General features: G+C 36.5%; 1 protein-coding gene and 1 long non-coding RNA gene across 3 annotated transcripts; both read right to left on the bottom strand.

Annotated features, from left to right (window-relative positions):
- Nucleotides 1-7,335: 7,335 nt before the first annotated feature.
- Nucleotides 7,336-9,560, bottom strand: LOC129884939 (uncharacterized). The gene is made up of 3 exons (XR_008766006.1): nucleotides 9,371-9,560; nucleotides 8,652-8,856; nucleotides 7,336-7,637 (listed from the first exon to the last, which is right to left on the bottom strand). It is a non-coding gene; the product is annotated as an uncharacterized LOC129884939 (long non-coding RNA).
- A 16,210-nt stretch (nucleotides 9,561-25,770) lies between these two features.
- Nucleotides 25,771-50,109, bottom strand: LOC129887232 (isoleucine--tRNA ligase, chloroplastic/mitochondrial). 2 transcript variants are annotated; one of them, XM_055962241.1, is made up of 22 exons: nucleotides 49,829-50,109; nucleotides 48,971-49,169; nucleotides 48,675-48,829; nucleotides 48,496-48,597; nucleotides 44,103-44,172; nucleotides 42,882-42,994; nucleotides 42,693-42,761; nucleotides 42,325-42,432; nucleotides 41,735-41,882; nucleotides 40,363-40,594; nucleotides 39,585-39,871; nucleotides 39,316-39,456; nucleotides 39,079-39,222; nucleotides 36,635-36,766; nucleotides 35,278-35,406; nucleotides 34,590-34,717; nucleotides 34,343-34,507; nucleotides 33,881-34,006; nucleotides 31,486-31,559; nucleotides 27,464-27,713; nucleotides 26,905-27,084; nucleotides 25,771-26,378 (listed from the first exon to the last, which is right to left on the bottom strand). In XM_055962241.1, exons 1-22 carry the CDS (start codon nucleotides 49,919-49,921, stop codon nucleotides 26,097-26,099), a joined length of 3,327 nt encoding a protein of 1,108 aa, XP_055818216.1. In that variant the 5' UTR covers nucleotides 49,922-50,109; the 3' UTR covers nucleotides 25,771-26,096. The 2 variants fall into 2 exon arrangements, with proteins under 2 accessions (XP_055818216.1, XP_055818217.1); XM_055962242.1 differs by having other exon boundaries at nucleotides 27,479-27,713.
- Between the last annotated feature and the right edge of the window lie 21,980 nt (nucleotides 50,110-72,089).

Below are 72,089 nucleotides of genomic sequence, written 5' to 3'. Positions count from 1 at the left end.
TTTTAATTTCAATTTCTCACGGAGCTTATCCATCACTGATGGATCGTTACGATGTTTGGATCTAACCTCGTCTGGTGAATCAAGATTTTCTTGATTTTTATTCAAGTGAGTGAGACCAACACTAAAAGATGGAGCGGATTCCATGTGAATCAGTGAACAATGTGAGAAAAAAAATTACAGAAGAAAACAGAGGAAATCGAAGAAGGTGAGAATGAAGTGAGACACCATTAAAGGAAAAACTTGAATATACCTTACTTGAATTCTTGAAATTGAGTAATAGATGGACTGAAATTGAAAACAAGAAACTGCCATCAAGGAGGCTAAAGAATAGGCGTAAATTTAGGTAACTGATATAAGGTAAAAGTGATGTATCAGTGAAATAGGGAGAGAGTTAAAAAATAGGAATTTTTGATATTTTTCCAACTAGTTGGGAGTATTAGTAAATATGGTAATATAACATGTGTAAATGGGTAATTTTCCCAATTTTGTTTCTGTGTCTATTAGAGCATAATCTTTATCAAGTATATCCTTATCGTAGTCCTCTTCTTCGTATATTTCATATTTTTTTTGCAACATATGTTATTATTGTTACAGTCTTTACAGTAATTCTTTTGCAGGTTTTGGTGGACTGATTTACTAGGGGCTTCTACTTCTGTTTCATCCTTAATGTATTTTTTTCTTGTTTTTATTTTTGTTGTTTGTACCGGTGTGTAGGTAGTATTTTTAAAGAATACTACTCCATGCCACTCATGTTTACTTTATCACTATCCTATAGAAAAAACTGATAAGCACGCATTTGTAAAAAATAAAAAAAATGAATAATGCATATGACGATGGAGCTCAATAACACCCGATATGCATTATAATCGAACTTTATCTTTAAGTGTCGGCAACTTTGCTTATGGACACTACTTTTGCTTTAACTTAAAGTCACTCTCATGAGCAAGCGGTCTCTTGCTAAGGCTTCTATATAAGGAGCCTTCCTTCATTTAAGGTAGAGAGCGAAAAAGAAGCAAGAGAAAATTATTACATTCTCTATTCCCCTTCCCTTTCCACCATTCACCTCCATGTCTTCAATCTACTATCAAATAAATCTTGTAAAATAAATCAGTTTGTGTAAAAGTACTTGTTTGCATAAAAAAAATTCAAGTGTGTAAGAGTCCGTCGGGTTTCCCAAAAGGGAAATCTTCCTAGGGAAACCTTCCACTAGAGCTAGTTGATTCCATAAATTTCTTTTGACTTATAATAGAATTTAATTCAATTTCTTCATTACTATCATAAATTATATCTATAATTTTGTCAAGATTATCTGGTTCTATTTGTAGATTATTTTGTTCTCTATATCCTAGGTTTTTCGTTCGAAATTCCCATTTTTTAAAAGTGATCTTCTATTTCCACTAGATTCAGTCCGCCTATCTTACATCATTTACATCTGAATGTTACCTTTGTATCTTTTCCGTATCTTCTTTTGCCTCTTCTAAAGCCTCATCTACCTCATATCCTCCTTGAACTATTTCTATATTCATTAATTCCGATTCAATTTCTATAATCCTTTTTGTCTCATCATCTAATTCTTTTTATATGGTATAATTATAATTGGTAAATCTTATGGACGTTGCTCCTTTAGTATTAGTATATGTTAAATGAAATCCCGGTGTTAATACCTTTCTCTTATTAAATTTTCTAGGTTCCATTCTACCCCTGCATATTCTTCTGAATTTATTTTTATTGGTTTTGTCAGTTTGATTCCTTTGTTTTCCATTACTTTGACTACATCATCTACTTTTATTTTAAATTTTGTATTACTACTTAACGTCATTTTTTCTATAAATCCTACACACATTAATAAATTATTTTCATTATTCATTTCTTCGTACCCTTTAGTTCTGTATTCCTATCTTAATATTTTTTTCAAATTCTTTTAAGTTTATTATAAAATCAGGCCTAATATAAAATATTCCTCCATTATTAGTCATTTCTACTTCTGTCAATCCTGTAATAGATTTCTTCAAATATGTCCATCTATCATCATATAGTACAACCAATACTTTGATTCCTAAATTTTTTCTAGTTAAACCAATCTCATTTAATGTATACTAATACTAAAGGAGACACGTCCATAAGATTTATCAATTATAATTATACCATGCAAAAAGAATTAGATGATGAGATAGAAACAATTATAGAAACCGAATCAATTAATGAGTATAGAACTAGTTCAGTCATTTTTGTATTCATTATTCCTCTTAGAGATTTAGGATTAATTAAATTTATTATTGTTATGTCGTTTCCTATTGCTAATAATTGTTCTTCCCTATAATGTCTATATAGGTGTGTACTTCTAGAGATAATACTACTATTAGGGCTGTACAGGGCAAACCAATAAACCAAGGGAGCTACGTCTGAGTTAAACTTGGAGATGGAAGTCTTCGGGGCCCTTTTACCAAGTCTACCAGATAGAAGATGATAGAGGGCCAACTATCGTTGCCTTGCACAAGACGGTGCCCTTTCACTTCGAGTTCCTTCCTTCGTAGTCAAATCCGGTTACCGGCTCGGAGCAATCAAGCTCAGAGAGCACTACTGGGCCACCAAACCGACAAACCGAACCAAACCGGAAAAAAAACCCGACTAGTGGTTTGGTTTGACTTGGTTTGGTGTTTGGAAAAAAAACCCGACCATAATAAGGTTGGTTTGGTTTTAACTAAAAAAAGTCAAACCGAACCCAAACCGACCTGATTATAGATATACTACTTTTAAATTATGTTATATATGAAAATATTTATTAAAATGTAATTTATAAATATTTTTTAAAAATTTTTCATAATTTTTTTTTATTTCTTACATTTAGATTTGGACTTGAGAAGTTCATCTAAATAATATACAAAAAAAACATCTTATAAAGTTATATTATAAAGTTAAAACTTCAAACAGTGTTCTGCCTCCATCTTATATGTTCATATTTTGTACTATAACTCTTTTTAAGAAGCACTGCTCTGTGCTTTTTATTAGATACTATGAAAAATCCGAGAAACTCGAAAAAATCCGAAAAACCCGAGAAACCCGAAAAAACCCGAAAAACCCGAGAAAATTGATATTAAAAAACCCGACTTTTATTGGTTTGGTTTGATTTATAGATTTAATAACCCGACACAAATGGTTTGGTTTGGTTTGTAAAAAATCCGAACCAACCCGGCCATGTACACCCCTAACTACTATAATAGCATTACTGTTACTTTAATGGAAGGACAGATAGAATTGAACATCCAAGGAACACTAAAGTAGACGAATTGATCGACCAGTTAAAAAAGATAGAAATAACTCCACATAAAGAAAGATAAAAAAAATAACTAGAAAACCTCAAAAATAAACCTTTTTTCAAGTAGGACAAGAACAATCGAAGAAAGACCATGAGTAAGTTTTTCAAACAATAGAGTAGGAAATAACCTCATAAAAAGAGTACTATCACAAAATACACAAGGAGAACATCAAAATCAAAAGTTAAATCAAATAATTGATATAGATAGGGATTTAAGGATTTTCCAATAAAATCAGCTAAAACTGCTCAATAAAGGGCAAAATGTAAGTTATGCTATGTAGAAGGATGTATTACATATATAGAAGATGTATTAAAAACTAAGGTTGTAAGAAAAAAACTAAGGTGGTAAGAAAAGAAGAATACAAAGAAGCAAGTAATCAGAGTACTACTTGAAGAATAATGACATTAGAAACTAGGATGAATGAATTATAACAACGAATACAAATACTAGAAAAAGGAAAAGGAAAATTAGAAGAAGGTGAAAAGGCAGAATTGATAAAAGAGCAAGAATTAATAGAAAACTACGAAACCTTAGTATGTAATGAAGATAAAAAATTCACCACAATAAAAATACTTGTGTGAACTAAAATAGAAGATATAGAGATAGAGACACTAGCGTTGGTAGACACAGGATGCACCAGATGCATAATAAATAAGAAAATAATTCCTCCAAATCTAATAAAAACATTAGATAGACCAATTGCAGCAATGCAAATGGATGAAACCCATTATATATATATATATATATATATATATATATATATATATATATATATATATATATATATATATATATATATTTCCTATTGAAATTCATTCCCTGCTGGAATGCCAAGTGAGCTAAAAATTAAGCCATAAAAAGCAGTTATGTGACACTTTTTGGATTCATTTTTAATTAATTATTATTTTTCTCCTTTAACACCATGCATCTTTTACTAGTAAAGAAATTCATAACCTTAAAATAACAACAACGAAGGATAAATTGATACAAAAGCTAATAAACTAAGTTCTAGATTATGACTAAATTTGTCAATAACAATAGTTTATGGTCAATCATTACCAAATTAGTGAAAAAGGAAAAGAAAAGAAAAGAGAATAGTTATATATATTAAATTGAAGGAAAAACAATATTATTTTCAGAAGGAAGACATTTAATATTAGTAATTGTTTAAAGATAAACGAAAAGGCATAAAGTGATGAAGAAGTTGACTTACATATTAACAAGTGAAACAACTTAGAAATTTGCAATCTGACTTTGCCTTATTTCCAATCCAAAAATGTAGCAAAAGAGATGATAGTCGACCAATCTCAACAAGACTACTTTAAGAATAGATGAATTATTGCACTAGATAGCTGTAAAGTGGCTCAAAGTGTGTATCCCAAAGACGAAAATATCCCAAAGAATTGATACTTGCCTTTAAATTACGTTTTTGCTTTCTTGTTTTTTGTTTATGAGAGGTCTATGTGAAGAATATGTATAGTGTATGTTGTATGTATAGAGAACCAATACCTAAAATTATATATCGTATATATGACATATGTGATATGTTTATGTGAGATATTAATTGTTGTTTCTGTTGAGAGAGTGTTCACGACTATGATTTTTAAATACACAAATACATGTATCTTGTATGTGTTATTAAAATACACTATATGACTACATTTTGTAATTTTTTTAAGGGGAAAAGGGGTAAACATACCCCTCAATTTTGCGATTAGAGCAGATATATCCCTCATTAAAAGTGGTGCATGCATACTCCTGTCGTCTAACAAATAGTTCATATTTACCTTTTTCGTCAATATATCTATATTTACTGAATTAATAAAAATTATAATGCTATTTTTTTTAATTTAAAAAATATCACGTGGCTTTCAAAAGTTATTTCTTCCCCTTTTTAACACCTCTAGACCAGATCCAACAAGAAAAAAAAAATTCAATTCTTCTTCTACTCAATCATAAAATAGGTTTGGATTGATCAGAACAAATAAAGAATTGTATTTTTTTATTGGGTCAAGTTTGAGTGCGTAAAAATGGATGAGGTAATTTTTTAAGCCATGTGACATTTTTGGACTTTAAAAAGTAATATTAATATTTTTTTAATTCAGTCTATTAATGAAAAGGATAAATAACAAAGTTGAAGAACATTTTTTTTTAAATGTCACTATAAGATGTAATAAGGAGGCCGAAATCACCACATCAGCTAATTTTCTAAGCAAATGGGACCATGACTACGAAGCGACGTATTTAGCAATAATAGAGAATCCAACTTAAATAAAGGATATTAAGCTTAGTATCCTCAAAGCGTCCGGTCTTTGAATTTTTATCTCCGCTTGATAAAATCTTTAGAAATGATCTTTACTTTAAAAAAATTGTTGGGAAGAATTTACGTTGTCAATCAAGCATAAGTTCTGATGTTTGCCGATAAACAAGAACTTATGGTAATTTGAGTAGGCTCAATGTCTTGAAATATTCTGACCATCTATCTTATGGGCAAAAGTCAGAACTTATATTTAATGGGCAACATACCTAAATTCTAAGTAGGTACTTTTGCCTATAAGGTAGAATTTCTGGTTCTTTCAAGATGGAATTTGATCCATTTAGGCGTGAAATTCTTTTTCGTTCCAATTCATCCGGCTAGTTAATATCTGTTGGCATTTCACTAGTTAATACTTTACACTATCTCACTATATATGTCTAACTTATGACATAATTCATAACTCTTGCCTTGAGAAAAACTTAGGTTAGTGATATTAAAAGAATAACTTATGCCCTTTGGGCAACAATTTACTCTCTCATTGTATCTAACTTATAGCACAATCTATACCTTATTTATCAAGATTATGAGTACCATTTTGTATATCCTTAATTACTCTCTCCTAATTTTCTTCATAATTTAAAGTTGTAGCGTATTTATCGAATGTAAGATAATTTAAACCTTCTTATGATATGTTTGATCACCAAGAATTTGGGTATAAATATTTTTTGTGATAACTGTGGTATGTTTCATATTAGACTTATCTCGTAGAATCTCAAGTTCAAAGCGAATAAATATTTATGTCTATTTCTCCTTTTGGGGCATGACAAATGATAATAAAACCTTTTTGCAAGTTCTAAAAATCTGAAATAAGGTTGTTCCCGTACGTAATTTTAAATAGAAAACGGATAAAGTTCATATCATATTCCACTAAAGCAATAATTGTGTTTACCTACCACTACGGGTGTACATGAATCGGGTTGGTTCGGATTTTTTACAAACTAAATCAAACCATTTGTGTCGGGTTATTAAATCTATAAACCAAACCAAACCAATAAAAGTCGAGTTTTTCGATATCAATTTTTCTCGGGTTTTTCGGATTTTTTCGGATTTTTCGGGTTTTTTCAAGTTTTCGGATTTTTCATAGTATCTAATAAAAAGCACAGAGCAGTGTTTCTTAAAAAGAGTTCTAGTACAAAATATCAACATATAAGATGGAGGCAGAACACAGTTTTAACTTTATAATATAACTTTATAAGATGAACTTTTTTTGTATATTATTTAGATGGGCTTCTCAAGTCCAAATCTAAATGTAAGAAAGAAAACAAAAATTATGAAAAAATTTTAAAAAATATTTATAAATTACATTTTAATAAATATTTTTATGTATAACATAATTTAAAAGTAATATATCTATAATCGGGTCGGTTTAGGTTCGGTTTGATTTTTTTTAGTTAAAACCAAACCAACCCTATAATGGTCGGGTTTTTTTTCCAAACACCAAACCAAGTCAAACCAAACCACTAGTCGGGTTTTTTTTCCGGTTTGGTTCGATTTGTCTGTTTGGTGCAGTTTATCGATTTACCCTGTACAGCCCTACCTACCACTAATTAATTAATAAACTAGGAAGGCAATCATTGTGTTTTGATCTTGTATTTGTGATTTTCTTTTATCTCCACCACAATCCTTGTTGGTTGTACCAACACATCCTTATTGTAGGCAGACTTTTGTTGGAATGGCAATTCAAGAATACACACTTGGGAAAGGAAAAATAGTATTCGTCACTACTAGAAAGGTTAAAGCATCTATGTTAGAATGGCATTACCGGTGAACATCATCACCTTAGTACAACGACAAAATAATGGGAAACAAAGAAACTGTCAACTACAGCTGTTACTCCTACAACAACTAAAAACTGCTACACTAGTGACTACTACAACAATTGACCAGGGGGAAAAGTAAAAGAAGGATCTGCTACACAAACTAATATGTGAAGTCAGCAATCCATGGTAACACAGAATCCTTGTATCATTATTGCTCCGTCTGTCTTCGCTGAGCTAAATACGCTGCAGAATGAAGAGTGCAAAAGTTAGATAATGTGTCTAAAATAGGAAGAAAAAAAAGAAGCAACATGATCCATGGACTTGAACAGATAATGAATCCCTTGCTTTGTGTCGTTCTATTGCTTTAAGTGACGATGTGGTTAGTCAATTGACAATTTGACACTACCATGAATTTTGAGGGAGAAATACCCCATGAACTGTAACGGGTTTTTAATAGTACAGGACAACGACTAATGATTGCTTCAGTGAATAGGTTGTGATGATTTGTTGGGTTTAATTGATAGGTTGAATGGGAAATGGAGGGAAAAGAAGTGGAGGGAAAAATGATTTGTTCTCTCTTGTTTTATGAAATAAGCATTTGTCCCACATAGATGGTGGAAAGAAAAAGTCTCCTACTTAAAAGTAGAAGCACTCCTTCATGTTGATAAAGGGTCAAGAAGAGGATTTCCCTCGCGCCATCTTTGTCGCTCGCTCGGCTACGGCTTCGAATTTGGTCAATAATTTTTTTGGACCAAATTTCCTTTAATTTTTTAATTAATTAATATTATTTAATTAATTAATTAATTAATTGAAAATCCTGACCTTTTCCGGATTAATTTAAAATATTTTCCTCCATTTTTCCAACGAAATTTTTCTGAAAGGTTGCAAACTTGTTCAAAAAGTTATAAACCTTTTTTTCAACAAGCAAACATTTTTCCAACAGATACTTTTTCTTAAAAGCTGCAAACAAGCTATATATATCTGTTGATCCTCAGAATGTTCCTTACGAAAATTTCTGATAGACAGATCTTTTTCTTCTTTTCTGCACTTCTTAAAAACTCGTGTGATATACTACCTTCGAGTGGTTCGCAGTCACCATAATTTGTTGTACCGCTATTCTGGTGAGTAAATGGTTCTATTCTGGGAGGGAGGAAAGATTCCAGTTCTTATTTTTAATTTTTCTGTTCTGATTCTGTCTTTTATTTAAGAATTTATTATTGTTGTTTCATTATTTGTTTTCAATACGGTTTTTACTACCATGATTTCCCTGAGCAGAACAAAGGGACTTTATGAATTCAATCAACACATTGATTCCTGCCTGAGACCCCAACTGTTTGATCTGGAGTTGTTGGACTTTGCACTTCATTTTTGTTAGGAGGGTTTGTGCTTGAGCTTGCAATTTCTGCTGGATCTTCAAGTCTGGGCCTTTTCGAGTTTTGCATGTTGGGAACCATGGTTAATTCTGGTGAAAAGAGGGTAAAATTATCAGAGAAGAAGGACAAATTCCAAGGTAGATCTGGTCTAGAGGTTTATTGGACAAAAAGGAAAACAATCCACTAGGGAACAAACACCAGTTAACAATATGCATTACAAAAGAATAAAGAAATAATGAGTACATTCCCTTTGCTTTTCTTCTTTAACAAAAGAACTATCTTACACCAAAGAATTCAGCAGAATTCAAGAATCGTTATCAATTTCCCCATTTCTTTAATGTCTCTTTCTACTATTTACACTTGTATCATCAAATAAATCCAAAGAATAGGGAAATGCTTCAGAAAAGAATAAGCTCCTACGACATCAAATTGACGAATAAAATAAAGGCACTAGTGAAACAAGATATCAAAGAAATTCAAGTGAAATAGAAATGATGTGATTTGGTTAAAATACTCAATAATTTCTCAGTTTTTACTGTACAACATTGAGTTGCAGGGAGAACAAACATAAAGAACAATAAGGAGAAAGAGAGCAGAAGAAACCTGGCAATACTACTTCACCGCCGGCGAGATTAAATGGTAGCCGTGGACGACCAGAATATACAAAATTACAGAATCAAAGGGTTTTTAAAATAGGGGCAAATCTTTTCTCCAAACAGCGGGAGTTTATTTTTCATTTTTTTGGGATAATACACAATTACCTCTCAACTGTAATCAAAATTGGTGTGACACATTTTTAACTATACATGAGTCTTATTACTTTCTGAATTATTTTAAAGTATAATAAACACATTTTAAAACCTATATAATCATTCACATGAAGGGAGGTATTTTACACTCGCCTCCACATCAGCGCCATGTTAGTGTCACGCAGCGCATCATCCGATCTAAACAAAATTAAAAAAAATTCAGATCTAAAGAAAATTAAAAAATCGTCTGATCTAAAAAAAAATTAAAAAAAGAAATTAATTTAAATTGTGCTAATCATATATTGCCTAAATTGAATCTCAAATATGCAAAAAAAAATTGAATATCATGTTAAGTGCTTGAGTAAAAAAGAAAAATTCTCCGATATTTTACAAATTGATGAAATATCTGGAAAAAAATCACTGGCAATTTAAGTATGATATGAAAAAATATTTATATTTCTAAAAATGATAAAATTGGGGTCTATTTCATAATTAAAAAAAAAAGAAATTTAATTAAAAAAATATCAACTAAAGCTTTAATGTTAACTACTTATGTGTATTAATTAATAATGAAAATGTCCAATTAAAAATAAATATGTGTTCAAATTAGAGGTTATAATTGCCAAATAAAATCAAGTTAAGAATTATATTTATATATTATGCCTAAATGAAACCTCAAAAATTAAAAAGGAGGACCAAATGTCATCTTCGTAATCTTAACAACGGTGGGACAAATGAACAAGCATATGTACAAAATAATTGTAAGAATTCAAATTTAGTATTGCCTTACATATAACAACAATAACGTAACAATAATAACAACATATTCAGTGATATTTTATAAATGAGGTCTAGAAAAAGTAGAATATACATTGATCTTACCACTATTTCGTGGAGGTAGAAAGATTGTTTTCATAAAACTCTCGACAGCCTGGGGCAAAGCCGCTTTAGGGCCAGTGGTTCATTTGAACCCCATTCAATTGAAAATTACATTATTTATTCATTGTTAAAATTATTTTTATGTATATACAATCCCCTTTGAATAGTTCATATGTTTACTTTTTTATATTTTAACCCCTTTAATAAAAATTCTGATTTCGCCATTATTGACAGCAAATCCAAGTATAAAGAAGGAGATAATAAAGAAAATATAGCAAGTATAAAGAAGGAGACAATAAAGAAAATATAACAAGTAACACCTAAATAGTGCAAAATCTACTAAAAAGGAGCAAAACACCTAAACAACATTATAGATTATTATAAACAGTAATAAACACCAAAAAATATCAAAAACAATAATAGTATTGCCTTAGAGAAAAAAATAAAAACAAGAAGCTAGAAAGCTCGACTTCATAGTTGCATATCGAATTGGATATAAGGGCAAATCAGAAGTGATATGAATATGTCAAAATTATCTCATAACACCAAATGCTAATCCTCAGAAGTGATCCATAAGAGTAGTCTTATCCATGAAAGATCCGAAGTCGACACAGCCAGGGCCGGTGTCATATTAGCAGAGGTCGGCCTAGTTTCGGAAGTTCAGGACGGAACACCAGACTATGACCGAACGAAATACGGTTGAGATAAGTTCAGGGGTCAAATCGTCGTGTAAGAGTTCGAGATCTCCACTAGCCATCGCGGAAGACCCCAAATCTCTAACATTCGTACATAGCCAGAGTAAATGTGTAGTTAATGGACTTTATGAGAGTGAGATCCACGAAAGTTTCTCCCTAGTGTTTATAAATAGTCTTCTTTCTTTAATTGGTGTAGGACATCGAGTTTATTACCCCGTTATTTTCTCGTTGTTCATTGCTCTAATTAATATTAACGCATAATACATAAATATACTCTTTAATTTGACCTCATTTTATGTTTATGTCATTTAATTTTGAATGTGCACAAGTAGACATTTAAATTTGTATAAAATTGAACAAGTAGAAACACATGTCCTACATGACACAATACGCGTAGGATGTCATGTAGGACACAAAATTGTCATGTAGGATGTCACATGAACGAATGTGTCTATTTGTTTAAGTTTTGGATAGTTAAAGTGCTTACTTGTGCATTAGTAAAGTCAGAGATCAAAATTGCTAGTTGAAGCCAAATTAAGAATCATATTTATGTATTATGTCTAGCATTAATAAGATCAAACTTATTGGATGATGCTGCTAGCTATCAGTATCGGACCTCGGGCTCACTCTTTTTACTTAACTTATTATTGTTATAAATATACTACCTTAATAATTAATTAGACGGAAAGAGTAAGGAACATAAAAGAGAGCAAAAGGGAAGACAGTGTATGTATTTTTTCGTTTATTATTCTGTGTCATTTAATTGCTAAAAGTTTAGCAATTTATAGAGAAGAAAAAGTAAGATGTGGGAAACTTGCCCACTTGAAGTGGGCCCCATACAATTATTTAAATTTAAGATAATATTAAGTGGATAAGTGGATGGCCACTACTTGGCTGCTAACACTCCCCCTTGGGTGTCCACGTAAAACAAAATCATAATGAAAGAATAAATATCCTGAAGACTCATAGATGTTGAGCCTCGTTGAAACCTTACTAGTAAAAACTCATTGGGAAAAAAAATCTAGCAAAGGAAAAAGAGTACACATAACTCGTAATACGCCTTGAATGCTGCCTCATTAAAAACCTTACCAGGAAAACCCAGTGGGACAAAACCTTGGTTAAGGAAAAAAGAGTGCAGCGCGTATTTACTCCCCCTGATGAAAGCTTCATTTGATATTTTGGAGACGGCGCATTCCAACCTTATGCCTTAGCTTCTCAAAAGTTGATGTTGGTAATGCCTTTGTAAATAAATCTGCAAGATTATCACTTGAACGAACTTGTTGTACATTAATTTCACCATTCTTCTGAAGATCATGTGTGAAGAATAATTTTGGTGAAATGTGTTTCGTTCTGTCTCCTTTTATGAAGCCACCTTTCAATTGAGCTATGCACGCGGCATTGTCTTCGAATATAATTGTGGGTATTTTAACATTATTTTCTAGACCACATCTTTCTTTGATGAACTGTATCATCGATCTCAACCACACACATTCTCTACTTGCTTCATGAATTGCTATTATTTCAGCATGATTTGAAGAAGTAGCAACAATGGACTATTTTGTAGATCGCCATGATATAGAAGTCCCTCCGTGTGTAAACAGATAACCTGTCTGAGATCGAGCTTTATGTGGGTCTGATAAATATCCTGCATCTGCATAACCAATAAGGTCTGCGCAACCTTTGTTAGTATAAAACAAACCTATATCAATAGTACCCTTCACGTATCGCAAAATATGTTTGATACCGTTCCAATGCCTTCGCGTTGAGGATGAACTATACCTTGCTAGCAAATTAACAGAAAATGTTATGTCAGGTCTAGTTGCGTTAGCAAGATACATAAGTGCACCAATAGCACTGAGATATGGTACTTCAGGACCAAGAATTTATTCATCCTCTTCTGGAGGTCGAAATTGATCTTTTTCCACTTCAAGTGATCGAACAACCATTGGAGTACTTAATGGATGTGCTTTGTCCATGTAAAATCTTTTTAAGATTTTCTCAGTGTAGGCAGATTGATGGACAAAAACTCCGCCTGCTAAATGTTCAATTTGCAGACCTAGACAAAGTTTTGTCTTTCCAAGGTCTTTCATTTCAAATTCTTTCTTTAGATATTCAATTGCGTTTTGGACCTCTTCAGGGGTTCCAATGAGATTTATGTCATCAACATAAACGGCGAGTATAACAAACTCTGATTCCGTTTTCTTAATAAAAACACATGGACAAATAACATCATTAATATAACCTTCATTTATTAAATACTCACTTAGGCGATTATACCACATACGCTCTGATTGTTTCAGACCATATAATGATCTTTGGAGTTTTATTGAGTATACTTCCCGAGATTTTTTACATGCTTCAGGCAATTTTAATCCTTTTGGGATTTTCATGTAAATTTCATTATCAAGTGAACCATAAAGGTAAGCTGTAACCACATTCATTAGGTGTATTTCAAGATTTTTATGTACAGCTAAACTGATGAGATATCGAAATGTTATTCCATCCATAACCGGTGAATATGTTTCTTCATAGTTGACTCCGGGTCTTTGAGAGAATTCTTGTGCAACAAGGCGTGCCTTATATCTTACAATTTCATTTCACTCATTTCATTTTTTAATAAAGACCCATTTATAACCAACTGGTTTTACACCTTCAGGGGTTTGGACTACAGGTCCAAAAACCCACGTTTAGCAAGTGAGTCTAATTCTGATTGAATTGTCTTTTGCCATTCTGGCCAATCACATCTACGTCGACAATCTTCGACGGATTTAGGTTCAAGACTTTCACTATCTTGCATGAGGTTAATTGCAACATTATATGCAAAAACATTATCCACCGTAATTTTTAATCGATCTAAATTTATCTCATCACCGGTAGAACTTATTGAAAGTTCTTCATTCACTTGAGTCTCGGGTTCACTGATTTCTTCAGGAATATCAGGATTACTCAAACCTTGACCTTCTTCAGGAAGTTCGTGTGTAGTATCATCTTTATTATTTCTTACGCTTCTTTTTCTAGGATTTTTATCCTTTGAACCCAACGGTCTACCACGCTTCTAGCGTGTTTGGGATTCAGAAGCTATGATACTTGTAGATGGTCCTTTTGGGACATCAATTCGGATAGGTACATTCACTGCAGGGATATGTGACTTAGTTATCCGTTTCAAATCAGTAAATGCATCTGGCATTTGATTTGCTATTTTCTGTAAGTGGATGATCTTCTGGACATCCTGCTCACATGTGCGGGTGCGTGGATCAAAATGTGATAGTGATGAAACTTTCCACGCAATTTCTTTTTCTTTTTCAGGTTCCTTTTTCTCTCCCCCTAATGGCGGGAAAATTGTTTCATCAAACCGACAATCTGCAAATCGAGCAGTGAATAAATCTCCAGTCAACGGTTCAAGGTATCGAATTATGGAGGGTGAGTCAAACCCAACATATATGCCCAACCTTCGTTGAGGGCCCATTTTTGTACGTTGTGGTGGTGTTACAGGCACGTATACCGCACAACCAAAAATTCTTAAATGGACTATATTTGGTTCATGACCAAATACTAATTGTGACGGAGAATATTTATTATAATGTGTCGGTCTGAGACGTACAAGTGCTGCTGCATGTAAGATAGCATGACCCCAAACAGTAATTGGCAATTTTGTTTTCATTAGTAAAGGTCTTGCTATCAATTGTAGGCGCTTTATAAATGACTCTGCAAGGCCATTTTGAGTATGAACATGAGAAACAGGATGTTCAATTTTTATCCCAATTGATAAGCAATAATCATTAAAAGCTTGGGATGTAAATTCTCCAGCATTATCAAGGCGAATGGCGTTAATTGGATAATCTGAGAATTGCGCCCTTAATCTTATTATTTGTGCTAACAACTTTGCAAACGCCAGGTTGCGAGATGATAATAAGCACACATGAGACCATCTAGATGATGTATCTATTAGGACCATAAAATATCTAAACAATCCACTAGGTGGATGAATAGGTCCACATATATCTCCATGTATACGCTCTAAAAAAACAGGAGATTTGATGCCAACCTTCAGGGTCGATGGTCTGGCAATTAATTTGCCTTGATAACAAGCAGCACATGAAAATTCATCATTTGTAAGAATCTTCTGGTTCTTTAACGGATGTCCAATTGAATTTTCAAGAATTCGTCTCATCATTATTGATCCAGGATGACCTATTCGATCATGCCATAGCACAAATGTATTTGGATCAGTAAACTTCTGGTTTACGATCATATGTGCTTCAATTGCACTAATTTTTGCATAATATAGGCCAGATGACAAAGTTGGTAATTTTTCCAAAATATATTTCTGGCCTGAGACATTCTTGGTTATACCAAGATATTCAATATTTATTTCATTTAATGTCTCAACATGATATTCATTTCTGGGGATATCTTTAAAACTTAACAAGTTTCTTGGGGATTTAGAAGAAAATAGTGCATCTTCTATAACAATTTTTGTTCCCTTAGGCAGAATTATAGTAGCTCTTCCGGAGCCTTCTATCATTTTTGAATTACCAGAAATTGTAGTAAAATTAGCTTTTCTTCTAAGTAAATTGGAAAAATATTTCTCGTCTTTAAATATAGCATGGGTTGTTCCACTATCAATTACACAAATATCCTCGTGATTTATCATTGATCCAAACAAGATTTAACGCATTTCCATATTTTCTTCACAAAGAAAGAAAGTAAATATTATAATTAATACATAATTTATCATACAAAATTTTATTTTATTACATGGATCTAGAAAAATACAAATATAATATTTAATACATACAACAACAAAGAGAATTGTTTAAATATTATCTGGCTTATCAACATTCATATTTACTACTGGAAAATTAAAGAAATCAGCTACATCCAGATGCATGGGCTCAATATTGTCCTCAGAGATAAAATTTGTCTCTGGATTATTTTCTGCCCTTTTTAACGATGCCTGATATAGCTGAACCAGACGTTTTGACGACCGACAAATTCGGGACCAGTGCCCCACATCTATGACATATTGTTTCTGAATTATTCTTCGGTAAAGCTTCTGGCTTTTTACCCTGCTTTTTATATTGCTGGTTATTTCTCGGTGTCAACCGAGCATCATGATTAAAATTTCTTCTTTGACTACGACCACGACCACGACCACGACTGGGGCCATGACCTCTTCCTCGTTGGTTTGAATTTGCCTAATTCACTTCAGGGAGTGTCAAAGAACCAACGGGCCGACTATCATGATTTTTCATTAACAATTCATTATGGCGTTCAACAATAAGTAAGTGAGATAATAATTCAGAATATTTTGTAAAGCCTTTTTCGCGATATTGCTGCTGCAGGAGCATATTCGCGGGTGGAAATGTGGAGTATGTTTTTTCAAGTTTATCTTGTTCCGTGATTTCATCTCCGCATAAAGTTAACTGAGCTATAATTCGAAATAAAGCAAAATTATATTCAGTTATATTTTTAAAGTCCATTAGTCTCAGATTTAACCAGTCATGACGTGCTTGTGGAAGCATGACCAACTTCAGGTGGTCATACCTTTCTTTTAAATTTTTCCACAATTTCAAGGGATCTTTTAATGTAAGATATTGTAATTTAAGACCCTCGTCAAGATGGTAGCGGAGGAAAATCATAGCTTTTGCACGGTCTTGACTAGATGCCTGGTTATCATCTTTGATGGTGTCTGCCAGACCCATCGATTCAAGATGAATTTCGGCATCTAGTGCCCATGAGGAGTAGTCTTTTCCAGAAATATCAAGAGCAGTAAATTCAATTTTGGAAATATTTGTCATTTTATAAAAATAAAATTAAATAAAACTCTTACCACTTTTGTTACCTTGAAAATTAGTCGAAGCCTCGTGCTGATAACATGTTATAAATATACTACCTTAATAATTAATTAGACGGAAAGAGTAAGGAACATAAAAGAGAGCAAAAGGGAAGACAGTGTATGTATTTTTTCGTTTATTGTTCTGTGTCATTTAATTGCTAAAAGTTTAGCAATTTATAGAGAAGAAAAAGTAAGATGTGGGAAACTTGCCCACTTGAAGTGGGCCCCACACAATTATTTAAATTTAAGATAATATTAAGTGGATAAGTGGATGACCACTACTTGGCTGCTAACAATTATTGCATTCTTTTTACTTAACTTATTATTGCATTTTCATTTTGTATTCATCTCTTATTTTATTTTCCTTGTTCATACTGATTAAACAAGTTACAGTATGCAAATCACGTATTTTGATCATTTCAATTTACATGTGCTTGAACTACGTTTATAATGTTTTTTGCATAATATATAAAAATATCCTTTAACTTGGCCTCAACTAGTATCTATACCCTCCAACTTTGGCAGCGCAAAGGTAGGTGTCATGCCCCGAGAAACTACTCTAGACGTTACCGACACTCAGAAGCTATTGCTGGTCCAAAGCGAACCACTTGATTTGATCATTCATTCAATCATTCTGCGAAAGACTCAATCCAAAAATAAGGAAACTTTCGAGTGGGCTAACCAATCAATACTTAATGAAAGAATAATTTTAAAATAAACAATTCTTAAAAATCAACTCAATTTCATCAGAAATAGTTTTCATAAAAACAGACTCAAAAGGACATCAACTCCAATCTACTCAATTTATGCCTGTAAAGTCTCTATCACTATCAAGAAGGTACCGATACAAGCCCACGACTACCTTAAAGAAACTACTAATAAGTAACGAATGAAATAAATATGATTCCTCTGAAAGCAAGGAGGTCTCACCACTATCAGAAAGGAAATAGATCTTCAATGGTGCTGATGATCTCTAGCACCTGTATCTGTATCATAAAATGATGAAAGCCAAAAGGCATAAGTATATGGAATGTACGAGTATATAAAATAGCTGAAAGGAAAATATGATCAACAATACTCAACTCAACTCATAGGACTCAACTTTGAGAATAGCTCAACTCAATAAAGCATGCAATATGTGTAAAATAATGATTTAAAAGATGTGAATAAGTAAATGTAACTCATTACATAAAAATATAATATTTTACTTCTTGGAGTTTCTCTAACAGAAAACCATCACTTATGAGCTAGTGATGATACAACGAAGCGATGTCGTTGCCACATCCATCCAATACCTTGCCAGGGTAAAGGACATACATCTCTAGATCCACATTCATTCAAAGTCCATCGTTTTGGGACTTCAGAGGTTTAACCCTGCATCCTATATTAGCTACGTAGTTCATGGAGCTTGAGTTGTAACTATACTCGTACTCAATTCAGTGCTCAATATTCCTCCCAAAATATGTGCTCATATTAACATCACCATTTAGTCTCATTGGAATTTTCATTTGAACATCATCATTTAGTCTCATTGGACTTTTCATTTAAACATCATCAACATACTAGTGTGATAATATGTTTTAATCTCACTTTATTGGGAATAATCAACCAAAACTAGTCATCAAAACCACAAAATTGTGATTTCCTAAAGTGCTATTTTCATTAATCATTCGGTATCGTAAATTCGATCTTCATCTACAACTCAGAAACTGGGGCACATCATTACCCCCGTAACATTGAACTGAGCCATAATACAATCTGCATAACAAAATAAAAATTTAATTACTTATCACTTCCTTGGATGTGTCTGTATATACATTTGATTGATGTTTGGGGCTGTTTTATTTTGGTTAATTGGTCGTTAGGCTGCCCAAAAATCTGAAGAAAGGCAAGGTAGTGCCTTGAAGGTGTTCGATGAAATTCCTCAATGAAATATTGCTTCATTAAATGCTATTATTTTTGGATTTTTGGCCTAAAGATTCGGTCAATCCAAGATCAGCTACCCACACAACCCAAAGGTTGTTGTGAACAACATATTGACAAGCCGACATGGATAGTAACTTTGGTGTGAATAGTGCTTTTCAGTGGCAATCAGGTTCATTTTAACTGGAGTTGGTACCTCTGATTTCCATATCTATCCATAACTATTCTTTGCTCATATAATTGTAGTTACATTTTGCTGACTTTAAACCTTTGAATAATTAATTAGTTCATACGTGTTTTCATGACTTTGGATAGTGATGGTAGACTAGGGTCATGTTCTTGCTCAGGGATGAGGGTAAGGAGGGGTAAATGGGTTAAAAGAGCATCTAGACTAAGAGTAGGTTCTTAGAACATTGGGACATTGACGGGAAAATCCATAGAGCTAGTTAAGATTCTAAAGAAGAGGAAGATTAATATAGCTTGTGTACAAGAGATCAAATGGGTAGGTTCTAAATCTAAGGAGGTAGACAGGTATAAGCTTTGATTCTCTGGTAGATCGAAGTATAGGAATGGGGTAGGTATTTTAGTAGACAGTAATTTAAGGGATCAGGTGGTGGAAGTTAAGAGAGTCACTGATAGGATGATGTCAATTAAGGTGGTTGTTGAAGGGATCACGTTGAACATTATTAGTGTTTATGCGCTGCAAGTGAGCTTAGGCGAGGAGGATAAGAGGCGCTTTTAGGAGGATTTGGACGAGTTAATGGGAGGCATACTGCCTACTGAGAAGCTTTTTGTGAGAAGGGATTTCAATGGGCACATCGAGTCTATTTTGGAAGGATATGATGATGTGCATGGAGGTTTTGCTTAGGGGACAGAAATGGAGGAGGAGTTTTACTTTTGGATTTCGCAAGAGCTTTTGGGTTGGTGATAGCCAATTCGAGTTTTTCAAAGAAGGACCACTTAGTAACCTTCCGTAGTGCGGTGGCTAAGACTTAGATAGATTTATTACTCCTTAGGAAGAATGATAAAGGTCTGTGTAGAGACTGTAAGGTCATTCCGATCGACAACCTTACGACTCGACATAAACTCATGGTGATGGATTTAGGGATCAAGATGACGAGGAAGAAGAGTGTCGGGAATGACCAACCTAGGATCAGATGGGGGAGTTTGACCACGGCTAGCGCCCTGGATATTGGAGAGAAATTGAAGGATATGGGGGCTTGGGATAGTAGTGAGGATGCAAACACTATGTGGGATAGGACGGCTAGTTGTATTAGGGTTATAACAAGGTAAGTGTTGGGAGTCTCGACAGGTAGCCGTGGCCGACATCGAGGGTATTAGTGGTGGAATGGAAAAGTGCAAGGGAAGGTGAAAGCAAAGAAGATAGCGTATGCGAAGCTGATAGAAAGTAAGGATGAGGTGGAGAAGTGGACGAATAGAGAACTTTATAAGATAGTGAGGAAGGAGGTGAAGTCGATGGTTTCGACGAAAAAAAGGGCAGCTTTTGAACGCCTTTATGCTGAACTAGAAGAGAAAGGCGGGGATAGGAAATTTTTCAAGCTATCCAGGGCGCGGGAGAGAAGGGAACGCGATATGGATCAAGTGAAGTGCATTAAGGATGAACATTGAAAAGCACTGGTAGAAGAGATCCTCATTAAACAGAGATGACAGTCGTACTTCCATAAACTCTTAAATGAAGAAGGGGACAGAGAAATTGTGTTGGGATATTTGGAACATACAGGGAGGCTTCACGATTTTGGGTGTTGCAAGAGTATTAAGGTCGATGAGGTTAAGGGTGTTGTGTGTAGGATGTGCTGGGGAAGAGCGAACGAACCTGACGAGATTCCTAGGGAATTTTGGAAAAGCACGAGCTCGGTAGGTTTGGAGTGGCTGACTAGGTTATTTAATGTTATCTTTAAGACAACAACGATTCCTGAAGAATGGAGGTCGAGATAATGATCCCTCTATACAAAAACAAAGGGGATATCCAAAACTGCAACAACTATAGAGGTATCAAGCTTCTAAGCCAAACTATGAAAATGTGGGAAAGAGTGGTAGAGATGAGGGTTAGGAAAGGAATGTCTATTTCAGAGAACCAGTTCGAATTTATGTCAGGACGCTCAACTACAGAAGTCATCCATCTTATGAAGAGACTGGTGGAGCAGTATAGGGAGAGGAAGGGGGACTTGCATATGGTATTCATCGATCTAGAAAAGGCTTACGATAAAGTTTCACGAGAGATACTATGGAGATGTTTGGAGGCTAAAGGTGTACCTATGATATATATTAGGGTGATCAAGGACATGTATAAGGGTGTCAAAACTAGGGTAAGGATAGTAGGAGGGAACTCAAAGCACTTTCCAGTTGTGATGGGGTTACATCAAGGATCAGCTCTTAGTCCATTTTTATTTGCCTTGGTGATGGATGGATTGACGAGATAAATTCAAGGTGAGGTGCCATAGTGTATGTTTTTTGCAGACGACATAGTCCTGATCGATGAGACTTGTAGCGGAGTTAATGCTAAGCTGGAGGATTGGAGACATACCTTGGAGTCTAAAGGGTTTAAGCTGAGTAGGACCAAGACAAAGTACTTAGAGTACAAGTTCAGTGAGATACCTCAGGAGGTTGGGGCGGAAGTTAGGCTTGGTGACCAGGCCATCCAAAATAAAAGTAGTTTTAAGTACCTTGGGTCTATCATGCAAGGCAGCGGGGAGATTGACGATGATGTCACACATTGTATTGGGGAAGGGTGGATGAAATAGAGGCTCGCTTTCGGTGTGCAATATGACAAGAAGGTGTCACCATAACTTAAAGGCAATTTCTATAAAGTGGTGGTTAGAACGACTATGTTATATGGGGCGGAGTGTTGGCCAGTTAAGGTCTCTCACGTTTAAAAGATAAAAGTAGCTGAGATGAGAATGTTGAGATGGATGTGTGGGCATACCAGAAGCGACAGGATTAGAAATGAGGCTATTCAGAACAAGGTAGGATTGGCCTCGGTGGAAGACAAGATGTGAGAAATGCGACTGAAATGGTTTGGGCATGTGAAGAGGAGAGACACAGATGCCTCAGTGCGTAGGTGTGAGTGGTTGGCTATAGATAGTTTCAGAAGAGGTAGGGGTAGGCCGAAGAAATATTGGGGAGAGGTGATTAGACAGGACATGACGCAGTTATAACTTACCGAGGACATGACCTTAGATAGGAGGGTGTGGAGGACCCATATTAGGGTAGAAGTCTAGTACATAGTCTCGTTATTCTTCCGTATTAGTAGGCGTATTAGCGCATTATAATTTCTTGTACTCTGAATTCTTTTATTATCTCCTTATTACTTTATGTACTTTGATTACTCTATTTTATCTGTTTCTCTTTCGTTATTTGTGTTATTCGTTATTTGCTTTCTCATATCGCTTTGAACTTCTTAGCCTTATCTGACTTCTTTTTATGCTTCTAATGAACCGAGGATCTCCCGAAAACAGCCGTCCTACCTTGGTAGGAGTAAGATCTGCGTACACTTTACCCTCTCCAGACCCCACGTTGTGAAATTTTACTGAGTTGTTGTTGTTGTTGTATTATAATCACCTCTTCATCAAGTATTAACATCATCATTTATATCGTCATCAAAACATCTTAGCTCAAAATCTTCATTTTAACTCTATTTTCAATTTCAAAAAACTCATTAAAATATGCTTCATTTCAATTTGAAGACAATACTTTATTATGTTCATACACATCAAGTGAGTAAAATATACAAAATCTCAATTTATTCTCTTTTGGACTTAGCTCAAAACTCAATTCATGCTCAAAATAATAATTAAGAGACTTCTCAAAACTCAACTCTTTCTCATTCAAAAACCTTCACAAATCATGTTTTACAAACTCCATCATTGCATAATATAATAAAATAAAATCTAAATTTGGTTTCATGTGAATGAAAACATGAATCCATACTCTCAACAAACCCAACTCAAGAAATTATAAATAACTCAAGAACATCATCAATACATATGAATTTATATACAAAAACTCAATATAAATTATAAATAGTTCAAGAACCCATTTCATGGAACCTCAAAACTCAATCAACTCAACTTAATAAAGATGTAAGGCACGAGGATAAACTCAATCCACGTTAGGAGTAGCCTTACATACCTGGAATGAAGATTATCTTACTGAAAATCAAGGATCTAGCTTGTAGATCTTGAATCGAAGCTCTTCTTCTACTTTCTAGTCTCTTCTCTCAAAGATCCTAAGGTGAATGAGAGGAAAACCTCTTTGGGAGTTGACAAGGGGCGGATTTTTGTCCCAAAATGTGGTGGGTTAGGTTGGAAAAGGTGGGGAAAAGACCAAAAATCCCCTCACAAAAATTGAAAACGGGCATAAATTTGAACTAGGGTGGAACAAGTCCGCGTCGCGGAGTTGTTTCCTCATAGTTCATTATTTTTCTGAAATCTTAAGTTGAACCAAAATTGGCCAAGTCCGCGACGCGGACTGGTCGTGCACCCTTCTGGTTAACTGAACATAACTTTTTACTCCAAACTTCAAAAAATACAATCTTGGTGGCGTTGGAAAGAAGATTCAAAGGCCTTCACTTTGATATATCATGGGCCACTAATTCGTTATATGATAGGAGATATGGTCGTTTGAAGTTGACCCTTATACGGATTCATACGAAAACTTAGCCGATAGAAATTTTTTGTACTTGGCTTGGTGTTAGAGATCATTTATGACCCTAAATCACATCTAATGCACTTTAAATACTTAAAAATAGATCCTAACTCATATATACAATTAGAATTCATCGGGTTCAAGACAATAAGCATATGAAGAATGGTTTGGGTCTTGGCGAAAAATTTTGGGGTGATACAGTAGACACTTAAACTTGTATATATTGAACAAGTAGACACACGTCTTATGTGGCTTCCTACATGAAAATTTACATCCTATATGTCATCCTACGTGTATTATGCCACGCAGGACTACTTGTTTAATTTTATACAAGTTTAAGTGTCTACTTTTTCAACTTTATACAAGTTTAAGTATCTACTTTTGCACATCCAAAGTTGAAGAACATTGATGCCAGTTGAAGCCAAATTAGAGAGCACATTCATGTATTATGCCAAATTTTTTACCATACACCAATTTAAGGATAAACAATATTGTACCTAAACTTTCTTTTACAATTGATTATGTATTTTTAATTAATAAGGGATTCTTCGAACAACTTTTGTAGGAATGGAAACGAGGTGGGGTGAGTATGAAGTGGGGTGGATCCAGATAGATCTGAGGTAGTGCGGGTTTAGATATTTGTGGGGCAGGGTGGGGCTGGCCTAAATGAAAAATAATAAATTTGTGAAGGTGCAAAAATTCTTTTTCTGCCTCAGTTTATTTGTCTACGATTGAAGGTTAATCTTTTATTTAAACTTAAATCCTTCTAAATGAAGATGATATTTTATTAATGTTGTTGGCAATAACTTTGACCTATTTCTCTTTTTTGTAAACTCATATTCAATAATCTGAAGAGAAAGGTGATATCATAGTCAGGGGAGTTATTACCTTGGCAATAATATGCAACTGAATATTAATTATGAAGCTACGTGGGGCTGGGCTAAATCTTAGCAGGCTAATTTGCCCCACAACCCCACCGCACCATTTGTCATTCCTAACTTTTTGTTTTCTTTTCTTTTAGCACATGAGTTTAAGTATATTTTCGTCCAGAATATAGCTCAGCGAGATTAATGCAAATTTTTATTCAGTTAATCCGTTCCGCTTGAAATGGAATAATCTCTTTATATCGTGATGAATTTAAAAGCCTTTTTTCCCTTAGCTAATAATCTTAAGCTCCTGCGAATTATCATTTTATTTCTACACTAAATCAAAAATGATATATTATCATGCTAATTAATTTGATTATTTAAGTAGGATCCTATTAAATAGTGATGGCTTCCATCAGCGTGGGAATTGAAAAGTTAACGCCACCAAAGCATATTCACTTGATGAACAACCATAAATGAATAAAAAAATACTTATTTTCATGAATTAAATGATTAATTTAATCTATTAAATTCATTTTGCAGAAAAAGGTCTCTTCTTCTTCTTCCTGTTAATAGACCTTACATTTCACATGTGTGTTAGGAACTAAAAGTGTTAAATAATACTTGTCCTAAATACGTTTGGAAATCACAAGTCTGCTAGGTCTCTATTTATATTATCAAAATCAGAATCATTATCATATTCTACACATTGTACCTAAAAAATCACTCTTCTGACATCTCATCTTTATGTGATGATTTGCTAGAGTATGATTATCTTTTCATCTTTGATTTTTGTAGAAATGGGAGAAAATAAATTGTTTTATTCAGGGAGAAATTAAGATCACAAGCAAGTGATGAGAAGAGGGGTCAACATTCAAGAGGGTAGTGTAGAGGGGTTGATTTTGAACAACAAAAAATCACAAAGCTCTACAATTTATCAACATGATGAATGATCTGTTTTTTTTACTTATGTTCCTATTTGAATAGTATTTATTTCATGATATTTGGGTTGATCATGATGTGATTCAATATAGTATCAGTTTAGTTTATATTTTTCATGCATAATAATTAATTTTATGAGATAAATACTTTTATTATATGTTTGAGTATATATTTATCTTTAAATTAAAGTACTATATATATATGTGACCAAAGTAACATCAAATTTGCAAAATTTTCTAACCTCAACTTATGAGTTGTTACCCTTTTTGTATATATTGATTTTTTTTCTTAGCGCAGAGAAAGTCCAATAATATATGGCACAGTAGACATTTATTATTTGCAATACAAAATTTATATTAAGTTTGGGATAAATGTGCAAAGCGCATTCCTAGGATAAACGTGCAACAAACGTTCCCAAAAACTAGTTACAATGAAAATAAGGAAATGTCTTAAAATAATCCTATAATATATTCTTGAGTTTGTTAAACAGGGTCTGAATCAAATCCATTACAAAAACATCACAATACCAGTTAAATCACTATTTTTCTATTCATCAATGCATGTACAAAAATACCATCCTAACTTGTATAAAAGAGATCTCTATTTGTGTATTTCTTTCTCTATTCTAGTGAATCACACGAAAGACTTGGGCTGTGCCTCACATTTGGTAATGAAATTAAAACTTTTTGAAGACACAAAATTACAGTTTGATGTGAAGCTTGTAGTAGTTGTAAACCTCCAGATTTGTGGACCATAATGTATTGATTAAGTTCATTGTGCTATAGCCTCCTTTGCTTCACTCTGTGTGACCTTGGATAAATCATCAACATCACGAGTTTGTAGACTGATAACCACGTTGTGACAGCGGCCACATAGCAAAGGATGCTCAGTGAAAGAACCTACTTGAGGTGAATAATTCCAGCATCTGTCACATTTCGAGCCATTTGCACGAGATACACCGATCCAGATTTTGTTCCCTTCTTCCATGAGGTATTCTCCAGTGTACTGAACATCTTTAATCCTTTCATCTTGCAAGGAGTTGAGAATCTCCACCTGCAGAAATTGCAAGAATGTATAAAATCAAAGGAAACCACAACATTATGAACTCAAAGAAGACATTTCAATTATGGAGGCCTAGAATACCTAACAGAGACAAAGTATTTCACATTGTAAGACTACTACCACACGTGTGTAACAGAATTCAGCTGAAAAGATTACTATTTGTTGCAAGTGTAACCAGCCCAAAAAACATGTATGATGGCAATTCAAAAGTAGGTTTTCAAGAGGATCCAATTTAGTTTTTTTCAAGCTCACGTGAGCTCGGCAACAACACAGTGAGAACACTTAAAAGAGGGGAAGGCTGGTACTCATAAAAGACATGTAATGGATGCATTTATACCAAGGCCTATAGAACCTTAAGCATAAGTAGTAACTATAAAAAAAAGGGCAGCCCGGTGCACTAAAGCTCCCGCTATGCGCGGGGTCCGGGGAAGGGCCTGACCACAAGGGTCTATTGTACGCAGCCTTGCCTTGCATTAAGTAGTAACTATACAGAGTTAAAATAAATACTGCAGTATACCTGAGATGTTATAAATATGCGATGTAAAGCATCTGCTTCATTTGTAGGTTCACACATTTTGTTTAGTCTCTCAGCCAGGATTTCATTAGAACAATGGAGATACACCTTGGCCTCTAAACTGGAGCCAATCAATTTTCCACTTCGAGCTACTTCTAATGCTTTGTTAACTTCCGTCCTTAGCTGGTCATAGTTGTTCAAATTGTCATAATCAGAAAATGATTGATAAAGTAGTCTGAAGAAAGTGACAATTCAATAGAAACCAAATAGGCTATGTTTGGCATCATGAATGAAACCACAAATAGTTTAAGTTATTAAACAAAATAGAATCTGATGTAATGGACAATCATTCTCTCCCTCAAATTATTAAAGCTACCAAAGTTCGCTGTGGATTTATTGTATGGCATCATAGATATGCAGATATCAGCCCCCTTTGAGCTTCCTTAAGCAACTGGTCGCTAGATTGGAATACTAGGCCAAACTTAAGTTTAACCAACAGGTACCAGATAGAAGTATTGGGCCAAACTATGTGGGTTAGCTGGCTCAGATGTATAACAGTTACCTCAAGAATTTTTACCCATAAGTCAACTTCTTCCTCTGGAAAGGAAAGGTATTCTGCATCTAGTTCAGGCCATCTTGACTCAAAAACAAATTTAGCAACATGCCCATCATCAGTAGTATACTGAAAAGGAAGATGCTGCCACATATCCTCAGCCAGATGGGGTAAGATGGGAGCAATTATCCTTCCTATTGAAAGCAAATGGGCTTCAAGGACTGTTTGACAACTCCTCCTTGTAAGACTTGCACTCCCCCTGAAAATAACAAAAAAATGTTTATTAGGTAATTTAAAATTCATTATAAAGGTAGCAAGAAAGTACTCAAAGCATACAAACTACAGCATAGTTGTATCTGTTACAATCTCAAAACTTCTATAAAATCCATGTACTAAACTAAGTCTTCTACCATATTTCCTCTACAGCAAGTCTTCTACCATATTTCCCCTACACCAAAAGTACACATTGAAGACTTTATCTTTAACAATAGCTAAATGATTCTTCTGATTCTCAAAATATCTCTTATTTCTTTCCAACAAAATGGTCCAAAAGATGCAGAGGGGTACGGTTTTCCAGATTTGCTTCAATTTGTTTCCTGACTTTCTGATTCTGCCAACAAACCAATAGGCCTTTCACATTCTTTGGCATCATCTATTGCACACCACTCATATTCAGGAACAGATCCCGCTACTGCTTTGTATGATTGCAATGAAAAAACAGATGTTCTGCAGATTCCTGAGAATTTTAACAGAAAACACATCTACTGCACAGCGGATTTCTCTTCACTGCAACATATCTTGACTTAAGCATGCATTTCTAACTGCAACTCAACTAATTTACACTAGCATCTGACTAAGATTTCAATACGAGTTGTTAATGAGTTCATGTAACAAGCAGAAGTCTGGATTCAAAGCTCTCGACCTACAGTTTCTAATATAAAGAAAGTTAATAGCAGCAGAAGCCTCAATGTAAAGGAAGAACAAGGTATGAATCCCCCACACAAAGTCAATTTTCAGAAGATCTTTCAAAACTCATATACAGAGGTGATAAAACCCAACAACTCATATACGAGACATGATACCTATAACCGAAATGATGACTTCAAGTCAAGAATTGAAGACGGAGAATACCAACTTCCCTAAGAGAAGTAGCTAGGATCTCAAGTTTCATAGTTGATGCAAAGACTCTTAGTAAACATGTTTATACCATCAAACTGCAGTTTTAAAGACGTGAACACGCGTTGAAACATACAAAATCTCAGTAGAGATTACATAAGATAAATCTGATACTTACTAAGACATTCTACAGAAGTAATCGACTGTCAACCAAGTTAGCATGCCACATCAAATTGAGTCAAAACCTATCAGGGAAAGATATATTGGAACAAGGTTCTGTTGCTTTTTCTATAGCAGATAATCTACACATCAGGCTTCCAGAAACAGCCCAAACTAACTGTCCTCCATCTATATAAAAGAGTGCATGAGGAGGCATTGATATATTTCTTAGTAGTCCATAAAATGAAATTAATTGTGCTTTGATGAACTGCTCAAGCTTCAGGGAAATTAGTATTCCGATCATTTATTTGATCGAATAAAAGAACTAAAGTCGCAAGCCTACAATAAAACAAACAGGATAGTTCATTAACCGAGATATCAGCAGCAGGAATTCTTGCAAGCTTTGGCCCCTCTGATAAGAGGGTAAATTTGGCTTCCTTTCAGTTTAATGGAAAGTGACACTTCTACTCCAACATTTGACACTTATCCAAATGAAAATAAAGCAAACAAACTGATTTAAATTTCAAGGAATAGTTTGATCCACCACACCAGCAACTCTAAGCAACCCAAAATCCAACCCTTCCCAAATTCCCTGCTTCTCCTCCCTAGTCCTGCATCCAACTCCAGTTGACCGAGTTTACACATTATTGAGATTAATGTCTGATTAACAAACACGATGCACACTGTGAAGGAAGATGTGAAAGAACCAGGTCCTTATTCCATGGTTCTTACATGCTATGAAAAACTGCATCTATGTTAATATCTTGTACTGAGATATCTTCGGAAAATATACGAAAAAGTATATTTATATATTTCCTGTACTATTCAGATTATAATATGTAAGATATTTACAGGATCTTCATGGTATTTGAATTGGAAAAGGATTCCACATGAAGGAGATATTTTTGAAAAGTCGCGTCTTAAAAAATCTTTTCGGATGTAGAATAGGAGTTGATTCTGATTTCCTTAATTTCCAGGATCTTCGAGATATATGGTTTCCTTGTTTATGTGCTTACTAACAAGAAGAGTATATATTCTATACTTCCTCCAGGAAATCATTCATTCACACATTGAGAGAAAAAAGAACAAGTCCTAAAGCTTTCAAGCAATGAGCTGTTCATGGAAGATCTGAAGACTATCTGAGAGTGAAGAATTAGTTGAAGACTACGGTCCTTGTGTAGTGTTTCAATTGAGTCCAGTCCTAATTCAATTGTATTAGGCTTATCAAGTCGTAACCATCTTCTTTTAAGAAGTATATCTAGGTTGCTGATGTTCTAGTGAATAGAACAGTTGTGATGTCTTTGTTAGTTCTTAGTGATAAGAATAGTTGTTGAGTCATATGTAGTAGGTTCTTGTAGTGAAAACAATTATGATGTCCTTGCAAGTTCTTGAAGTAAAGAACGGTGCGTTCCAAGTCATAGTTGACTTTAGGGGAGTGTGGCAGTCGAGTGACTGTTGACGTCAAGGCTTAGAGGTAAGTCTTAGGGTTGCAAGGATTTCGTAATTTGAATTCAGGTTTGGAGGAAAATCCTACCGGGATAGGTCGTGGTTTTTGCACCTTTTGAGCTGGGTGATTTTCCATGTAAAAATCTCGTGTTCTTATTATTTTCGCATTTTATGTTTCTGTATTTAAACTGAACATAGAACCAGATTCACTAGTGGGTTAAGCAAATTTTAAGAGTTAAGAGAAAATCTGTTGCGACCCCAATTCACCCCCACCCCTCTTTAGTTGTTAAGGTGCACCCAAACTGACAATTGATAGCAGAGCCACCCATCTACTGCTACCTCTCCCTTGTCACCTTCTACACCCCTTGCTCCCTGCCCCAACAGATGCCTTATCTCCATCACCTTTACTGCAGTTTCTCTCCCTCCTTCCTAAGCGCAATGCTAGAGTTCTAGCTACGGTTGCGGCAGAAATCCAGTAGCTTTAGCCAAAATCCTTTAATTGTGCTAAGAATCCACTTAATACGTATAAATAGTTTATCCAGAAACCAGTAAACAGCCTGTTCTAGAACTTAGAACCAATAAACACAAAATTATGGATCTGCCCCTACTCATTCCCTCGCAGCTCCTGCCTTCTGAGCTCCCATTGTCTCCACTCTGACGATCTCTGATGAGTCAATGATTATCTCTTACCAGCAGCAGATTTCTAGAGTTCTAGCTACGGTTGCGGCAGAAATCCAGTAGCTTTAGCCAAAATCCTTTAATTGTGCTAAGAATCCACTTAATACGTATAAATAGTTTATCCAGAAACCAGTAAACAGCCTGTTCTAGAACTTAGAACCAATAAACACAAAATTATGGATCTGCCCCTACTCATTCCCTCGCAGCTCCTGCCTTCTGAGCTCCCATTGTCTCCACTCTGACGATCTCTGATGAGTCAATGATTATCTCTTACCAGCAGCAGATTTCTTTTGGTATCACTTTTTTCTGATTATTTTTCTTCTTTCCAAAATATTGTATGAAAAGTACCTAAATACAGCTCATTTTGATGGCATTTGAATGGGTTTAATAGATTAAGAGCCAAAAAGCAACTTCTGGATAAATCAGAAGTACCTTATACAGTAGGAACCAAAACTGCAAAAGGAATCCTTATAATTACTATATTTAAAGCTCTTTTAATATGGTAGCATTATGTCTTGCTTTGTTTTATATTCTTTTGTTATTTTTTTAAAAAAATTCCAGGACTTGAAACCTTAGACAAGCTTGGAAGAGAAAAAGACGTGAAGAGCATGTAGAGATGCAACATGTATTACCCAACATAAAGCCGATCCTTCGCAACATCAAGATAGAAGTTTGAGAGGTCAACTATCACAAAGCGCTGAATCACCTGCACGGACAATAAAGAATAATAACATAAAAATGGATGTCAGGCATTAAAGGGATGAAATTAGTAAATAAGTATCAAAACAACTGAGACCATCAGCTGATAATTAGAGTCATTTCAACAAAGATTGCCACAATATTGACAAGAAATAATGCTACATATTTGTAAAGACCGTAATCATTAACTGACAAAGATTGCATTGTACTGGAATAATATGTCAATTTTTGTAGGATCCTTGTTATCTTCTTGCCATAATATTGACAAGAAATTGCTACTGTGTCTTTGCCTCAATCTATTCCGGCCCCACATTCTGCACCCCTCACTCTCTCTCCTCTCTCTCTCACACACAGCAGCAGCAGCCACTTTATAGCAGCTAAACCTCCTTCCTCGTTTTTACACTAGACCCTTGACACTGCTGCAACTACATTTCCAGCAAAAAGAATTTGCTGCTCTTGTACCTACATTCTCAGCTAAAAGACCTGACCATGACGAGACTCCTCACTGTGCTGGAATAGAACAAACTAGGTAACAATGAATGTGTACATTCCTTTAGTGTATCATGGAGCTTTTCTTCCAGAAATCCTCCTCAATCTAACCTTACCATTTCAAGACAGGCTATTAAGTTACCTTCCATTGGAATTATTCAAGCTATTCTGTTTCAGCAGTGATCCAACATAGCACTAGATAAGAATCAACCAATTCCCTCTCTATTTTGCAGAAATATCCACCAATAATGCGATTGGAAAGCCAAAACTAACTCCTAACAAGTTGATGGTTTTTCATCAACCGCTTATAGAAATGCACATTCACTAGTGGTGGAATTTAACACCAGTCTGCATCTGGTGGATTATTTGGACAAAAAGAAACATAAGGTTTTTGAAGATAGTGCTAACTCTTTCATAAAAATTAAGTTTATTTTATAATTTCGTTTTACTTTTGGTGTAGAAAGGAATTGTAAATGAGGATGAAGAGCCTGCATCTGGTGGATGATTTGGACAAAAAGAAACATAAGGTGCTTTTAAGATAGTGTTAACTCTTTCATAAAGATTAAGTTTATTTTATAATTTTGTTTTACTTTTGGTGTAGAAAGGAACTGTAAATGAGGATGAATAACTGTTAGGATTCATGGAATCCTTAGATGATTTTAGGGTATCTTTTCTATTTTCTCTACTTGTACATATTTGTCAGCACATCTTGGTGTTGTGCACTATCAATAAGATCCTTACTTTTCTCCAAAATAAAAGGGCAGCCCTGTACACAAAGCATTCCGCATTCATGCAGGGTTCAGGGAAAAACCACACCCCAATGGAGTTTGGTGTAGGCTGCCATCATGACCTATAGGTCACTCAGAGACAACTTTACTATTGCTCCCCTCCCCTCCCCTTCTCCTTACTTTCTCAAAAAAAAAGTAAAGAAAATGTTCCTTTGCTGAATAAAAATCATTGTATTCAACAGAATCGGTGTGTTATGTTCCTTGTCGTCAATCCTAAGGACTTTCGATATTGACCTTCTAATTTTCTTCTGTATTACCTTGTTCATCTGTTGAACAAATACTTTCTTCCATACTTCTTGTGCTAAGCCTTTATCATTTTCCCAAAATATCCTCCATGCAGCCAGACCCTACGCATAGCGGGAGCTTAAGTGCACCGGGCTGCCCTTTTTTGTCCTCCATGAAACCAGAACTCTTCAACTATCTTCTGTTCTCCACACTACGAAGTACAACTGCAGCGAGTTGACGGCCTCTAGAGAACTTCAGATTTTACACTCTAACTTTGGGCAGGATCTTGACTTTGATGTGTGATTGGTGGCTGAAATGGTTCCTTATTTTTGGAACTGACATGGTTTATATACTTGAATAAAGAATCTCAGTTTAGTTTCTAGTTTCTTCAGACTTTGCATAACTATCGTAAAACTAGAACAAGTAGGAAACTTCAGGCTTTAATCTTCTGAAACTTTGACACTGTTAGTGATGAAAGACTTGACTTTTACTGTGACTGGTAAATGGTGTTTATATCATTAAACGTCACTGCTAAAGTGTCACGTCTACCTAAACAATAAGCTCATGTTGACACACAGATACGACACAACTAATCTGCTAGTAACAGCCATATTCTCATCTGCTGACGCACTGAGAGTAATGCACATAGTTTAAACAATGACAACTCTTGCACTTAACAGAAACTGTTAAGCTCCTCTTTTTCTTCAAAGATATGCACTCTTACTATATTCAATCAAACAAGTTCCTTTTTCCATGTAACCAAAGTTTTAGAGTCATCACATTTCAGGAACTTGAAACATAAACTTGGCTTTTAAAGAAACCATACCTGAAATATTTTGAAAAACTGATAACTATCGTAGCTCTCTCTAATGTTGTTCACAACATTAGCAAGCTGGAATAATGCATGCTGATCAATCATCGGAAGATCACTATACGGAACTGTATAATCAGCCTGCAGAAAGAAAATTTCAAATAATACTTCACCTTCGAAAACTACAATGTTAAGTATGAACATCTAATTCAAGAAAACTAATAAAATCATCAACTTTAACAAGTAACAAGTAATACTCAGTTCAAGAGTCGAGCATAAGAGGGATCTATAACACAGATTGCAAATGCTCTAGGTGTTTGCGTGTGTGTGTGTGTGTGTGTGTGAGAGAGAGAGAGAGAGAGAGAGAGAGAGAGAGAGAGCTTAGCGAAAAAAGAAGATGATGCTGCACATGTAATTAGAACATGTGTGTAAACATTTTCATTTGGAAATGACCTCAATTGAGATTGTTTAACCTACTTTCCAATCATGGAGATTTGCTAGAAGGAATCGGAGTGTTCCTCGCAATTTCCGGTATATGTCAGACATTTGACGAAGGACTAGAGGTCCAATTAGCATGTCGCCAGTATAGTCTACACTTGAAACCCAAAGCCTTAAGACATCAGCACTATATGGAGGATTTTCCTGTCAAAGGTAAAGTAGATATGTCATTTCTTGTCAAGAACAGGTTGATTTGCACAAAAATTGCTGTAAATTGGCAACATACCTTTTGGTTTTTCCCTCCTTCAATCACCATCCTTGGATCAACAACATTGCCCAAAGATTTGCTCATTTTCAACCCCCTCTCATCCAGTACAAATCCATGTGTAATAACACCATGATAAGGGGCCTGGCCTGCAATTATGACATGCAACGAGGAAATTACTGCAGTTATAGGGCAACACGTCGAAGAGACAAAACCTAAAAATAATGAAATCAGTAATTACTGTCATGTACTAAGATCCCGTACTAAGTACTTTGACAATATGCTTCTTTTGCATCATCTGTCATTGTCTCCAATTTACAGAAGTTTCTCCAAATCCTTTAGCCTCTTTCAGAATACAACTTACCACTGTTTAAGGAGACAAGATGGTTACACTATAGGTCTATAGATGAAGTTGCACAGAGTGGGGGAGGGGGGGGGGGGGGGGAGAGACCTTTATCAATAATTGCAGAGAGGCAGAGAGTAGAGAATATAGTCACAGATTCAGATGTAGAAATTGAAGAGCCATAAAGACCAAGGAGGCCAAGGGATCACCAATTCCCCTGGAAGTTCAAATATAACCCTGTTCTTTTCCTACTTCTCATAGCCAAGCTTGATATTTTCCACGGGAGAAAAAGAGACTAATAAAAGATTCTCTAAAGCTTAACTAATATTACAAAGGATGAAGAAGAGGACGACAAATGCCCCTTACCTTTTGTGGCAATACTTGTTAATAAGGAACTCTGGAACCAACCACGATGTTGATCTGTCCCCTCAAGATACAGATCTGCAGGGTAATTAAGGCTTTCTCTTTTGTCCAGAACTGCAGCCCACGAGGAACCTGAGTAAACAGAGGTTAACTTATAATCCTAGTGCTAAAGAAAAATCACATTAGGGAACTAACCATGAAATATAGTTAGACAACTTAAGCTGAACAACGGCTGACAGAGGTTTAGTTTCTTTCCAATAATCTCCTGGCTGTAGTCAAGTCCGCTTGACTCAGCCTAACACTCAGTTGGGTTCATTCGGGACTTAAGAGTTATTTTAGGTGACAAAGAACAATAAAGGCACACATGGATATGGATCAATCACCCAACCCTTATAAACATCAGGGAAACAACAGAGAAGCAACAACATAACAACAACATACCTAGTGTAATCCCACAAGTGGGGTCTGGGGAGAGAAGGAAAAGACAACAGAGAAGACACACACAAAAAGGAAAAGAGAGAGAGAGAGAGAAGGATGGAATAAAAGTATACTACAACAACAACATGCCAGTGTAATCCCACAAGTGGGTCGGAGGAGGATGGTGTGTATGCAGCCTTACCCCTACCTTATGAAGCTAGAGAGGTTGTTTCCGATAGACCCTCAGATCAAGTAAAGCATATCAAAATCAATAAGAAAAGAAAATACAGTAGTGAAGAAACCATATAGAAAATAATGGGAAAAAAAACAACAACAACAACAAATACTATGATAACTAAAGAGAGAAAACAACATGTAATAATAAAATCGAAAAATAAGGTAGTAGGAGAGTGCTAATAATAATACTAATAAGGAAAAGTCGACAACACTCAACTACGTACTGACCTTCTACCCTAATCCTTGACTTCCATATTGTCCTATCTAGGGTCATGTTCTCAGTAAGCTCCTGTCTAATCACCTCTCCCTAATACTTCTTCAGCCTACCTCTACTCTCCTAAGACTCACCATAGCAAACTTATTACACCTCCTCACTAAGGCATATGTGGATCTCCTCTTCACATTCCAGAACCATCTCAATCTCGCCTCCCTCATCTTATACACTACGGAGGCCACTCCCACCTTGTCTCAAATATCTTTGTTCTTGATCCTATCTCTCCTAGTATACCCACACATCTATCTCAATATCCTTATTTTCGCCACTTTTATCTTCTAGACATGCGAGTTCTTGGCCCAGACGATTAGATTTTACCCATGTCCCATGGTGCCATAAAGTTTCAAACAATCGATGATCAACATTTATCCCACAAAGGAAATTGTTTGATCTAGTTCAACAGGTAGAGAGTACTGAAAGAAGCTATATCACCTGAGTCAAACCAGACATCCATCGTATCTGACCCTTTTTCATAATTTGATGCTATATCGTGATATTTCTCAGGAAGTAATTCCTCCACTGACATGTACCACCATGCATCACTTCCTTTTTGGGAAATTATAGCTGCAAAATCACGATTCAAAGTAAGGTTTACCATTACATAGTCTAAATGCAAACTGACGATTTTAATATTTTAATACTCCCTCCGTTTCAATGGTTTGTCTGTTGACTTGGCATGGAATTTAAGAAAGTAAAGAAAACTTTTGAATCTTATGGTCTTAAGCTAATTGTAAAATGTACCAAAATGTCATTTAATCTTGTGGACTAAAACATGTCATGTGGAAAGTTAGAATGCAAGAGTTGCCAAAAAAAAAGGAATGAGACGTTCTTTTTTAAACAGGATAACAAGGAAAATAAGACAAAACAATTGAACCAGAGGGAGTAAGATTCATATGCAATGTAGTAGACAAGCTATTTATCGTTCCCCCAAATAGGATCTAGAGCATGAAGGACAATAGACCTATTAGTCTAGTGGAAAGCATCTGTAAGATCATTTCTAAGGTGTTTCCCATTAGACTTAAAAGGTGTTGGACGAGACTATTTCTACTTCGCAAAATGCTTTTGTTGAAGGCAAACAGATCTTGGATGAACCACTGGATAGAAATCGAAGTATTGGATTCAAGGAGAAAGCAAGGAGTGTCAGGTGTCTTGTGTAAACTTTATCTTGATAAGGCATATGATCACGTGAACTAGAAATTCCAAGTTTCCCTCATGCTTCAAATGGGAATTGAGGAGAATTGGAGGAAATGGATTTTCTTTTGCATCTCTTCGGTGAGATTTTCTGTGTTGGTGAATGATAACAGTGTGGCTTCTTTGGGAGTTCAAGGAAATTGAGAACACGGTTGGGTCTCTTCCGAACTACATATCTTGGAGTACCATTAGGTGCACCTAATAATATAGTGTGGAGCCCAGTTCTTCATAGGGTCGAGAAGAGACTACCGGGGTGCCAAAAAAAGATACTTGTTCAAGGGAGGGAAGGAAGTGCTTATCAAGAGTATTTTATCAAGCATCCCCACTGACTACATGCCTTTGTTTCATGCTCCAACTTCGGTTACTGAAAAGTTGGAAAGGATTCAGAGAAATTTCCTATGGGAAGCAACGGATGGGGCAAGAAGTCACATGGTGCAGTGGGAGACTGTCACTTCTCCTAAAAAACGGGGAGGCTTTGGAATTAAAGATTCAAAGGTCTTTACCAAAGCTTTGTGGGGAAAGTGGCTTTGGAGGATCAGGTAGAGGTACAAGCTTTGTGGAGGGGAGTGACAACGTATAAATATGGGGTTACAAAAGGGGGGTGGAGAACTAGAGATATCAATTTGCCTTTTGACTGTTGTCTGTTGAGGAATATCATGAAGGGATGGAATTATTTTTGGAAAATTATCTCATTCAAGGTCGCAGATGAGAGGAGAGCATTATTTTGGAACATAGTTTTTTTTTTTTTTTTTGGGGGGGGGGGGGGTTCTTATTGAAAGATGAATTCCAGAGTTTATACAAAGTATCTTGCCAAAAAGACTTGCCAATCCAGTAAAGTAGGGGGACACAAGGCCGAGAAACATTTTGGGACTTGGGATTTAGAAGGGAATTTTCGGATTGGGAAATGGTTGAGTTTCAAGATTGCTAGCCTTACTACATAAGCAAGTCAATTCTGCGTTCTAATGTTCGGAGGTGAGGTCTAGGAAATAAAGAAATGTTCTCTATGAGGTCTTTTTATGAGAAACTCTTGGTTAGGGAGGAGATGAATTTTCCATGTAATGCAATATGGATTCCAAGGGTGCCGAGGAAGGTATTTTTTCACTTGGCTAGCTACTAGAGGGATGGTTTTGACTGCGGAAAATATTAGAAAGTGGAAGGTTTTCTACATTTGTTGGTGTTACATGTGCAAGGACGTGGATCATCTTCTCTTACATTGCGGGCTAACCATGAGGCTATGGGGGATATGTTTAGGCGGTTGGCACTCCATGGGAAATGTCAAATACTGTGAAAAATTGATGTTCATTTGGAAGAACTGGAGAAGGAAGAGAAAACAAAGGGCTTGGAATGTGGTTTCACTTGCTTAATAATGTGGGTAGCTTGGAGAAAGAAATAAGAGATCTTTTGAAGGTGTAGAGTCAAGTGTCTCTCAATTGAGTAGTAGTCTTTGTTTCCTTATTTTCTTTTGGTGTAAGCCTTAAAATTCCTAGTTGTATAGATGATTGAGTGGAGATTATAGAGAATCATATCTTTTGTAGATTCTTTACCTTGTGGTATACCCCTTGTATACAGCCAACTTGGCCATATGTATGAATGAAAATACATTTACTGATCAAAAAACTTATCATGCCCCAATGAAGATCCAGCATAACAGAGAAGTACAGGAAATCACAACATGAGGGATTTACATTTGATATGATCTACAGTCTCTTCATTCATCAGTGGTTCCTTTGATTCAACGTGATAAAAGACTGGAATGGGGACTCCCCATGTCCTTTGGCGTGATATACACCAATCAGAGCGGCCAGATGTCATGGCAGAAATACGGTTTACTGCCTGGACACAATCATGTTATGCAGTTACAAAGCCACTAGAGGACCAGCTGCTATCTTTAAAAAATTTGAGAGCCTCAGAAGTATTAACACATGCCTGAGAAGGAATCCAAGTTACTTGGTTGATTGCATCCATTGCAGCATCACGAAATCCTTCTACTGATGCAAACCATTGTTCAGTAGCCCTGAATATAGTGGGCTTCTTTGTTCTCCAGTCATAAGGGTATTTGTGTTCTGCACAACATTTATTTGAAGAAATAACAAGGATTAGATTCAGAAAAAATATCACAACATTTAATGAATCACAGAAGATATATAGGTTGCAGACACCTTGAATAGGCAATGAAACAGTAACCACTTACTATATGGCTCTACCATGACCATTGACAGGTGTTCATCCAAGTAATCAATAACAGCAACATTGCCATTGCCAAGCACATCAAGACCCCTAAATTGTCCAGCTTCTTCTGTAAATTTCCCATCATCGTCAACAGGGGAAACTAAAGGCAAGCCATATTTCAAACCGGTTACATAATCTTCCTGTCCATGACCAGGTGCGGTATGTACTAATCCAGTTCCCGACTCTGTTGTAATGTAATCACCACCAATGACAACAGGGCATTCCCGTTTATCTATAGGATGGGTGTACCTGAGAAAAGTTGGAAGTAGATTTCTGATGTAATATTGAACAATTCCTCTCTAGTAATAAGTGTGAGGAACTCATGCACAACAGTATTTTTTTTTTTGATAACCAACTCATGCACCACAGTATTGACAACTTCATTATGGACTATCTGACCAACATGGTTTATACTTAAGGTCCATCATTTGAATTTTTTTAAAACAATGATGTCCGGGCCAGTTTGGGCGCATGCTGCGCACCTCGATTATTCCTCCGGGCACCTGCTACCTCCCACCAGAATAGGTACCGGTTAACCCCACCAAGGCTTAGGCAAATAGAAATAAATCACCAAGTGATTTTTTGCATCAGCTAAGCTGAGATCTGAACCTGAAACCTCATGGTTCTTCTACCAGCCCATTGACCACTAGGCCACGCCTTAGGGTGCTACCATTTGAATTGTATTTGGCAGCATAAAATAATAAGTTGGGACAATCAAGCTTACAAGTTCAACACTTCACCTGCAATTTTCAAGATCTGAACCCAGTACTGTTTTCTTCAAGGTAAGCTTCAAGCCCCATTTTGTTTCTAAAGTTGATACAAGGTCCAGAGCTACAATAAGATGTAGGCTTTGATCACCCTTCATGAAATTTCCAAACCTCTTCTTTCCATCAGCAGAAGATGTAGAACTGTCTATAGATGCTGAGGAAACTTCAACAACAGCATATTGAAGCTTACTATTTACCGCAACAGCTGCAAACCCCGACATGTATTATTAGACAATAGTAGTACCTCAATAAATGAATTTCCATACCATGTCTTGATGAGCCTTAACTATAGAAAAAACAAGCAAAATTTCACATGATAACAGACTAGCAGCACTTAATTTTTATTGAGAGAATAGACTGTGCTCAATAAATTCAATTTTAAAGCAAAACAAGAACTTCACTTAAAAGGAAAATATATTTAGCATGTTATACTATAGCGCAACACCGCAAACCTGAAATGCTTCTGAATTATAAAATTTGAGAACAAATCAAACATTGGTTCCTTAAGTCTTTCACAGACACAACTTTATCTAATTCATAAATCTACATTTCTCAAAAGGCAGGAAAAAGGATGCAGCATAAAGATGGACACTGAAATACACACTAACCCGGTTCAGCAAAAGTTGCTCCCCCAAAAAGCAGATTCCTCAAAATTAAAGCAATGACGGAAATTTAAGTGAAAAAATTCAGTCTCACTAAGCAGCAGATATAAGCCCAGTTGTGAAGAAATGGCCCTTGGGTCTAGCTCAGCCCCAATAGCTAGATCACGAGGAGGGAATTGCATAAGATAATATAAGAAGACCATATCCCATTTCCTAAATAAATGTAGGACACCCCCTGCACGTACAGGACTAGACAACTGGAGTGTATATACCAGAACACGAATGCCCAACACTGGAAAACATAACAGGGATCGATGGGTTTGGCTAGGATACCATGTGAAGAAATGGACCTTGGGCCTAACTCATCCCCAAAAGCTAGCTCATGAGAGAACTGCATCAGCACCGTTCTGGTGTTTGGGTGTTTAAATATAAGCTACTCATAGATTGGTTATGTCGTGAAGTGCCAAATCATGCCCACTTATCTAGACAATTTTTCCCATCTTATAGTTAATCATTTCATGTTTATGTGTCATTTCACAATAGTGACAACTACGATATCTAGCACATAGAACTACGACGGTCCGAGCAGCAAATATTTTACTCGAAGCCTTAGTTCACTGTGTCTTATCCTAGATGTGAAAATCCAGCTAGTGGCATTCGAAGCATAACACCTTTCTAAGTTAGACTAGTTAAAGAAAAGGGAGGAAAGTTCAAAATTGTGATGATTTTGTAAAACACCTTACCAGCATTAGCTGGTATTGTCCAAGGAGTTGTTGTCCAAATTGCCAAGCATAGATTGGGCCAGAATTCTTTCAACAAGTCACATGAAGCTGGTACACCAACTAGTCTGAAAATAGCATACATGCTCTTTGACACATGCTCCTCATTATACTGCATAGTAACTTCATTGATGTTAGAGAGAACCATGTATATACACACAAACAAAATACATATACAAAAACACATATGTATACACATTCATATAACTATATCACTAGAAGGTCAAAGTAACGCTGTTCAACCTCTCCAGTAAACTACTTATGATACAACATATATCAAATCAAAAAAAGGAGAGAGGAGAGATGTTAACCAGACCAAATTTCTTCTAGAAAAAATACAACAGGAAGATACAACAATGATATGACCCAGACTGTAATATTGCCCAGACAACTTATGAGGTTTCACCCTCAACTGCCAAAACATACCGAGTCGAAGTCAAAAAATAGCAGAACCTACTGCCACATAAATCATTCAAGTTCTACCAAGGTCAAGTCGAGAATCGCATAGAAATAAGGTCTCTTCAAGAAAAGCAACAATGTAGAAGTCCACGTACCTCCAGTTCAGCCTCTGCAAGTGCAGTTCGAGATGAAGGACTCCAATGAACTGGCTTCCTACCTCTATAGATAAAACCTTGAATAGCCATCTGGCCAAATACTTCAATCTAGTAGAGAAGCATCAATAGGAAAAAAGAGCTGTGTAAGACAGGCTTGAATATTGTCAATATAAAAAGAAAAATATGCAACTTATCCGTCAAAGAGAAAGCACTAGTACTAGCTTACATAACAAGGAAAGAAATAGAGAAGGCACACAAAACATATAGTGCAAAAGCAAACCAGAAAAGCTTGACCAATAATAAGAGCAGAACTATGTGAGATTCGGCTAAACACATCGAAGGAGCTACAAGAATTGCTGTAAACATACCTGTGCAGCCTCATATTCAGGATGAAGAGTTAGATAATGCTGATCCCAGTCAGCCCATACTCCATAGCGCTGCAAGCATCTCAGGACCATAGATGTTAGCATTAGAAATAAAGCGGAATATCAAGAAAGGTAGAACAGAAGGTCAATGATGAAAGAATACAGAACAGAAAGTAGCAAAATATAAACAACCTTAAATGATGTCATCTGACTCTGCACTGTTGATTTTGCAAATTTGGCTGCCTTGTTTCTCAATTTTAGTGGTGTAAGCTCCTTTCTAGCATCATCGTCGAGTGACTGTAACACTGAAGTTAAAATAAGCTGTCATGCCACCAAAATACAAATTAGGGGGCACAGATGGAAGAGAGAAGCATATGGGTATGTCTTCTTTTAAGGAGAAAGCATATGAGTATGTTCTAACATTTTGGTCCTTATTCCATAATTTTTGCCCACAATCCAAATATTTCAGCATGAATTAAAACAAAGTTCTTCTTAAAAGGTACAGCATGAATTACGACACTCAGAATAAGAAGTTACATTTTCCAAAAGCAAAGTCTTGCCAAATAGTTAAGGAATAAGATGGAGTAGCATGAGAATGCCAGCTTACTAATCATAAGGAACTGATAAAGTATGGGAAAGAAAAGAACAGTAGGCAGATGGTATTTCCACATAAGACTCTGCACTACTCCCTATATTACCATCTATGAAAAAGAATCATACTTCACTGAAGAGAAGCTTGTGACACACTTTCTAATCAGAAACCAAGGAAAAAAATAATCAATTGGATTCAAGGGAAATAGTGGATGTTATCTCATGGTTGTACTTAGGACTACAAGCTCTCTAACCAATAATAGCTCTACATTTCTTACATCTCAAAAAAACATGGAAATTGTCTCAGAGATTGGTTTTGACCAGGGAAAAGTCAACCTGAAGTAAACATGATCTGTAATTTTGAGAAATACCGGTGTAGTTAAGTCAAAGAATCAAAAGGAGAGTACGCAAAGGACAACAAAAGTCAACCAAAGAGTGGTAATAGACCCTAAGTACAGCTCTATGTAAAGCACAGGCAACCATCTGCAACTTCAATTTGTAATTGTTTCACAATTTTGGAAATTTGGACAAGGTATTTTGCATCAGAAATGGTTTAGCAACAACAAATGTCTGCTTCTTGACTATGACAATTGAAGTAGCCCAGAGGCAACATACTTCACCAAATTGGTGCCCTTCAAAAAAATGTTTTAATTTTAAGTAGAATAACTGGACCAAGTTATAAAGCCGACTTTGCTAAGCACATTCCCAGTAAGTGTTAGTTAGATCTGCTAACAAAGGTCAGTCTGATATAATAACTATCTAGAGTTAAGCATAGGAATATTAAGCAAACTTGACTGAAGCTGCACAAGCAATGATGTTTACCTTTTAACTCAATTGGTAAGCCATGGCAATCCCAACCTGGAACATACTGAACTCTAAAGTTCTGAAGAAGCTGAGAAACCAGGAGGACTAATGAGTTTTGACGAAAAAATAATAAACAGATATGAAATACACAGCCCATTAATTCTAAAGAAAGCATTTCAACTTTGACATAATTAGTAAAACACAACATAAGTTATAGGCACCAGAAATGCCTGGAAGGTAGCCTATGAGAATCACTTGTTAACTCAGAATAGTGTTCACTTGACTGATGAGTTCATATAACAAAACTTAGGCAACATAGATCACACTAGACATTAACTAGACTGAACAATACTACAGCTATCATAGCACTTTGAAGCAGCATCATGTTAAAGCCCTAAAACCTTTTCTTTTTCTTATTTACTTGTTCACTACAAATCTTACCTAAAGATTCACAGGTAGTAACCTGCTTGCTTCATGTGCTTAAGCTAGCCAACATGGATGCGAAACGATCTATTTATCCAAATCTAGTTGATAAAGCAGATGACACCACAAATCTTACCTAAAGATTCACGGGTTGTAAACTGCTTGCTTCATGTGCTTAAGCTAGCCAACATGGATGCAAAACGATCTGTTTATCCAAATCTAGTTGATAAAAGCAGATGATATTATACTACAACTCAAACTATGTAGGCAAATCATACAATGATTACTGAGTGAGAACTGAGAAGTAAAACAAATCTTTCGACAAACTATCTATAAACACCAACGACTATAGAATTAGGCAAAGTTCAGCTAGTCTTCATTATGTTCCACTCTGCAAGATATATAGAAGGATTTATCTTTCTCTACCATCTTTGTTAGTTTTCCCACCTGATGAGGGGTGAAAATGCAGTGAGCCGCCTTGCGAGCTACATACACTCAGGTATGTTTTGGTTCAACTTGCCATGTTCATTTTCAGGCTCCAGTAAGGAAGTGACTTGAGGTTGATCTCTAGCCAATACCCAAATTTTTAGTTTGCAAGAGCCTGATTCTTTTTCACTTCCAGTGCTTACACTTAGGAAGATCTAGGTATTATATCACATAAATCCTAATGCTCTTCACTTTCCCTTCTCCCTCTTCTTTGCCACAATGTATTTTTTTGACAGAAAAAGGGCCAAAATTACCCTTGAACTGTCTGAAATGGAGCACATATACCCTTCATTTGTTTTTGGTATCAAAAATACCCCTCCCGTCTAACTAAAGGACCACAAATACCTTTCTTTTTAATGAACTGCCACTAGATCCTACTTGGCATCCGGCATGTCAAAAAATAGCCTACATGGCTGTCCACCTAGGCAGCCAACGTGGCTAAAACACCCTCCCTTTTAAATTGATGCCGCCTTCTCCATTTAGAACCCTAATTTCATATTTTTTTCTCCAATTTTTTAAAAAGCTTTCTTCCATTGCAATTATTAGTTGTAAAAAAAATTATTAAATGGTGGAAAGAAGGGAATAATAACAGTACATTTTAAGCTTTTGCTATCTTTTCAAAGAAAAACTTGGAAATGTACGGATCAATGCATGCTGGAAATATATTTAAATAGAAAATTCTTGGAAAGAACTCTTGTGCTGTATTTAAATAGAAAATTCTCAATGAGATAAGGAAATGTCATACTAGAATGTTTTTTTTACTGCATCTGCAGTTTATCTTAGTTGAGCAGAAATTATTCAATTATCTATTTGTTTCTGTTAACATCATAATGTTGCTTTCACATTGTAACAGTAACAGAGCATTGTCTTGGCTTAGGCCAAGAGGTTGCTCTGATTTTCCATAGTATCAGTCACAAAAAGTGCAAAAGGTACATACAAAATGGGTCAGTTTCTTCCCTTTGTTCCGTCATTTAATAGTTTTTTTTACAATAAATAATTGCATTCATTAATTATTAGTACCATTATTGAAGAAAGCTTTTTAAAGAAATTGTAGAAGAAATATAAAATCAGGGTTCTAAATGGAGAAAAAGGCATCAATTTAAAGGGAGGGTGTTTTAGCCAAGTTGGCGGCCTAGATGGACAGCCATGTAGGCTATTTTTTGACACGTCGGATGCCAAGTAGGATCTAGTGGTAGTCCGTTAAAAGAAAAGGTATTTGTGGTCCTTTACTTAGATGGGAGGGGTATTTTTGATACCGAAAACTAAAGGAGGGTATATGTGCTCCATTTCAGAAAGTTCAAAGGTAATTTTGGCCCTTTTCCCTTTTTATTTTATAAGGTAAATAGTTATTTCATTGATGTTGGGAAATTCCCGTATACGAGCATTATACCAGAAGTACAAAGCCTACCAAAAATGTGGTCCTCTACAAAAGTCACACAATCATCTATACAAACAGGGACCTCCTGGGTACACCAAAAAGTGATTAAATTCCTGATAGTATGATGATACAAACATAGGTTTTGTCTGAAATTCTCATGATTGTATACACCTAGTATGTTGGGTTTGCTATCAGTCATTCTTTACTTGATCAAGAAAATAAAGAATGAAAAGCATCATTGAGTTGAAGCTTTCATTATATTTGTTAACATTGAAAAAGCTTTTGCGGTGGCTTAAGATATTTTTAGTTGACAAGGGCCCGTTTGGTCATGCAATTGGGCTTTAAATTTGAAGTTTTGGTTTGAAATTTGTGTTTATTTATGACATTTAAAAAACTTCAATTTCAATTTAAAATTTTGATTTTGGATCCCAAATCCACCTAAAAGGTAGAATTTCAATTCCAAGTTGTTATATCATTTTCTAGAAAATTTAAAACTTGACTCATAAGTTAATATTTGGCAAAAAAAGAAAAAAGAAAAAAAAGATCAATGATTTTAAATTTTGCAAGAAAAAAACGCATGGTCGATGTGACGAGATTGTATGTACTATGTGGAAGGATGATATTTGGCTAGTTACTAGTACTGTTGATTATTGGACCAATAAATCTTTGTAGAATTATGTATATTTGAAAGTTGGTAATAGCATGTAATCGCAAGCATTTATTTATAAAAGGAACATGGAGGTATGTGATTTATTAATGCAGCATCTTAGGATATTTCTATATGTTGTTTATGAACTATGGTTTGCTCATTTGGTAAGACTGTATAAGAGTTGGGAAGGTTTTGATAGTTTGCACAAATTGTGGGGCTTTGTGTGTGCAAACAAAATTTCAACTTTAAGCTAGCGCTTGGCCCTAAATTCCCAAATATTCTTGACAAGTTATTTTTGGTGAAGTTTGACCATGCGTTTGGCCACAAAATTTACCAAGAATATTTGATTGTTTCAAGAATATTTGATTGTTTGAAAAATATTATTTTGCACCCGTAAGTTTTAAAAATTATTAAAAATACCCATAAGTGTGTATTATTAAACATTTTGTAATGAACATGTTCCGCTATAAAAAAAAAAACTTATAACATTTGATAACAAAATAACAATATGTGCAAGAACAATACATTAATCGCATTAAAAACAAATTGTTCTTTTTTTCTCAATCTTGTCACTCAAACTATTCTTTTTCGGATGAGGTAGATAGAGATGTTATTTAATGGTGTTGGTTGACCACGTTAATGGAGTAAGTTGGTAGATAAATATTAGTTGGAATTAATAAATAATGGGTGTTTTTATAAAATATAAAAGTTTGAGGTAATTTTTAATTTTTTACAACTTCCCAAGTTCCCAAGTTCTAGTTTTTTCTAGAACTTGGGAACTTGGGATATTTGCCAAGTAATGGCAAACTATATGGCCAAACACTAGTTCCCAAGTTTTTTTCAAGGTTTTCCCAAAAACTATTTGGGGCCAAATGGCAAAGTACCTCTACTCAAATCAATGATTTCAAATCATGATTCCCAGTTCATGTCCAAATGGCTACTTATAAAGCTTTTTTCTTCTGATCCTGCAGAAGATTCACCTTTTATCTGTCCCAGGAGCTACACAATGACATCATTAAATGAAGGACTTATGTTTGTCAAGTATGATGAAAATAACAGAATTAACCTTATGATGAGGGGTTTCACTATCACAAAATGATTTAACTCAACAGAGAATTTTCACTGATGAATCTCAAAGTACCTCAACAGGGCTCATTACCAGGAAAGTGTTCCAGGTTATGAGATCAAGACTTGAAAGCCAGTAACTCACCGGCTCAACACTCTCAACAGATTACCTATAATCAAACGTGGCAAATCAAATATGATCTACCCGAATGGTCAAAGGAGTGACTGTTGATAACTTGGTACCCAAATCCAAATGTGCCAATCAAGAATTTATTCATAAGCACACAACAAGCTAAAGTGCTATCACTGCTTGAAAGCTAACCACCCAAGAAAACCACTGAATGTGTTGCTACTTAGTTAAATGCACATACAGCAAAAAGAACAACAAAAGGGTGAGCTTACATGCGAACCTTATAACGATTAATAATGTCCTTCAAGATCTTATTCAGAGCATGTCCCATGTGTAAGTCACCATTTGCATAAGGAGGTCCATCATGCAGAACGAAAGTGCCCTATTAAGAAACTCTAAACATTAGTCAAATGCAATTATCATTTGTAAAGATACTTGTGTCAGTCTTCAAGAACTCACCCCATTGTTCCTCTCAACAACTCTTTTAAAAACCTGATTGTCATCCCATATTTTCTGAAGTTCAGGTTCCCTGACTGTGGAATTTGCTCGCAAGCCAAAGGCAGTTTTTGGAAGATCAACCGTGTCCTTGTATTTCCCATCATCTTGCTTAGCCCCTGGACAGTGGACAATATCAAGCAGGATAGTCAGTTTACAACACCACATCTTGTCAGCAACAACCGAAGTGACTAATAACTAAATATAGCCTACATTCATTTGTATTCAGAAAGCCATATTGTCCAGCAAAGTCAACCTACCTTCAGACCTTTTCTTGGCCGCCATTACTGGTCCACGAGATCTCCTCTTCCCAGAGGGACAAGAATCATCATTCGAGTAGGTAGAGTAGCGGGTCATGTTCATAAGAGAGAGAACTCTAGCAGAAGAGCTACTCCTTAAATTTAACAGGCTAACGGAAGTGGTTTCCCTTAAGGATGAACAACTCTTTAATGACCAAAGCTGAGCAAATATAAAAGGTTCTACATCAGCCACAGGAAGTGTAAATGAAGATGCCACAACATTCAAAGAAATCAACCACTATCTAAGTAGGTGTAAGCAATGAATACATAGCTGCCCAACTATGAAGTATAAAAAGAGTGGCATTTCATCAAGCATCTGGCATGCCAACAGTAATCATAGGAGAAATGAGCGAAGCAACAACACTTGCAGATACACAAAATAAAGCGACGCCAATTAGTCCTATGCCTTCTGGGAAAGAAAGTTACTTCCAAGAAATGAATGATCACATTAATAAATAAGTAAAGAATAGAATAATAGCTCAATTACAAAGACTAGCACCTGATCAAACAGCAGGCATTCCAATAATATTCAAGACTCTTTAGAATAAAAAAAATATGAGTGAAGCAACCGCAGATGCACACAATAAATTGACACCTCACTTGGTACTTAATGCCTTCTGACGACAAAGTTACAATTAACCAAATAAAAATTGAATCTTGATTGCATAAAGCTGTCATTTTTTCTCCCACCATTTTATGCGAACCATGTATAGTCAACTAAAATGACATTCATAAGATTCATATTAAGGAAAAAAAATGGGAACAACAATGAAACCCATAAAAGTGGCATTATTTAACAAGAAAACTCATAAAAAGAACCTTATAAGAAGAGGTTTGCATTGCCATTTTGGCTCTAGCAAGGAAAACTGAATTTGAAGCACTGATGCGTTTAGGAAAAAAAGTGGCTTCCATTCATTTGAAAGTACAAAGCTTTCTTCTGCTGCTGCTTTGACTACAGAAGAGGGAAAAACAAGCTGCGTCTCTGCTTTGTGGATAACTGAGCAAGGCAACGAGCTGCTATGCGCCGTGTCTTGGCGTTTGCGATTTTAGCCCCTTTACCTCCCCCATAATTGTATTTTTTGCCTTTGCTCGTGACTTTCTGGAAAACAATTGCACTTCCAACCCTTCTAGTTTGTACTAGATACATAAGCCCATGTCAACACAAGTTTAAAATACGTTAGTTCGTTTGTCCTAATTTATGTGATATAGATAAAATTTGAAGAGTCAATCAAAAGTTTTATGTGTTCTAAAATATTTTAAATTGTTAATTATTGTGATTTATAGTATTTTTTATATAATTTTCAAATTATATATGTTACTCCATCTTAGGGCTATTCAAATTTGATCCGTAATTGATAAGTCAACAATAAAAATTGACTTATTAACTTATTGATATTGGTTTATCGGATAAATGATTGGTGAATGGACTAAAAATTTATAAATAATGATTTATCAATGTGAAGGGTCAATTTTATTAGGGTAAATCGTTAACCCATAAAGTTACCATACTTACACTTTTATTCCTAAATATATAAATAATAAAGTACATATTATAATATTATTTAACCCTAAAGTATGATTAATGATGGCACAATCAAGACCTTCAAGTTATATATGTAGGGTCTTAGCTACATTTTAAAGAGCAAGGTGTCACGGACTTAGACTTTAACTAAGACTTCTGTGCGACACTTGACAACTTACTCACGAATCTTTCACTATCTTGTAAGCTCAAGTAAGCCTTTAAGACTAGATCGCTAAGGGAACGCTAGATTGTAAGAAAGACAAGAGAGTTTTTATGAAGAAGGCTTTTGTATTGCTTTTGGAAGAATGCTTGATTGTTTGATGGTTTGCTACAAATGAATGTCCCCTCTATTTATACAACTCGGCCTAAGTGTAAATAAAAATTGATATACAAGTCGCTCTATATTTACAAAGAAGTCCCTCTCTAGAATTCTCTACACACTCTAGAGAATTCCAAGCCTTTCATGACTTCCCTACAAGCTTCTACAAGGATCTAGAGTCTTCTACTAACCTCTCCAAGACTCTAGATTCTTCTACCTTCTTTAAGATCAAGTGGCGGGTCATAATATTCTCCCCTACCTAATGTGGCGACGACTACGGCGCACTGCTGCAAGAACTCCCGGATTTTGTCCTTAAACTACCACAGGTCTTCATACCTCTCCAGGTGGCCTCCTCCGGAGATTGTCCCTTCCAATGGACTAAGAACATAGCAGTGGCCTGTTGTCCCTGTTTTCGCTTGGCTTGGTAGTCCACAATGGCCTCGATGTCTCGATCATGGTAGGCGGTGATTGTGAGTGACGCCCGACTTGATTCTCCTTGGCTAGGATCATCATTGTCCTCATGGTACGGCTTGAGGACACAAGCATAGAAGACTAGATGAACCTTAAGACGTGGTTGTAGCTCCAACTTGTAAGAGATCTTGCCAACCTTGGCAATGATCCTGAACGGGCCCTCGTACTTTCGCATCAAGTTTTGATACATGCCTCGTAATGCTTTAAATTGCCTTAGGTTGAACTTGACCAAGACCATGTCTCCAACTTGGTAATCCATGGGACGATGCTTGCGGTCGGTAAACTTCCTCATCTTCTTCGCTACCTTGTCCAAATAAGACTTGGCAGTATCGAGCTGCTCCTCAAAGCCCTTGGCCATGTGATAGGCCCCCAAACTCTTGCCCTCGAATGCAATCGGTAGTGAATGTGAAGTCTATGGTTGTTGGCCTGTGGCTAGCTCGAACGGTGTCTGCCTTGTGGCCTCACTCCGCTGCAGGTTGTATGAGAATTGGGCTACGTCCAGCATCCTCGCCCAGTCCTTCTGATGGGAGCTCACAAAGTGCCTCAAGTAGCACTCTAGTAAGGCATTGACTCGCTCCGTCTGGCCGTCTGTTTGCGGGTGGAAACTAGTGGAGAAATGCAATTTCGTGCAAAGAATCTGGAACAATTCTCTTCAAAAGTTCCCGGTGAAGCGTGGGTCTCTGTCACTGATGATGTGCCTTGGCAATCCCCAATACTTCACCATGTTCTTGAAGAATAGCCTGGCAGCCTCCTTAGTAGTGCAACCTGCCGTGGCGGGCATGAAGCTGGCATACTTGGAGAACTTGTCCACCACGACCATAATCGTCCCATACCCGTCGGACTTCGGTAAGCATGTGATAAAGTCCATAGTCATGCTCTCCCATGGACGCTCCGCTATGGGCAGGGGCTCCAAGAGTCCTCCTGGTTGACGCTGCTCTACTTTGTCTTGCTGGCACACAAGACAAGTCTGCACATAGCATTCAATATCATCTCGCATGCGTGGCCAGTAGTAAATTGCCTCAATCAAGGCCCTCGTGCGACGCTGTCCTAGATGTCCGGCCCACAAAGTGTCATGGCTTTCCTTCATTATCCGTCGCCTGATGGTTCTGAATTTCGGCATATAGATCCTTCGCCCGGCAGTAAGCAAGAGTCCGTCTTCTACCCAGAAGCGCCTTGTCTTGCCCTGAACGGCCAAATCCATAAGCCTTTTTGCCTCTGGTCATGCTGCAGACCATCCCTGATTGCATCTTAGATGTCACAATGTGTTGTGGTGATGGCGGACAGCTTGAACTTCCTGCTTAGGGCATCGGCCACAACATTGTCTTTGCCCGGCTTATACTCCAGCTCGTAGTCAAATTTGGCCAAGAAGTCTTGCCACCTAGCTTGCTTCGGGGTAAGCTTATTTTGTGACTGGAAGTAGCTAGTGGCCGTCGGTCTTGACTAAGAACTTAGAGCCAAGTAAGTAGTGTCTCCACGTGCGTAGGCAATGGACGATGGCTGTCATCTCCTTCTCCTACACGGTGTACCGCCGTTCTGTCTCATTCAGCTTGCGACTCTCGAAGGCAATAGGGTGCCTTTCTTGTATCAATACTCCCCCAATGGCATAGTCGAAGGCATCCATATGCACTTTGAATGTCTTGGAGAAGTCAGGCAATGCTAGGACCGGCTCTTCTTTTATGGCAGCCTTGAGGTCTTCAAAGGCCTTCTTGCACTCCTCGCTCCATACCCACGGCTTATTCTTTTTCAATAGCTCAGTAAATGGAGCGGCTTTGGCAGAGTAGGCGCTTATAAACCTACGGTAATAGTTAGTAAGTACAAGAAAAGATCTAAGTTTAGTTACCTTTGTAGGCGCCTCCCACTCTTTGATGGCCCGAACTTTTACCTCGTTCATCCGTAGTTCTCCCTGGCTAATAACATGTCCCAAGAAGTGCACTTCGTATTGGGCAAACTCGCACTTCTTCCACTTGATGAAGAGCTCATTCTCACGCAAGACTTGGAACATTTTCTTTAGACGCTCCACGTGCTCCTCCAAGGTGTTGTTATAGATGACTATATCATCCAAATAGATTACCATGAACTGATCTAAGTAGGGGTGGAAGATCTTGTTCATCAGTGTGCAAAAGATGGCGGGTGCATTGGTTAAGCCAAAGGGCATCACCAACCACTTGTAAGCTCCGTACCTCATTACACATATTGTCTTCGGTTTATCTCCATCCGCTATGCGTACCTGGTAGTAGCCCTTCCTTAGATCCACCTTGGTAAAGTACTTGGCTTGTCCATGTCTATCAGACAAATCGGCAATGAGCGGGATGGGGTACTTGTTCTTCATGGTCACCTTATTGAGCGCCCGGTAGTCTATGCATAGGCGCAATGAGCCATCCTTCATCTTTTAAAATAACACCGACGCGCCATAAGGTACCTTGGATGGACGGATATGACCGGCCTTGAGGAGCTCCTTCAACTGCTTCCTCAGCTCCTCTAACTCGGGTGGAGCCATGCGGTATGGTGGGTATGCGGGCAGCCTCGCTCCTGGCTCTAGCTCAATCCTGTGGTCTACCTCGTGCCTCGGAGGTAGGCATCTTGGTAACTCGTTGGGCATCACGTCCTTATTTTCTTCAATCACCTTCTCTATACAAGGTGGCAAAGTCTCTTTAGCACCATTGTCTTTATCCAAGCTCGCAATGGTGGCTACGAATGTCGGCTCCCTCTTCTTTAGGCCCTTCACAAGCTGCATGGCTGACAGGTGGGCTTGTCCTTCTTTCCTCGACATCTTGACTAGGTGTACCATGCAGGATCCCTCTCGCTCCATTACCAAGAGTTGTTGGAGATAGGGGTCGATCATTGTGTGGTACCATTGGAAGAATTCCTGCCTAAGTATTATGTCAAAGATATCTAAGAGGGCGACAGTGAAGCTTGTCTTACGTTGCCACTTTCCCAATATGATTTCCACTCCATGAGAAACTCTATATACGGGAGTCAATGGTGCATTGACCATCTTCAGGCGGGTGTTGCTTGGCCCATAACTTAGCCCCAACCTTACTACCGCCGTCTTAGTCATGATATTGGCTTCTGCTCTGGAATCTACCATAGCAAGAGCTGGTCATCCATTGATGGATATGTCTACATACTGGGCGAAGTAATCCCCCGCCTTCTCAGCCTGCTTCGCGATGGCTCCGCATAGCTCAATCATGCCTAACTGAGTCGTGTTCGAACCCTGCCCTTAGTCCACTTCCTTGTCCTTTTGCTCCCGCAGTATGGCCCTAAGGTTCTTCATCTCCGGACACCTAGCATAACCGTGAGGACCTCCACATATATAGCAGCCGCTGCCCTTTGTGGTCTGCTTCTTCCTCTCGGCGTAGCCCTATCGCCTGAACCTCCTGCCATCGGACTTGTTGGCATCATGGCTCCTGGGTGGAGGATGTTGCTCTTTGCCTTTGCCACGATCTCCCCCACCTTTGGCATGACTACTCCTTGCTTCTTTTCCATTTCTCCTGTCATGGCTGTCATGCCTAAAGTCCGTTAGGGCTTCGGCTTGGGTGATGCCCTCATCGATGGTGCTGACTTGACGACGCTCTAACTCTGTCTTGGCCTAACTCTGTAGCCCATCCATGAAGTGGAAGAGCATATCTTCATTTGTAAGGTTGGGGATTTGAAGCGTGAGGGTAGTGAACTCTTTCACATAGGCCCGTATGCTACCCGTTTGCTTCAGCTCTCGGAACTTGCGTTTGGCCTCATAGATGACATTGTTGGGGAAAAAGGCCTTCTTGAACTCATCCCGTAACTGCTCCCAGGTGTGGATGGTGCATAGACCCTTCCCAATCTCAGACTCCTTGCGCTTCCACCACAACATGGCCATCTTCGAGAGGTATAGCACGGTTGTATTAATCTTCATCTCGTCATTCCTCACTTTGTTACACCTGAAGTAATTCTCCAAGTGCCAAAGGAAGTTCTCCACCTCTTGTGCATCACGGGAACCTTTGAACATCGGTGGCTTGGGAGCCTCAATCTTGGCCTCCCAGTCCGCATTGGATGTCATGCATCTCCCAGCATCTATGCCTCCTTTGAGTGTTGCCATCTCGGCCCTCATGGTCTCCATCTTGCTTAGAGTGTCCATGAGCCGATACTCCAAGAAAGTGATCACGTCTTTCATCTCATACTCGTCAGCCTTGCGCACCTCCAACTCCTTTCGGATGTTGTCGTTCTCCTCAAGGGTGAACTCCTCTAGAGACTTGAACTTACCGTCAACCTTGTTCAAGCGTTTGCCTAATATCTCCACAGCTTGCCGGGCAGCATCTACCCTTGCAATCCACTCCATGCCGGGCGTGACGTCTACGGGCTCCTCGCTTCGCTCATCGTCACTCATATCAGTGGCCGAGGGTGAGTAGGATGTTAGGGACTCACTTGGTGTAGGCTCAAGCGGCACCTCCTTATTTCTCTTAAAGTTATTCTTTCCCTTGCGGTGCTTACTTCCAATATCTTGCTTGACGTTGGTGGCGGTAGTGGCGTTGATGTCTCCCTCACTTGCATATCCCTTAGTAGAACTGGCTCTAATACCATGTTGTCACGGACTTAGACTTCAACTAAGACTTTCGTGCGGTACTTTACAACTTACTCACGAATCTTTCACGATCTTGTAAGCTCAAGTAAGCCTTTAAGACTAGATCGCTAAGGGAACGCTAGATTGTAAGAAAGACAAAAGAGTTTTTATGAAGAAGGCTTTTGTATTGCTTTTGGAAGAATGCTTGATTGCTTGATAGTTTGCTACAAACGAATGCCCCCTCTTTTTGTACAACTCCTAAGGGGCCTAAGTGTAAATAAAAATTGTTATACAAGTCCCTCCATATTTACAAAGAAATCCCTCTCTAGAATTCTCTACACACTCTAGAGAATTCCAAGAGTTTCATGACTTTCCTATAAGCTTCTACAAGGATCTAGAGTTTTCTACTAACCTCTCCAAAACTCTAGATTCTTCTACCTTCTTCAAGATCAAGTGGCGGGTCATAACAAAGGGGTCCATTTTTCAAACCGTAAATTGACAATGGTTTATATTTCAACTGAATAACTTCAATAACATTGTAGCATTAATTACAGTACTATTGGATATAATGCAGCTAAAAATTTTATTTATACGTGTTCACGAATCATAGATCATCAAAAAATGGTAATGAAGTCCTTTTTTTAGTAAGTTGCCAAAAAAAATTCACACTAAGCGTTTAACATAGTGAAGAGAAGTTAGTCGATATATCGCTCGATAATCATCTAATAATTGTTAATTTATTATCAAACCAACTGATATATTATCGGTTGGCTAGCAGATTAGTACATTTAAAAATTGATAACCGACAAGCTAAATCATTAAGCGTAATTATCCATTTGATCCTCTCGATAAGCAGTCACACTCTCTCTGTCCCAATTTATGTTGCAGTGGTAGAAGTTTGAGAGTACTCACAATTTTTTATGTACTTTAAATATTTTAAGTTATTAATTATTGTGATTTATAATACGGTTTACGTAGTTTTTAAATAATATGTGTTTATCCTTCTGACCCAATTTATGTGGCACTGATAAAATTTTGAGATCGTTAGTTAAATTTTCTATATGTTCCTTAAATAGTTTAAGTTATAATTTTCTATATGTTCTTTAAAATATTTTAAGTTGTTAATTATTATTATTTATAGTACTTTTTATATAGGAGAGGTGATCAGACAGGACATGGCGCATTTACGACTTACCGAGGACATGACCTTAGATAGGAGGGTGTGGAGGACTCACATCAGGGTAGAAGGCTAGTACATAGTGGCATTATCCCCCCTTATCCGTAGGCGTATTAACGCACTATGATTTCTTGTACTCTGATTTATGTTATTTATGTTATGTATGTTATGTTACCTTATTATGGTATTTATGTTATTATTTGACGATATCTACTGTTTTTTGGTGCTTTGATTATACTATTGTTTGGAACTCTTCCGTTATCTACTTTTCTACTTTTAATATTCTTGTCTGACTTTTTTTCCTATGCTTCTATTGAGCCGAGGGTCTTTTGTAAACAGTCGTCCTACATTGGTAGGAGTCAGGTCTGCGTACACTTTATCCTCTCCAGACCCCACGATGTGGGATTTCACTGGGTTGTTGTTGTTGTACTTTTTATATAATTTTTAAATATATAACACACTAAAAAGAAAAGTAAGACAAACAAATTAAAACATAAAGAGTACTGAATATTCAAAAATTCTCTCAGCTAGAAGCTGGCATGTCGATGAACACATATATGCTACTAGCCACTTCTATATACTTGTCACGACCCAAGCTAAACCCTAGGTGTGACACGGCAATTAGAATTCCGAGGAACCCCAATCAAGACTCTTAGCATATCATTCATAAGCATACATAAGGTAAGAAAAGCAATAAAATAAGACAGACGCGAAAATAAAGTCTCAACATGAAAGTCTCAAATAAGGAGAATAAGTCTCAAACTTCGAATGAAAGACATCATAGACTCTATTATATCCAACATGCATCTACTAACTAGATGGGGGATTAAGACAGGCTCCTAGCTCACCCATGATAACATAAGAAAGTCATAAGTACGAAGAAAGGATAAAAGTCTTGTCCTCGAAGCATGAGGACTCACCAACTATAGAAAAGTAATGCTCAACTCTAGCCATGAGGAGGAGGTGCGCGATGATCTCCGGATCCTACATTATAATACAATGTAGGCAAAGAATATGCGTTAGTACATGGAATGCACTATGTATGTGAGAAGCATGCATGAACAATAAATAAAGGACATAATCAATATGAATCATGAGATGCATGATCAGTATCTTAAAACTTTGATAAAATCATGAAAACCTTAAAACATCATAATCATATGGTCAATGAATCAAAACATCAACATGAGAACATACCTTTTTCATATATTTTGATGTGGGATAGGATATTTAACCAACATTTAAGACCATGCGAGCTATAACATGGAATCTGTTGTACTCCTACATCGAGAAGGGAGAGACTACTTGCCAAGGTAGACTCTATGATAAAATCTTTCTTTAATATTGAGCTATTTGTGGATCTACTAGGTACGTCATATTGACACTTTAAACCTACGCAGCACAGTAGTTAGGGACTAAAGGTTGCTACTAGGATTCTCTTGGATAGCTACAATGGCTACTGGACCAAACTCAACCTTAAAGTCCTCTCGGTGCTTAGTCATAATCCCAACGGAACTTCATGAAAACATAGTCATTAACATTATTAGGAAAGATAATAATAGATATCAATCATCATCGTAACAAAATCATAAGAATAGCTTATTAACATGATTGATTCATAAGAATTCATGAGTTGGTGAGAACTACTTTATCACCTCTTTAACATAATTGTTTGAGAAGTACCTTATTACACCATAACTTCTTGCTTAAAACATCTTTGAATCATCATTCATAAATTTCATTAGTCATTCATAAGCTTTGATAAGAATTCATAAAACATTCATTAAAATCCTTTGACATTCATGATCATGATTAATTGAAAACATACTTAAAACTAGCATATGCATGGGTGTTTGAAATTCAATCTTGAAATCATGCAATGTATTATGAATTATACATAATTAGACTAGTAACAATGAAATATATCATTATTAGGGAGACCCAATGCAAATTCATGAAATTAGGGCTTTTAGAAGAAGAATTCATAAGAGATTTTGAGAGAAAACTTGGGAAATTCTCACATACCTTGTGTTTTAGAAGCCCTAATTTTTTTCTTGATTGGAGACTTGACTTGAATTTCTCTTTCAATTTAGCTTGACGAAGAAGAAAGCTCTTGAGTGAAGACTTTAGAGAGAGGATTTTGAATTTTGAGTGTTTGGATGGAAATGAGAGGGTTATGAGGGCTTAGGGTAGTTAATAGGATAGAAAAAACCCCTAAAACCATCCACATTCATTAATTAAAACATCGGGAAAGACCCAAACACCCCTAACTTAAACTGATTTGGGCACCTGGATGGAGGCCCACCATAGTCCGTGTAGCCCACCATGGCCCGTGGTGGTGATCGTGGTAAGGGACTTGATCTTTAGTGAGTTGGGTTAGAGGGGGGAGTTGCTCTACGGATATCACTACTATCTGTGGTGGCCTGTACGGATGGTGAACATCTCACGTGGTGTGGACTTTACAGAACCCTTGAGGGGGTCAAACTACGGGGATACCACCATGCCATGTGGGGCCTTTCGAGGTTTGTAAACCCTCTCGTTGTCCTCATCCCTTCAGTGCCCACTTTCAGAGTTGGACCACGTGAGTTCTCCATGGCCCATGGACCTCTTCATGGCCCGTGAAGGGCTCTGTGAAGTCCGCCTGGTGCCAAAAAGCTAAAATTTTGTAGGAAACTTCTTTTGAACTCCATTTTCTGACTTTCCAAATTTTAGGGTCTGATAGTACTAGTAATAAACACTACAAAATATACCGGTAGGATACAAGCCACCAAAGTTTGACATATTTGATGGAAAGGGCGACCCTCACTCACATCTGAGGGCATACTGTGATAAGTTAGTCAATGTAGGGAGAAATGAGAAGCTAAGAATGAAGTTGTTCATTCGAAGTCTATTTGGAGAAGCGTTGACTTGGTATACGCATCAGGATCCTCATTAATGGCATAATTGGCAGGTTATGGCTGAGGATTTCATGAATCGCTTTAGATTTAATACTGAAATCACTGCGGACAGGTTCTCATTGATCAACATACAGAAGAAACCATCTGAGGACTTTTAGGAGTATGCACAACATTGGAGAACCGAGGCTGCCAGGATTCAACCACCTCTGGATGAGAGTGAGCTCTCAAAATACTTTATTCGAGCCCAAGAATGTATCTACTTTGACAAGATGATGTCGATGATGGGCTAAAAGTTTGCAGAATTGGTCAATATGGGGGATTTTATAGAGGAAGGCATCAAATTGGGTAAAATTCAATCCATGGCTGCTTTGCAAGCTACAAGTAAGGCCATACAATCAGGCTCCATTAGTGGCATCAAGAAGAAAAAGGAGGATGTTTGAGCCATCACTTACCAGCATAGAGAACCATTCCACCGATACCCAAACAATCCCCAAATTATTGCACATACTCCATACACCTCGTACCTAGTATATAATACCCAACCACACTATAATCCACCCCAAGCACCATCATACCAAAATTCACCAAGACCACATATCCCAGTCCAATCACCAATCCACCAAAATAGACCAGCATATGCGCCAAGACCACGACCGAATCTTGAAGCCAGGAATGCTCGCTCCTACACACCTATTGCTGAACCTTATACCCTATTGTTTGAAAGGGTGAGGATAGAAGGATTGATACAGCCAGTTGAAGAAAAACTCCTCGATTCAATCCCTCACAACAAGCGATGCGCTTACCACTCGGCAATCCAGGGACACGACACAGAAGATTGTTATGGCTTGAAGAACCATATTGAGTCTTCGATTAGAAGAGAAATAATAAAATGCACTCCAACAATTCCAAATGTACAACCCTTTGCCAAATAAAGTCAACATGATTACTCTAGAAGAAGAGTACAACTTGGGAGAAACTATCGCGCCTGTCTGGAATGCTGAAGAAGTTGCCACTGCATCTCCAGCGCAACTTGTTATCACTATTCAATTGAGGGAACCTCTTACTGTCCAAACATATCTCCCAAGAGTTGTAGTAAACACTCCAGTTGCTAGAAAACCTGAGTTTGACACCAAAGAAGTTCCATAGGACTATAAAAAAGAAGCCAAGGGCAAAATAATTGTCATCGCTGTGGCTCATAGAATGACTAGGTCGGGAAGGTACTATGCTCTAGAGGATCTGAATTGAGGAGTTCTTAAGAAGGAACAGAATCCCAAGAAGAACGTTACCGATGCTGAAGTCACTGAATTTTAGAGGAAGATAGAGTCGAAAGACTATTCAGTCAAAGAGCAGCTAAAGAAGACGTTGGCTCATATATCCATAATGTCTTTACTAATGTGTTTAGAGGAACATAGGAATGCTTTAATGGAAGTGTTAACTGGAGTTTGCATTCCATGGGATACCACAAGTGAAACCTTAGCTACAACAATTGGACGAGTGGTGGAAGCTAACAAAATCTCTTTCCATAATGATGAGCTACCAACGAAAGGAGATGGATACAATAAAGCACTTCATATCGCGGTCAAATATTGTGATAAGATTGTGACCCGAGTTCTGATTTATGGTGGTTCTAGATGCAACATCTTCCCTTTGACAACTCAGAGAGTTTTAGGCTTGAATATGAGAGACGTAAAGAAAAGTCGTGTAAAATTTAGAGCTTTTGATGGAGCATAGAGAAGCGTCATTGGAGAAATCTTTCCCACATTGCAAGTAGGACCAACATAAATCTCTTTCCTATTTCAAGTGATGGATGTGTCATCCAACTATAACCTATTGCTGGGAAGACCATGGGTCTATATGGCAAAAATAGTTCATTCGACTCTTCATCAATGTGTAAAGTTTGAGTAGGGTCACGCAGAAGTTACCATTCATGGGGAGCTCAATCACCCCATCTATTCTGTCAATTCTGTTCTAATCACTGAGGATTTAGATGGAGCCACTTTTCACACTTTAGAAATCATGCAAGCTGTGAGGGTTGACGAGAAGTTAGAGATCATTGATATGAAATTGTCAGGTGCAAAGAAAATGGTCGCGCCTGAGGTGTTGAAATATGGGTATCATTCTAATATAGGGCTTGGTCTTAACTCTAACGGCATAGTTGAACCAATCCAACTGAAGCATCAGAAAGGTACCACCGGACTTCGATATGAACCTACATTGAAAGGAGTCCGCGACGTAGGATCCATCAAGACAATATTTGTACCAGAGCAAGCTCCAATTCTAGATAACGCATCTGACGATGACATAGTAGAAATAATAGAAAATTTGTTCGTGTCCATGATTGGAGAAGAGAAAGAAATAGATCTCAGCAAATTGACCATTCGTGATTCAAAGCCTGGAGAAAGCTTGCAGAATTGGACCATCAGTCCGTCCCTATTTTGACAAGAATCCTGGTAGTATGAAAAGTAGTTTTGTATTTTTAAATTTGAATGATCAAAGTTGAGGCTTGTATCATGCTTGATCCCTGTTGTCGCTTGCTTTTTCTAAAAAAGGTAGAACACTTTTAAATAAAAGTCTTTAGTTTCTTTAAAATTGTCTCATTATTTTGCCTAATTATTTATTTTTCTTACCTTTTATACTTTTCAACACTCATATTAATAAAATTCCTAGTTCAACAGTTATGACATGTAATGAATCCATCGAGCAAAGTAAAAATAATAAACAGGATCACGAAGAATATGATGAAAGCATGATGCCTGAAAACCTACCACAAGAGATCAAGCAACTTGAAGGCTAGAAGAAACCTAATATTGATGAAACAGAGGTTATCAACTTAGGATATATGGAAATTTTAAAGGAAACATGAATTAGCATACATTTGGAAGCTGAAAGAAAGGAGTTAATAGAATTGCTTAGGAAATATGTCGACATATTTGCTTAGTCTTACGATGATATGCCGGGGTTAAGCATCGATATCATCTCAGGAAAACTACTAATTGATTCCACTTGCCTATCCATTAAATAAAAGATAAGAAAGTTCAAACCAGACTTGAGTCTAACGATCAAAGAGGAGGTAACCAAGAAGATTGAGGCGAACATTGTGAGGGTTACAAATTACCCCACTTGGTTGGCCAACATAGTACTAGTGCCAAAAATGGATAGGAAGATCAGAATATGTGTGGACTATCGAGATATCGACAGAGCTAGTCCTAAAGATGATTTTCCTCTCCCAAATATTCATGTACTCATCGATAATTATGGAAAACATAAATTGCAATCATTTGTCGATTATTTTGCGGGATATCACTAGATACTGATGAATGAAGATGATGCAGAAAAGACAATATTTATCACTCCATGGGAAGTGTATTGCTATAGAGTAATGCCATTTGAATTAAACAATGCTGGTGCAACCTACATGAGGGCCATGGCCGCTCTTTTTCATGATATGATACACAAGGAGATTGAAGTATACGTGGACGATGTCATTATTAAATCCTAGAGGAGTTCAGACCACCTATATGATTTGCAAATATTCTTTGAGAGGTAACGAAAATATAATCTAAAATTGAATCCAGCAAAGTGTGCATTTGGAGTACCATAGGAAAATTGTTAGGATTCATTATTTGCAGGAGAGGCATAGAGTTGGATTCCTCTTAGATCAAGGCAATTCAAGAATTACCTCCCCCAAGACCAAGAAGGACGTGATAAGATTCTTGGGATGACTTAACTACATCAGTCGGTTCATAGCACAATCCACAGTAATTTGTGAACCCATATTTAAATTACTAAAGAAGGATGCTACCACAAAATAGACAGAGGAATGTCAACGGGCTTTTGATAAAATCAAAGAATATTTGTCCAACCCGCCAGTATTGGTCCCACATAATCTAGGGAGGCCATTGCTACTATACTTATCTATCATGGATAATGCATTTGGATTCGTATTGGGACAAAATGTTGAGACAGGCAGAAGAGAGCAAGCCATTTACTACTTGAGCAACAAGTTCACACCGTATGAGGCAAGATATTCCTCGTTTGTTGGTTTGGGATTCTAGAATTAATTATTACAGATAATGCGGCCAATCTCAACAGCGATCTTATGATGGAAATTTATGAGCGATTTAAGATTTCTCATCAAAATTCCACAACTTATCAACCATTGATGAATGGAGCAGTTGAAGCTGCAAACAAGAATATCAAGAAGATTTTAAGGAAGATAGTAGATAGTTACATACAATGGCGTGAGAAGTTACTATATACTCTTCTCGGTTATCATACTATAATTAGAACTTCCATTGGGTCAACTTCTTATATATTGGTTTATGGTTCAGAAGTAGTAATACCTGCTGAAGTGGAAATACCATCTTTAAGGATTATTCAGAAGGTCGATTTAGATGATGCAGAATGGATTAGAAGTAAGATTGAACAGTTGATGCTTATTGATGAGAAAAGAATGGACGTAGTTTGTCATGGTCAACTCTATCAGAACAGAATGGCTAAAACATTCAACAAGATATTTCCTCAGCAAGGAGAAATCTTGAAAATTTACACCAGGACAATTAGTATTGAAGAAGATATTTCCTCAGCAAGGAGAAGCTAAAGGGAAATTTGCACTAAACTGGCAAGGTCCTTACATGGTTCACAATGTACTATTTGGAGGAGTACTGATCTTGGTAGATATGGATGACACAGTGAGCATGAAGCCAATTAATTCACATGCCATCAAGAAGTACTATGTTCGAAGACATCAATACTAGCTTTCACTTTTTTATACTCTTACATTCCATGTATACAGAACTACGTCTCGACCTGAATTCCCACGCTGGGTACGTAGGCAACCCACATCGAGTCCAGTTCTCCCTTTGAAAATCCCAAAACATTATTTCCATGTATTCAGAACTATGCTTGACCTAACTTTCCTCAACGGGAGACGTAGGCAATCCCTTTCCGATTTGGTCCCTTCATATTTTTACTTTTCTATTGTAATTGAACTACGTTCTGACCTGATTTCGCTTGGATACATAGGGCACCTAAATCAGGCCTGGTCATTGCATTATTTTACTTTCCTATTGTACTCGAACAACATCCTAACCTGATTCCGCTTGGATATGTAGGCAGCCTGAGTCAGGCATAGTCATTGCGTTATCTTACTTTCCTATTGTACTTGAACTACGTACAGACTTGATTCCCATTTAGGGATACATAGGCAACCTTAAAGGTTCGGTCATACCTTTAGAAAACCCTCTTTTAGTTAGGTATCATTAGAACATGAAGGATCTCGCGAACGAGTAAAGAGAAACGTCATCAGAATACAAGACTACAAGAAATATTATATTTGGATATGGAGAAGTTTGATGGACTTTAAAGCATGTCATTAATCTCTCTCTCTCTATATATATATATATATATATATTCATGATACACTCCTTTTCTAAGGACAAACTATTATTTTTTTTTTTAAAAAATGCTTCTCTATTGTTCCACCTACCAAGTCTCTAGGTTAAGCTACTATGGGCGGACTAAAGAAGTATTGGAGGTTCCCGGTGATGAGGCCTGAATCGGCAAGTCGATACAAAACAACACCCCCTCCCAAACTAAAATTTTTCTTTGAGCGCAGGAAAACAGGAGATCGTGGAAGACAACTCAAGTCTATGGGCATGACTGAAGACGCCATTCGACTTCTCAAAATCATAAGCCAAAATATCCTTCCTTACCTTATTTATCGGAAGTACTTTATTCTTGGATTTGCTGCCTAAAATATATTTTTTAAAATCTTTACAGGTATACTCGATATCTGGATCAAAACACTAAAGAGAAGGGGGCCCCTATAGGATAAATAGGATAGTTTACTTTTGTCAAAGATAACTCCATCAATTAGAGCTTATCATCTAACCTCATCAACAACTCTTTCGTTGGAGAATATCATCTAACTACGTCAAATAAGCTTCCTCGATTAGAGAACATCATCTAACATCATTCAAACTCCACTTTCTGGAGGCTGTATATAACAAACATCATTCAAACTCCACCGTCTGGAGGCTGTATATAGCGACCATCGATCAAACTTCACTATATGGAGATTGTATATAGAAAACATCATCCAAACTCCATCGTTTGGAGGCTGTACATAGAAAACACCTTTCAAACTCCGTCGTCTGGAGGCTGTACATAGAAAACACTTTTCAAACTCCACCATTTGGAGGTTGTACATAGCAAACATCATTCAAACTCCTTCATCTGGAGATTGTATATAGAAAAAATCATTCAAACTCCGCCGTCTAGAGGTTGTACATAGCAAACATCATCAAACTCCGTCGATTAAGAGCATGCATACAACATCGTTATACATCTACAGTTAGATTCCATATTACAAGTTTTACACTACCGAATATAGGCGTTACATTATAAGTTTTACATCACCAAATACAGACGTTATATTATAAGTTTTAATCCCCTGGATACATGCATTACATTACAAGTTTTACACCACCGGATACAAGAGTTACATTACAAGTTTTACACCACAAGATACAGGCGTTACATTATAAGTTTTACACTGCTGGACACAAGCGTTACATTACAAGTTTTACACTGCCGGATACAGGCGTTACATTACAAGTTTTGCACTTTCGGATACAAGAGTTACATTACAAGTTTTACACCTCCAAATACTGGCGTTACATTATAAGTTTTACACCACCGAATACAGGAGTTACATTTAAAAGCTTTACACCGCCGGATACAAGCATTACATTACAAACTTTACACAGGCGGATACAGGCGTTACATTACAATCGTCCTGCCAGTTGAAGGTTTTACATTATCAGTTAGTTTGCTTACATCGCATTCATCCCATAAAATAGAGACATGAACAATCATTTGGACATCTACACTTTACTCTTTACATTAATATTTTAATTTATAATTTTTGAATCGCGATAAGTACTTTTCACCCTTTTACCTATTTTGCAGGACACTGCATTATAACGTGGAACTCCCTCTAAGCAGCAAACTAGGGCAAGCTAGTGGAATGTCAAGCATCCCTAGCTACATCAAGGATTCTCTTTCAGAACTCAACTCGACTAGATTTTTAAAAGTTTGGATTTGAATTTTATTCATGACTCTTTCACGTCTCAACATTACCATAACTTGATACTGGGGCAATTTGTTTTCAAAATTCATGTTCTTTTCTCTACCATAGGTCTTCAGTAGAAATTACTACGGAGCATTTCTCATTCCGAGTTGTTCCTTAGAATTACATCCAACCTGATTTCCCATATCTCTAGATATGTAGATAACCTCAGTTTGAGCATGACCATATTCGTTCTATTCATGCTAACATCTTCATACATCATCACCCCTAAGAACTCAGTGTTACCATAATCCAACACTGGGGAAAATTTTGAATTCAATCAAAATTTATTGTGATTCTACCATCTAAAAATACACATGGCCTGATTCTCGTATAACCAGAGATATGTAGGCAACTTGAAATCGAAGTTTCGGCTGCAATATTTTTTGCAACTCTCACTTATTTCATTGGGTCCCTCCGAGATTATTCCATCGGTCAGACAAAATCGGCTACTCCGTCAAATTTATTTGTTTATCAATTAATCCTTCTTTCCTAAGCAAAGAAGGGGCAAGCTGTTGACACTCAATTTTGACAGACCTATAACTATTTTTGGATTGCTATCCTACTGAATAGGCTTTTTTCAAAACTTATTCTTTTATTATGTAAATAAATTTATATTTAGTTTTACCCAATACTCCATATATTTTGTCATTTATATATTCTACGACATTTTGTTGTTGTTGTTGTTGTTATTATTATTATTATTACTTTTATCTTTATTAGTGGTATTTTTAATTAGAAAATTAAAGTAACAAGTTTCGTACGTTCAAATATTTTTACATGTCTATTTTAGCATATATATATATATATATATATATTATATATATATATATATATATATATGTGTGTGTGTACATTTTTTTTATATAAAAATTATTATTTGATTAAGTTTATAATTTACTATATATAATAGGCACGCTTTAGGTCATTAGTTTTTACTTCTTTTAGATTGCTTTAGGATTATAATAACAAATGAACCTAAGAGGGGTAGGGTAGTTAGGTCCTTCGAAAATGATGGAGTCGATTCGAGCAGAAAAACGATAAAATTTTATATATATATTTTTGTCTTTCAATTAATAAGCCGGTCGCTGATCCGAAGAACATAAGACTGCGGATATTTATTTACTGTCAACTTTTAAATATTTCGTTTGTATATATTTGGGGTAGTTTAATAATATAAAAACTTAATGAATTTTAGGCACCATTAATTTTATTTGAAGTTTCACCCAAATTATATTTATTATATAGCACATATCCGTATATCTGCACTTGTCCATTATCTTATTTATTTATTTATTTATTTTCTTTTATATCGTGTCTACAAATAAGGTAATCAGTTCTAATGCTCGACATTCATATTAGTTACCATAAATTTAAATAAGATTATTTATTCATATGATTTTAAACATACATCTATATTTCAATACATAAAATTTTCATACACTTCAAATATATTTCTTTATTTTTTATTTTTACTGTATGATAAATATATTACTATTAAATCTGCTCCGTTCATATTATAGACGTATATATGGCATGCCTTGTATTTTCCCTCTTTCTTTCTCAAATTAATGAATATTTTCTTATTATCATTTTCTAAAGCAAATAAACTAATAAAATATACCTAATCATTTTTTTAAAACTAAATTTAAGGACAATCTTCGGATAGGCTCTTAGAGATGTCTAATACCTTTCCCTCGAGTAACCAAAATCCTTACCTAAAATTTCACTATTTTGCAAAATCAAAACAGAGTTTACATATATATATATATATTAATAGGTTTCCTAATATTTTCCTTAAAATTGGTGGGGTCTCTAAACATTTTTCAACATCAGAGGCATAACTATTTTATGTTGCGAACTATTTCGAGTAGTTCAAAAATAGGGTGCGACAATCACCCGACTTCCCACACCTATAACATACATCCGATCCTACTAAGCATTCTCCCTTGTGGTTTCTCCCACATTCTTGCATTGAGGGATGAATTGACCACTCAGAGCTCCTTCTTTTACCGTAGGATTAGGAGCCTTATCTTTCTCAAATTTTGGAGCCGGAGTGTTTCAGGAAACTTGGCCAGAATACTTTTGACGATAATGAGGATGGCCACCAAAAAACCTACCATTTAAGAAATTATCCCCATCTGTTTGAGCCTTCTTGAACTCCCTTCTAGATCTCTCTTTCAATATTTCCTTCTCAATTTAATCGGCATATGTCATAAGGCTCAAAATGTCCATCTCCTTTATAAGAATGATGGTTCTACATTCTTTGACCACCAAATCAGACACACTCGAAAAACTTGCTTATACGAGCTCTTAGATCGGCGATCATGAAAGGATTATATTTTGACAACTTAGTAAACTTGAGGGCATACTCCCTCACACTCATGTTACCTTAGCACAAATTGATGAACTCTTGTACCTTATCCTCCCTCAACTCCAAAGGAAAGAACCAGTCAAGAAAATCACCTTTGAATTCTTCATAATCAACGAGACCATCATCCCTACCTCATTCATCTTTCTATTGATCATATCAAACTTGAGCAACCCCTTGAGTTGGTATGCTTCCAAGTCTGCTTTTTCTACCAAGCTAATACCCATGATGTCAACAATCTTACCAATACCCTCCATGAGTCTTATGGATCCTCATCTATCTTAGAACCATAAAACTCGAGAGGGTTCATAGAGGTGAAATCATGAACTTGGCTAGCCGATATATCCATATTTGGATTCACAGGCGCTACCACCTCTCAGTTAACTTGAGTAGCCATGCCTTGAGTAAGAACTTGGAAAGTGGCTTGGAACTCCGCATAAGATACTTGATCATTCCAAGGGTCATTTGGAGCTTTTTGCTCCTTCTTAGAGGCATATTTCTGAAATCGCAAAGAGACAACATTAGATGAAGGAACCTTAGAGTATAAATCTATTGCACGATGAGATCATAAAAAAAGTGATGCTTTTTTAAGATGCCTCATAGCCTCCTATTTATAGATGTGGCTCACTTCACTTTGATGAACAAGACGTTGCTCGACGTGGCATGTTAGACTCCTTAGGAAACTTTAAACCTTGTGCTCTGATACCAAGTTTATCACGACCCAAGCTAGACCCTAGGTGTGACACAATGATTAGAATTTTGAGGGTCCCCAACCAAGATTTTTAGCATATCATTCATGAGCATGCATAAGGAAATGAAATAAATAAAGCAAGACATAGACGCGGGAATAAAGTCTCAACATGAAAGTCTTAAATAAGGAGAATAAGTCTCAAATTTCGAATGGAAGACAACATAGACTCCATGACATCCAACATGCCTCTATTAACTAGATGGGGATTTAAGACAAGCTCCTAGCTCACCCATGACAACATAAGAAAGTCATAAGAATGAATAAAGGATAAAAGTCTTGTCCTCGAAGCATGAGGACTCATCAACTATAAAAAAATAAAGCTCAACTCTAGCCACGAGGGAGTGGTGCGCGATGATCACCCGACCCTACATTATGATACAATGTAGGCAAAGAGTATATGTTAGTACATAGAATGTACTAAGTATGTAAGAAGCATACATGAATAATAAATATTGGACATAATCAATATGAATCATGAGATGCATGATCATTATCTTAAAACTTGAGTAAAACCATAAAAAGCCTTAAAACATCATAATCATATGGTCAATGCATTAAAACATCATAATGAGAACTTTCTACCATTTTCATATACCTTGATGTGGTATATGACCTTTAACTGACATTTAAGACCATATGAGCTATAACATAGAATTTGATGTACTTCTACATTGAGAAGGGGGAGGCTACTGGCCAAGGTAGACTCTATGATGGAACTTTTGTTTAACATTAAGCTATTTGTATATCCACTAGGTACGTCATATTGACACTTTAAACCTACGCAACAACGTATTTAGGGACTAAAGGTTGTTACTAGAATTTTCTTGGGTAGCTATAATGGTTATCGGACTGAACATCACCTTAATGTCCTCTCGGTGCTTAATCATTATTCCAATAGAACTTTATGAAAACATAGTCATTAATATCATTACAATAGACAATAATAGATATTAATCTTCATCATAAGAAAATTATATGATTAGCTCATTAATATGATTGATTCGTGGGAACCCATGAGTTGGTACGAACTACCTTATCACCTTTTTAATATAATTGTCTGAGAACTACCTTATCATACCATAAATTCTTGCTTAAAATATCTTTGAAACATAATTCATAATATTTCATGAGTCATTCATAAGCTTTGATAAGCATTCATAAAATATTTATTGAAATCCTTTAAAATTAATGATCATGGTTCACTGAAAATATACTTGAAACTAGCATATAACATGGGTCTTTGAAATTCAATCTTGAAATCATGCAATGTATTGTGAATTATGCATAAGTAGACTAATAAAAATGAAATACATCATAATTAGGGAGTTCAAATAAAAATTCATGAAATTAAGGCCCTTAGAAGAAGAATTCATAAGAGATTTTGAGAGAAAACTTGGGATTGCATGGGTGAAAGGGACCGTGGATGAATTCTCACATACTTTGAGTCTTAGAAGCCATAATGTTTCTCTTGATTGGAGACTTGACTTGAATTTCTCGTTCAATTTAGCTTGAGAAAGAAGAAAGATCTTAAGAGAAGACTTTAGAGAGAGGATTTTGAATTTTGAGTGTTTGGGTGAGAATGAGAGGGTTAGGAGGGATTAGGGTAGTTAATAGGATAAAATAAATCCGTAAAACTATCCACATTCATTAATGAAAACATAGGGAAAGACCCAAATACCCCTAACTTAAACTGAATCAGGCACCTGGATGGAGGGCCCACCATAGTCCGTATAGCCCACCATGGCCTGTGGTAGTGATCGTGGTAAGGGAATTGATCTTTGGTGAGTTGGGTTAGAAGGGGGGTTCCTCTATAGATATCACCATGATCTGTGGTGGCCTACACGGATCGTGAACATCCCACGTGGTGTGGACCTCTTAGAACCTTTGAGGGGGTCGAACCATG

Source organism: Solanum dulcamara, chromosome 4, assembly GCF_947179165.1.
Source record: "Solanum dulcamara chromosome 4, daSolDulc1.2, whole genome shotgun sequence".
Lineage (NCBI taxonomy): Eukaryota > Viridiplantae > Streptophyta > Magnoliopsida > Solanales > Solanaceae > Solanum > Solanum dulcamara.
The sequence above is the reverse complement of the archived record's forward strand: the minus strand, read 5'-3'. Positions and strand labels throughout refer to the sequence as shown.

Bases quoted from the DNA above. Each gene is read 5' to 3' on its own strand.
- LOC129887232 (XM_055962241.1), bottom strand. From the start codon at position 49,921: ATGGAAGCCACTTTTTTTCCTAAACGCATCAGTGCTTCAAATTCAGTT. The intron at 41,883-42,324 runs GTACGTGGACTT...GTTACTATGCAG, and splicing joins TTGCAGAGGCTGAACTGGAG to TATAATGAGGAGCATGTGTC. The intron at 34,007-34,342 runs GTAGGTTAAACA...TTCTTTCTGCAG, and splicing joins CAAATCTCCATGATTGGAAA to GCTGATTATACAGTTCCGTA.